This window comes from Rosa rugosa, chromosome 5 (assembly GCF_958449725.1).
Source record: "Rosa rugosa chromosome 5, drRosRugo1.1, whole genome shotgun sequence".
In the NCBI taxonomy this organism is placed as follows: Eukaryota; Viridiplantae; Streptophyta; class Magnoliopsida; order Rosales; family Rosaceae; genus Rosa; species Rosa rugosa.
This window is the reverse complement of record NC_084824.1, coordinates 20,332,536-20,394,161: the sequence shown is the minus strand read 5'-3', so window position 1 is coordinate 20,394,161 and position 61,626 is coordinate 20,332,536. Positions and strand designations below refer to the sequence as shown.

General features: G+C 38.7%; 2 protein-coding genes, 2 long non-coding RNA genes, 1 other non-coding gene and 1 pseudogene across 12 annotated transcripts; 4 read left to right on the top strand and 2 right to left on the bottom strand.

Moving 5' to 3' along the window:
- Positions 1-2,063: 2,063 nt before the first annotated feature.
- LOC133711329 (uncharacterized) lies at positions 2,064-6,163 on the bottom strand (annotated as a pseudogene).
- Positions 6,164-20,931: 14,768 nt separating this feature from the next.
- TRNAN-GUU (transfer RNA asparagine (anticodon GUU)) lies at positions 20,932-21,005 on the bottom strand. Its single transcript has one exon. It is a non-coding gene; the product is annotated as a tRNA-Asn (tRNA).
- A 69-nt stretch (positions 21,006-21,074) lies between these two features.
- Positions 21,075-27,623, top strand: LOC133710211 (pentatricopeptide repeat-containing protein At5g19020, mitochondrial). Of its 3 annotated transcripts, none has more exons than XM_062136224.1 (3): positions 21,075-23,246; positions 24,703-24,869; positions 26,702-27,623. In XM_062136224.1, exons 1-2 carry the CDS (start codon positions 21,160-21,162, stop codon positions 24,737-24,739), a joined length of 2,124 nt encoding a protein of 707 aa, XP_061992208.1. In that variant the 5' UTR covers positions 21,075-21,159; the 3' UTR covers positions 24,740-24,869; positions 26,702-27,623. The 3 variants fall into 3 exon arrangements, 2 of the variants coding, with proteins under 2 accessions (XP_061992208.1, XP_061992210.1); XM_062136226.1 differs by having other exon boundaries at positions 21,075-23,521; XR_009846561.1 differs by lacking the exons at positions 21,075-23,246; positions 24,703-24,869 and adding an exon at positions 26,281-26,382.
- Positions 27,624-29,032: 1,409 nt separating this feature from the next.
- Positions 29,033-35,697, top strand: LOC133710344 (putative disease resistance protein RGA4). Of its 6 annotated transcripts, none has more exons than XM_062136389.1 (8): positions 29,033-30,332; positions 30,441-32,718; positions 32,818-32,922; positions 33,005-33,090; positions 33,360-33,470; positions 34,165-34,317; positions 34,485-34,543; positions 35,051-35,697. In XM_062136389.1, the coding sequence occupies exons 1-3, from the start codon at positions 29,169-29,171 to the stop codon at positions 32,829-32,831; spliced, it is 3,456 nt and encodes a 1,151-aa protein (XP_061992373.1). In that variant the 5' UTR covers positions 29,033-29,168; the 3' UTR covers positions 32,832-32,922; positions 33,005-33,090; positions 33,360-33,470; positions 34,165-34,317; positions 34,485-34,543; positions 35,051-35,697. The 6 variants fall into 6 exon arrangements, with proteins under 6 accessions (XP_061992373.1, XP_061992375.1, XP_061992371.1 ...); XM_062136391.1 differs by having other exon boundaries at positions 34,138-34,317; XM_062136387.1 differs by having other exon boundaries at positions 33,005-33,125.
- A 9,551-nt stretch (positions 35,698-45,248) lies between these two features.
- LOC133708673 (uncharacterized) lies at positions 45,249-47,590 on the top strand. The gene is made up of 3 exons (XR_009845983.1): positions 45,249-45,607; positions 46,088-46,149; positions 47,274-47,590. It is a non-coding gene; the product is annotated as an uncharacterized LOC133708673 (long non-coding RNA).
- A 4,378-nt stretch (positions 47,591-51,968) lies between these two features.
- On the top strand, positions 51,969-54,289 carry LOC133708607 (uncharacterized). Its single transcript, XR_009845918.1, has 3 exons — positions 51,969-52,327; positions 52,787-52,848; positions 53,973-54,289. It is a non-coding gene; the product is annotated as an uncharacterized LOC133708607 (long non-coding RNA).
- The last annotated feature ends 7,337 nt before the right edge of the window (positions 54,290-61,626 follow it).

Here is a 61,626-nt window from a genome sequence, read left to right as displayed (position 1 = left end):
AAAGCCTCCAGCAGAAGTTGGAACAGAAAAGGTATTTTCTTGTACTTGATGACGTTTGGAATGAGGATGCTAATAAGTGGAATGATTTGAAGATTTGTTTGTTGCAACTAAATTCTACCAAAGGAAGCTCTGTGATTGTCACCACCCGTAGATCCAATGTTGCATCAATCATGGAAGCACTTCCTAGGTGGAATTTAGAAACTTTATCGGATGATGAATGTTGGTCCATATTGAAGGATAGAGCATTTGCAGATCCTAATGCTCCCATACCTTCAAAACTAGAGGAAATTGGAAGGGACATTGCCAAGAAGAATGCTGGTCTTCCATTGGCGGCAAAGGTACGGTATCTTCGATCACCTAACATATTGATTATTTAATGTGTAGAAGAACTATTTGGTATGTATAGATGCTAAAATTTGAAACTTAAATAACTATATATAGGTTTTGGGACGCTTGATGCGTTCTAAGAACAGTATGAAGGAATGGTCGTCAATTCTAGAAAATCCAATATGGCAGTTATCATCCGACAATGAGGATAGCAAGATCATGTCGGTTTTGAAGTTGAGTTTTGACAATTTGAAATCACCACTGAAACAATGTTTTGGATATTGCTCCATGTTCAAGAGAGGTTACTCAATTGAAAGAGATAAGTTGATCCAACTATGGATGGCTCAAGGTTTTCTCCATCCTTCTCATGGTCCCCAAACCAAGCAAGAGATTGAAATGGAGGATATAGGCAATAAGTAGTTTGAGACTCTACTGGAGAACTCCTTGTTTCAAGTATTTTGATTGCTTCGAAACCAGATGAATTCGGAAGGGACATTGCCAAAAAGTGTGCTGGTCTTCCATTGGTAGCGAAGGTATGATATTTTCACATTATTAATTATTTATTTTAATGTGTAGATGAACTATTTGATATGTATATAGTTAGTATAGATGCAGATTTGCTCACCTAAGTAACAGTTTTAAGGGACTGTGAGGGACAAATGCATCTTAACCACATGTATTAAATATAAAAATAGAAATTATATTAACTTAAAACTGTGCATTTATTTTCAGCCGTTAGATTCACTTGTCCCTCACAGTCCCTTAAAAACTGTCCCTTAGGTGAGCAGGCCTTAGTATAGATGATATATATAGTCAATATAGATGATATATATAGTCAATATAGATGATATGTATAGATAAAGTACAGCTAAAGTTTGAAACTCATATAACTATATGTTTTGCGAAGCTTGATGCGTTCTAGGAATGGGACTTTTAATAATTAATATACACCCAAGTTTTCTATAAAACCCAACAAATTTTTTATTTTTTTGCAATATACACCCAAAATATGTCAACTAGGATAAATATTATGTCTTATCTTTTATAAATTTACGCAAATTGCCACAACTCAAATATAACATCAACATAATAAATGAGTATAATTAACCTATGCTTTTAAATACCTTGATTATGGGTTTCTATTGTATGCAAAATATTTTACTGTATTAATTAATTTTAGTATTATTGCGAATTATTATTGTAAGAATCATAGAATTTTGATATATTTTTATGAAAAAATTAGGTGAAAGAGAATTTATTCAATTTTTTTTTTTTTTTTTGCATTACGGACCTTCTATTCAAGATGTGTGTGTGTGTGTTACTTTTTGTAGTTTTCTACTTACATACCTGTGAGAATCGTACGTGTGATATTTATAGGTAATTGATTCTCTTAAATTATATTTTCTAGTTACCTTATTTCATATACGTATATATGTTGTCTATTTTTTCTATCTATATATATAGGGTGGTGCTATTCACACATCCTTTTTCTCTATTCACACACCCCTTTTAATTTTCTATTACTTTAATTCAATCTTTTTTATAAATTATCCTAACTACCCTCCCTTGTAAATCTGTTTCTTTTTCTTTTTTCTTTTTTCTATTTAGCAATTCAATCATCAATCAAACATCATTATACAATAATTCAATTTTTTTAAACCTATAAATGAAGGAAAATAATACGTTTATTTTTTTTTTTTTGAGAAAGGACGTCAGTATATATTCATATAACAGAACTAGTGTGTACATAATGTGGTCATGAAGCCACTAATCTCGATGGGAACAAACCCATTCCAATACATGTCAAAATCAGAAGCTAGAGTGAATTTGGCCAGCTTAAAAGCTGCCCTATTAGCATCTTTACAAATATAGGAAAAAAGAGAACCTGGTAAAGTCTCCAAGCAGTCAGAGATATCATCATAAATCCTTCCCAAAACTGATGTATTCTCACTAGAAGAAGTAATAGCATTGACTGCCCCCTGACAATCTGATTCAAACATGACAGGAGAAAGGCCATATCTCGAAACCAACTGGCAAGCAGCCCTGCATGCTAAAGCTTTGACAGTCTCCGGTGTCAACACAGACCCGACCTTGGAGCACACACCTCCCACCACATTTCTAGAACTATCCCTTAGAATTACCCCAACACCGCCCGTGTGAGATAATTGATCAAAAGCACCGCCACAGTTGGCTTTGAGCCATCCAATAGCTGGACACCGCCACTGTTCCGCAGCCCTAGGTCTAGGGCATCTCGTTGCAGACCTCACTGACATATGCAGATGATGAAAAGAATTGACTTGGAATGCAAGTTGGTTGGGAGACATATACTTACCAGACCAAAGGCGTCCATTCCTTGCCTTCCAGACAAACCACACCAAGATCAACAATAAGGAAACACCTTCCTTGGTCAATAACTTCATGCACGTAGACAACCAATCCACCACCGTACTTTGCACAGGTAAATGGAGTTGCCGTACAACCCCTAAAGCTGGAACCAAACCCAGTAGCTCCTTCACATAAGGGCACTCCCAACATACATGCAGAATCGTTTCCTCCTCCGCATTGCAAAAGAAACACTCATCCGCTATCGGAACTCTTCGAAGCCAAAGTTGAGAGCTTGTGGGTAAAATAAAAGAACATACTTTCCAAAAGTGAACCTTAATTTTACCAGGAACATTGGCCAACCATATCTTCTTCTAGAAACTAGTCAGGTTACCTGTCTCCGAGGTGGAGGAAGACTCATGCAATTGATTGAAGGTAAGCAAATAGGTACTTCTAGTTGTAAACTTACCTTTAGAGTCATAATGCCAAACTAATCTGTCAAAAACACTATGGTGACTCAAAGGAATAGCTAAAATCACATCTGCATCCGCTTGATCAAAGCTAGCTCTTACCAACTCAGAATCCCAAGACTGTCTGGGCAAAATTAACTCCTTGACCCAAACTCGGCCTACACTACTACGAAAAAAAGGTCTAAAAGACACTGGCCTGGGAATCCATGGGTCGTCCCAAACTCTAATTTTTGCACCATCACCAACCTACCAGCGTATGCCTTTCTTGAGCAAGCTTAGAGCAGAAAAAATCCCTCGCCAACAAGAAGAAGGAGAAGAGGTCAAATAACTGCACCAGATATCTCCATGATGGAAATACCTAGCACTGTATAACCGTGCAAGGAGAGAGGAGGGATTGCAAATCAACCGCCATCCCTGTTTCGCAAGAAAAGCCAAATTATGAGCATGTAGATCCCTAAACCCCATTCCCCCAAGCTCCTTAGGTTGACAAAGTTTAGACCAGGATAGCCAATGGATTTTCTTATTCTCAGCTTGACTTCCCCACCAAAATCGTGCACACATCTGATGAAGGGATTCGCAAAAGTGTTGAGGCAATAAGAAACAGTTCATAGAGTAAGTTGGCAAAGATTGAGCCACTACTCTAATCAACAGGTCCTTTCCGGCACTACTCAGCAGCTTACCTTGCCAGCCTTCTAGCTTTTTACCAAGTCTTTCTTTAATAAAAGCAAACGGTTCAGTTTTATTCCGCCCCAAGAATGTTGGAAGGCCCAGATACTCCTCGTGCTTAGGGACAATCTTAACACCCAAGGAATCCGCTAGTTGCCCCTGTAGAGTGGGCTCAACCCTTTTGCTGAACACTATACGACTCTTAGAGTAGTTAACCTGTTGACCTGACGTTGATTCACACTCTGATAGAACTGACTGAATATGTATGAATTCTTCTAGATGAGCTCTACCAAATAATAAACTGTCATCGGCAAAAAGTAAATGATGAATGGTTGGTGTTGCAGGGAAAATTTGAATCCCCTGTAGTAATCCCATCTCCACTTTACGCTCTAAAAGCCTCGAAAACACCTCCGCACAAAGCAGAAACAGGTATGGAGATAGTGGGTCCCCTTGCCTAAGACCCCTGGAAGGAGATAGATAACCGAAAGGTTTCCCATTAATCAAAAAAGAATACCTGACTGTAGTAACACACTGCATGATGATATGGACCCAGCTCTCAGCAAACCCAAGACGTAACAGAACCGCCTCCAAAAAGCCCCATTCCATCCTGTCATATGCCTTACTCATGTCTAGTTTGAGAGACATAACTCCCTCTGTGCTGGATTTCCAATTGCGAATAAAGTGGGAAACTTCATTAGCAATCAAGGTATTATCAGTAATCAACCTCCCTGGGATGAAGGCACTCTGGGCAGGAGAGATCAAAAAGTCAAGAACCTCTTCAGACGGTTAGCCACAACCTTGGAGCAAATTTTGTAAAGTACGTTGCAAAGAGCTATAGGCCTCAACTCAGACATAGACGTCAGATTCGTCACCTTAGGAATTAAGCAGACATGAGTATAATTAATGGCTCCCAATAACCTACCAGAGTGAAGAAAATCTTGTACCGCAGTAACAACATCAGTCCCCACAACTTCCCAATATTGTTGGAAAAAGAGGGGAGGCATCCCATCCGGGCCCGGAGCCTTAGTCGGGTACATCTGAAAAAGAGCAGCTTTAACCTCTTCTGCAGAATAGGGAGCACACAACGCCTCATTCATCTGACTAGTGACCTTAGGCTGTAACAGACCCACAACCTCATGCGTCTGTACAGGATCAAAATCCTGCGAAGAGAATATAGTAGAAAAGTAGTCCAAAACTACTGCTTCCATGCCAGACTCAGATGTCTGCCATTCACCAGACGTATCAAACATTCCCTGAAGTCGGTTCTTAGCCCTTCTATTAGATGCCTTTCGATGGAAATATTTCGTGTTACGGTCTCCCTCTGTTAACCAAGTGACTTTAGCTCTTTGCTTCCAGTAATTATGTTCCTCAAGCAGTAGGCTATCCAACTTGGATGACAGTGTCAAACCTTCTTGATGGGATTGATTAGATTGTGGGAGGCTTAGAATCCCTTCTAGGCGCCCTCTTAGTGACTCAATCTCCCTTTTACGATCACCAAAAGTAGACCGCTGCCACTGATTGAGTGCAAACCTGGTATGCATTATCTTCTTAGAGACTTGGAACATAGGAGAACCAATTATCGGAGTAGCCCAACCCTCTTCTATAACCTGCTTGCAACTAACATGCTGAACCCAGAAACTCTCGAAGTGAAACCATCATAGAAGACGTCCTGTCACCCCTACCGTTTGGCAAACACTCAACAGCACCGGAACATGGTCGCCATGAATTGGAGCCAAGTTAGTAACCTTAGAAGCTGCAAAGACATCAACCCAAGCTGGCGACCCAACTGCTCTATCTAGCCTACACCGGACACCTCCTTCATGCCAAGTAAACGGCACACCAGTAAACCCTAGGTCAGCTAGATCACAGTGAGACAGAGCGTCTCTAAACATCTGCATCTGACCCTCCCTACGCGGTTCACCTCCTAGCTTCTCAGCTGCATGCAATATTTCATTAAAATCCCCAACTACCACCCATGGCAGCAACGATTCATCCCCCAAATCCCGGAGCAACGTCCATGTCCGATATCGTTCAGCAGTGGTAGGATGCCCATAGAATCCAGACAACCTCCAATGCAAACATGAGCCATCAGTAGCCCTAATTTCGACATCAATATGATGCGTCGACTTTGACCGAAACTGGACATCATGACCATCCTGCCAGAAAAGCACCAAACCGCCTGACTGCCCTTGACTGAACACCGCTTCACAGTTCAAATACCCAATCCGCAATCTGAGATTGGCCATGTAATCCGGATCCGAAACCTTGGTCTCGCTCAGAAATATGAAATCTGGCCTGTGTTTTTGCACCAGCATACACAGTGCCTGCACAGAAGAATCGTTTCCGATGCCCCTGCAGTTCCATGCCAAAATCTCCATGAGAGATGGACGGATGTGTTGAAGAACCTTAGTTTGCACGTCGGAGCAGCGACGGCGTTAGGGTTTTTCACGAGAGGAAAAACTTTGATAAATTTAAAACAAGAATCTTAAGATGGTACTAATGACTAAAAAATTAAAATTTGACATATAATACGTTTATGGACTAAAATTTGTTTAGTCCCTGTACTATAAGTCGGTCGTCGTTTCAGTCCCTGATATTTTCAATTAATCTAAAAAGTCCCTAATGTCACAATTTTACTCTAATCGGTACAGTCCGTCGAATTGGTCCGTTTGTAGGCTTATGTGGCAATAAAATGTTGGCCAACTCAGCGCCACGTAAGCCTTCGTAATAGCAAAATGTCCATAATGCCCATGGCCTCTATTACGGGTGTTAGACCCCAGACCCCAGACCCCTAATCCTCAAACAAACCCCAAAATTAAAATTCTCGTTCGTTGCTCCCAACCCCAACCCCGTAATCCACAAACCCAGAAATCTGATTGCGTTCCCGTCGAAATTCATAAACCCGAAGCTAGAAATTGAAATTTGGGTGCAATAGGGAAGAAGAATCGCAGCCCGATTTGCTGCAACCTCATCTTCCTCACGAGTTCTCTCTGTTCAGACAGAAAGAACAAAACTTCTTCTTCCTCACACCGAATCTCCCAAAACCCAAATCCTGGTCGTCCTTCCCCTCCACCATAGCCACCTAATTGCTCTCTTCCTCTGCCCAAATCGACGACCATCACTTGCATGTCCTCCGGCACGCCGACATCAGCCACAGATCGGTTAATCTCAACCGTAAGGTTGAGTGAGAGGTTGATCGGAACGGTGAAATGGTTCAATGACCAGAAGGGGTTCAGCTTCATCACCCCGAAGAACGGTGGCGAGGATCTCTGCGTCAACCTGTCCTCGATCCAAACTGAAGGATTCCAGACTGTCGGCGACGACATCCGACGGTGGCGGGCTCGCTCTTTTCTCAAAACCAGGTCCAGCTGTCGAGGGACCTCCAGAACGACAACGTATTGTCGTGAGAGGAGGAGCTAGCGGATGAGCCGGGTCGTTGCTGAAGATGAGATCCTCAAAACCGTTCGGTCGATCTCAACCTCAAAACCGACAACGCCGAAGCCGAGATCCTAGCCCCAGCTCCTCATCCTCAATCCAATCTCAATTCCCAAATCCTAGCTCTCTATTCGACCAGAGACGCCGATTCATACGGCGGTCCTATGGTTGGGTCTGTCCAGCCGCACTTTCTCCTCCGGCCAGGAAGACGGTGATGCTTATAATTATTAGCTTTGTTTTATCTTAATTGTAAGAGCTAGCTAGTTAAAGATTTCAATTTTCGAATCAATTTTACATTAGGAGGTCAATTTCTCTATCAATTTTACATTTGCTTCAGCTTGAGTTTTCTTTTGGTGTTCCGGCGAGATGAGGGTTTGATTTGGTACATTTGCGATTTGTGGTTTAAAAGTTGGGGTCTTTTGATTTTGTATTGATGGAGGAGCAATTCGTACTGAGAGTTCCACATTCTGTTGCAGAGTTTGGATTGTGGGATTGGTGGTGGTGGTGGAGAGTTTTAGAATTTTTTAGTCGGAATGGAATTTTGGAGCTGATCGATCGTGAGTAGAGGAGGAAAGGAGTAAAGAATTAAGGTTCATGGTGGTGGTTGGGCTCGGAGAGAGAGCTCGGTGGTGGTTATGGTGGTAGTGTTGGTGATTTTCGCTTTGGATTTTGGGTGTGAAGAAGAAGAATGGGGAGAAATGCAAGAGGGTAAATTGGACAATTTTCCAATGACGTGGCATGCAAATAGCTGAGGTGGCGTGGAATTGATGGCCTCGTCAGCATCTTAACGGCAGATTTGGATGGAACCCTAACGGAGCAGACCTATTGGAGTGAAATTAAGAGATCAGGGACTTTACAGATTAAATTGAAATGTCAGGGACTGAAACGATTTTGGAGGCATAGTACAGGGACTAAACAAACTTTAATCCTACGTTTATTAAGTAGAAGGACCTGTATTATTAGACAAATAATATGCTTCCCAGGTAATCACCTTCACCCAACTGAAACCAAATTGTAAAGTTTGTTCTCATACTTTGCACAGTACCAAACTCAATGCTTGTTTGTTTATGACTCTTAATCCAAGTGCATCCACCTCAAATCAAAAAAAAAAAATATATGGAATCAGCGTTTTATCCACTTCAGCCACAAGCTTCAACATTGCAGCTGATAACGTACACAAAATTTGGAGATGCTCTACATAATATTGAATGCAATGAGTTGCAATCTTCGTGTTGGGAAAAAATTATGTTCTACTAGCATAATATAGTAGAACAAATTATGTTTATAATCATAAGGCCATCATTATTAGGCTGTTGTAAAGTTATATAGTTTCTCAATGGATTCGAATATACCAAATAATTTCAGTTAGAATCTTACCAGGAATAATGGATTCAAAGGGGCTCGAATGATCACTAAACTCATATTTTTTTTTCCATGACTCCATTGCAAATGAAATGTAAAATTTTCTCAAAAGATAGGTCTAAAGTTTCTTGTTCTATCAAAATTAAACTTCAAAACATCATAATAGAGAGATAGAATGACTATGCTAGAGAAGTTTTTGATGAAAAAAAAAAAAGAGGGAATCGAAAAGAGTTTTAAAGTCCTCTGTGTTTGCGGGAAAATAAGGATTTAGAATTTGAGAATGATTGACTTGCCAAATAGAAAAAATAAAAAGAAACATAATTATAAGGAAGGGTAATTAGGGTAATTTTTAAAAGAAAATTGAATTAAAGTAATAGAAAAATAGAGAGGGTCTGTGAATAGTGAAAAAGGGTGTGTGCATAGCACCACCCTATATATATAGGGTTTTTGTCCATGTACTCCATTTTTAGAGATTTTTTTCTCACTTACCCCATTAAGTTTTTTTAATTCTCTCTTACCCAAAACACTCTAAGAACGTCTTCCCTAATACCCCATTAAGATTTTTTTTTTGTTTTTTAATTTTAATACCATTTTACCCTCACCCTTTTGTTAATGAGGAAGAGAGAGAAACCATGGGAGACTTCGCCGGAGTCCGGTCACCAGCCACCGGAATCCGGTCACCGGCTGCCGCCCACCAGAATTTGCTGAAAATCTCACCGGAAAGTTTTTTTGCCCCCAATAGACATCTATTACTCCCTAATAGATGGGCAATAGAGGTCTATTGACCCCTTAATAGACGTCTATTGCCCCCCAATAGACAACTATCAGCCATGTATTTCCCCCCAATAGACGACTATCAGCCATGTATTGCCCTCCAATAGACGTCTATTGCCCCCCAATAGGACTTTCAGTTGCCAGAATGAGAACTAATCTCCCTAAATTTAGACAAATAAAACTTTGATTACAAAAAAAGAACAAGGAGATTACATTAATTCAAGACGTCTATTGCCTCCCAATAGATTTTTTTTTTTTTTTTCTTTCCTTCTGGGCCTTATGCCCCATTTTACCCAAAAATCAAACAAACAAACAGAAATGAGGTTTGACACTTGTTGTTATACAAATGATACAGAGATGAGCTTAACAACAAAGCTTTACATAGAAAGCTGGAAACAGGATTGAACTTTTTGCATTACATTAATTCAATTAAAAGATCAATGTCACACAAAGATCAAAGCGCACTAAACCAAATCAACAATATAAAATTAAAGAATATAAATTCCAAGCACTTGCAGACTTGCTACTGCATGCAGACATTTGCCACAAATCATAGTATGATGCAGGAGCTCCGTTGTCTTCAACTTCGTATTAGAATAATGGATTCAAGAATCGAGAACCATCGGCTTTGGTTGCAATGGTGGTGCTCACATATCCTTTAGCCTCCAAGAACCAACTCAATTGTATATCTTTCAAATGTTCCTTTCCAGAATACAAGAACAAAAACCCAGAAAATAATCAATCCATCGCCGACAACGAAAGGAACGGCGGTGCGGTCCATAGCCGACTTCTGATCTTCGACGAGCGATGAGGACCAGATCTGCCGATTCTCACATGAAAGCTCTTATCTACCTCAAGACCGGCCATCCCATACCCAAACCGTCGGATTCTTCGACCTCGTCACCGGAACCGGAATCGGACCACACATCTCTCTCTAGAATCGGAACCGGAATCCTTCGGTGAGAGGTGCTTGTGTTGGACGTCGAAGTCCTCGTGCCAGTCGCTCCATATCTTTGGCTATCGGAGGCGAAACCAACCGGAATCGCTTTTTGGAGGAGGGAGGGGGGGGGGAGAGAGAGAGAGACGGGAATGAGTCTGAGAATGGGATAGGTAGGTAGTTTGTAATTTCTTAATTGTTTGGAGGTCAAATTTGTCTTTTTGTTTTAAATTGGGTGAGTGGAAAGTCTAAACTGTTAGTGGGGTAAGTGAGAATAACTTGACCTATTTTGGTGCTTTGGGTCAAGCACCCATATATATATATATATATGGGTGCTTGACCCAAAGCTAAAATCCTAAAAATAAGGTATGTAGGTTATTTCAGACTACAACCTAAAAGTTTTGTATAAATAACATACCTGATCATTATAATATTTTTCTAGTTAATTAATTGTGAGCGTCCCGGTCAGACCCGGTTAGAGATCTTTAATGGTTTCCCTTAGTTTAGATAGGTAGTTTGGATTTTATGGCCGGATTATGTAAGTTTTTGTAGACTCTAGCCTTTGATTGTTGATCTAATGAATTCAAATTCTAATTCAAAAAAAAAGTTAGTCTGTGAATTTATATCTCTTACTTTAAATCTCGACTTATTTATGCCTACAATAGAAGAAAACTAACTCCTAAATTTATATCTCTTTCTTAGGTGCATATCTCGATTATAGTAATAAAAGATCATTGATCTATAAAGGTATATCTCTTACTTAAGTACGTATCTCTTACTTTTTTTTTTGAAAGCAATGTGGATTTTATTAAAACACATGTCAGGATGGTCATTACATATCTTTCTACTGTCTTCAACTAGACAGATCAAGAAGTTGTAGTAGGAGAACTACTGTGATACATAGAAGATAGATCATCTATATTCGAACTAATCGCTTACTTTTTAAAAGTGAGCCTATAAACTATGGAGAATTGTAAGACATAGTATATAGGCCCCTAACACACTTGCCTATATTTTTCCTTACCCTCCAAGCTAGGGCTAGTGGGTTTACTTGAGTACAGGACAGTCTAGACTTCTTCAGCAAATACCTTCTCCGATTTAGGATTTTTGTTCTTGGATCCCAAAATGTCTACCTATAACCCATTGAAAAAAAAAAGAAAAAAAAAGAAAAATAAAGAAAAATAAAAAAAAGGTCTACCTATAATAGAACAAGGTTAATTCCTAAATGTATATCTCTTACTTTAGTTTATACATATCTTTTAGCTAGAATGTTTTGATGCACTTTTTTCTTACTTTCCAGTTAGGTTGATTTTGCATCTCTATTTACTAATTTTATAATACTAATTATATTTTAAATTATTACAGGTTCATCATGGGTTCAAAATTCAAATTGAAAAAGTAAATGCTTAAACGCAACTAATTTGTGTTTACACAAAGGGTAAAATGGGCATGAACATATAATGAAAAAAATTAATGGACCTAGATTGATGATAAAATTACCTATGGACTGCATACAATATGAGGGAATAAAATTGGACCTATATCCAAAAATCTCTTTAAAAAAAAAAAAGAGAGTCACATTAGGTGGTGAGGAGTTCCTTAAGCATTGGAAGGACAATTTCTCCACTCCAAGAAATATCCAAACCTGTGCTTAAGGCGTATTGGCTAAATTATGAACAACTTTTATTTGCTTTTCTACACACAGTGAAAAAGCAACCTTACAAGGAAGATAAAGAGTAAGATATGTCATCTATTAACCTTCCAAGCTTCAAAGTATCATCACCATCTACCTGAACTGCTTTAGCAAATTGTAGGCAATCCGATTTGAAAACTAATAGAGCTAAGTGAAACTGCTCAGCCGAATGACAAGCCAAACGACTTGCTAAGTTTTTGTGGGAGTGGTCAACTACCACTAGACCTGCAATTAAGGCAATTAATTACACAGTTAGTATGGCAATAAATGTCGGTCATCAAAGCGGCAATTATTACGGCTTTAACTACAATAATAACTACGCACAATGATTACAACTGTGAATGTGCGATGAATGACCGTCGTAAATGTGTCATGATTGACCGTCGTTAATACAGCAATGATTATCATCATAGGTGAGTAAATAAATGCGTCCATAAAAGCTGGAATAACGGCGGCTTGTCCCCCAAGTAAGTCATCGCCTTTATAAAGGTGGCCCGACGTCAAGGTGATCCACCCCATTCTGACTCTTTCTACTCCACTTGACTAAGAAATGTGCTGACTTAGACATCAGAGGATTTTATGTAGGTACCCCCATCCTCTTCGAGATAACGGTCAAACTTCTGAGTCAACGCTCTAATGAAGCTTCTCGATTGTTCTCGGTCAACTCTCGCTCTAGTTTGCATTCATTGGTGAGTCAAAATCCTCTTCAGAATTTTTCTTCACCAACAAGTGGCACTGTCTGAGGGAAACACTTTTTCTAAAAAAGTGATGGCGGAAGCTGCACCTCAAGACATCTCATTTTTGTCACTAAGGACTGGGAGTGATGGAATATAAACCCCGAACGGAGGTGGTTTGAATCTAGTGGGGGACCTAAAATTCATCTGGAGCAATAGAGAAGGTATGATGATATCATGACTTTGTCTTGACAAAAAGATCAATATGACTCGACAAAAATCAGGTGAGAATAAAAGTATTTTGTGATTGTTTAGTGATTTTTGATGCATGTTGATTTTCCCATTCAAGAGACCGTCGAAATTATTTTTGTTGCATTCCTCGCATGAATAATGTTGTCGAAACTGGTTTCTTGAGTAGGATAGCTGCGTTTGATTCGTATGAGTTGGTTCCCCAAGTAGGACAATTTCCTTGAAGCTTCGAGACTGGTTCTTCCTTGAGTAGGACAGTTGCGTTTGATTCGTAGGAGCTAGTTCCTCGAGTAGGATAGTTGCGTTTAATTCGTAGGGGTTGGTTCCTCGAGTAGGACAGTTGCGTTTGATTCATAGGAGCTGGTTCCTCGAGTAGGACATTTCCCTTTAAGCTTCGAGACTAGTTTCTCGAGTACGACAGTTGCGTTTGATTCGTATGAGTTGGTTCCTCAAGTAGTGCAGTCATAGGGCTTGGTTCATCTCATATGGTTCATTACTTGCTGTTAATATCGCTGAATGTCTTTGTTTTTGTCACGCCCCGAATTTTGAATAAAGAAAATTCAAATCCGAAACGCGAGAACAAACAAGCACAAGAAAAACACATAGAAAATTTTTCATTAAAACTAAGCAACAAACAAACTGAACTCACAATGTCAATATATTACATTACAATAGTTTACAAATTAAACTGAATATCAATTCAACGTGTAACCACTCTCACCAACTCACTACACAGTGGAAGACTACAAGTATAAGCGCCCTTCTACACCCACGTGACGGAAAGTCCACCTCAGCTTCGATAACGATCACCCGATATTCTAACCTGCACAATAACCCCTACACCATAGAATAGTGCACCAGGAATGTAAGCAACAAACCCAGTAAGCTTTTCAGCCCGTATGAGTAAACTCAAATAAAGTGACTCACGTCACGCATGCTTATAATTTCTCAACTCGTGAGAAGAATTAAAGCAACAACATTTAATTTCACAAAACACAACCAAACATACAAAACCATCCTTCAATATCATGCTCACGTAAGTTAACTCATATCAAAATCAACATGCTCTCACTCTCGACTCAAGCATCCAATTTCACAATACTTCAACGAATCAATTAAACTCAATTATGTTTTACACATTTTAAAACACAATGAACTACAAAATCAACCTTCATTTAACTCAACAAAAGTAGTTGTCACCTCAGTGACGTTTCAAATCATTTTCAGTCTTGACAACACAACCACGAAATCACACTTCTTTCCTCTCAACATAAAGCACTTATCACCACAATGACGTGATAAAACATTTCTTGACTCACCACGAGTCTCAACCACAACTGCACTCACATCATTAAAGTAAATAAAACCAGTAATCCCTGCTTAGAAAATTAGTTCAGGAGATCACTAAAAACACACAATTCAAAATCATAGTAATCCCTGCATATAGTTTAGTACAGGAGATTACGATAAGACCAATTAATTCAGAAATTAGTAATCCCTGCATATAACTTAGTTCAGGAGATTACATTAAAACAAATAATAAAAATCATAGTAATCCCTGCATATAATTTAGTTCAGGGAATTATATTAAAACAATCAATTCAGAACGGTAATCCCTGCATCAAGGACTGAAAAATCGAAACTTTCGGCGAAATTTCGTCGAAAATTTCGGTTTTTTAAGGGGTCGATATATCCGTAACATACCAAGCATATTTCGACCGAAATTTTGGAAATTTCCCAATATATTCGATATATCGCCGAAATTATGGATATTTCCGAAACATACCCAGTTTCTCAGAGAAACTTTCTCACGCCAACCCTCATTCTTGCAAGGTCAACTTTGACCTACCATTCTGCCATGCATGTCCACCACTCTGTCCACCACTCTTCCTTCAAAGTTCAATCAAGTGACAACTCATGGACACAATCTGAAGGACAATCTTCAAATGATTATGGTTATGGCCAAAGTCGAGCAATGCATGATCCCTACTGTAACTACCAGCACCAAAACCCACAGCCAATCCCCCCGGACCCATATGGTTGGCATGTAAGTCAATACATGCAAAACTACAGAGGGGAGGTATCATTTAATGACTATTCTTCACAATACACTCAAGACTCTACATATAGAGATGATGAAGATAGTGAAGATTTTGTACCTCATAGGTCTTCTACGTGGTTCTAAGTTACTCATGTAATTCAAGATGTAATGTATGATATGTATAAAGAATGTATATAAGGCGTGATGGCCTAGCCTCCCATTGGGTTTCCAGCCATCAAAAAAAAATTAGACGTTTATTTCAAAAAAATTCAGAGTTGTCGGCGATTCAGCATTTACCATTTTATGTTAAATTATAACAAATTACTATATAACAATGTTTATTCAAGGTTTTATTTTCATATATAGTAGACAACTGATAAAACAAACATATCCAAAAGTTTCACTTAAAATTTCCATATTTTTCTTCAAATTTCCATCATTTTTCTTGATTTTATATCGAAATCGATATATCCTCGATATTTTCGTCGAAATTTCCGTTTCCGGGACCATCGAAATTTCCTCGAAACTCGATATTTTGGTCCTTGCCCTGCATAGAATTTAGTTCAGGAGATTACCAAAAAAACAAACAATACAATAATAGAAATAAATAGAAACATTTACTAAAAACATCAATTAATAACGCCAACCACCACACAGGTCATCACATAGAACACTACACAGGTCACCACACAGGTCATCACACAGATCACCACACAGGTCAACAACTCACACTAGAGTCGATGATCACCCATCAACACCAAACTAAAGTCGATAGTCGATGTTCACCCATCGACTTTGACTAAAGTAGATGATCACCCATCAACTCCAAATAAACACCAGATCCGAAGATCAGAAAACGGTCACCCACAGTGACTCCAGATCCGAAGATCAGCAAACGGTCACCCACAGTGACTCCAGATCCGAAGATCAGCAAACGGTCACCCACAGTGACTCCAGATCCGAAGATCAGCAAACATTTACAAAGAACCCACATGGCTCAAAATGTTACCCCAACTCAATTACTCTTTCAACACGACAAATCAACAAGCCCCTGATATAACGAATTTTCCACAAAGAGTAAACGCACAAAATTATTCTGAATAATTCACAGTTCATACGCACATCACAATGTCACATGCACCATCCATCCATATATATATATATATATATATATATATATATATATATATATATATATATATTCCACGTAAATATATATATACGTAATCATTCACGCAGGAATGACCACTAATACCAACTATAGTTTTATAAATTATTACTCTCGAAAATCATTTTATATCAAAACATTGTTTTAACTTACCCATGAACCGTTGTCGATCAAGTTCATATATTTTAAAACAAATAATTTGTTTCGAAAATGATTTAACAATTAAACAAGTAATTCCGAGAAATAAACCACGTGAGATTTACTCACCTCTAAATCCCGCTGCGTCTTCTCTTACAGCCGAGATCACACAATCAACAATTGTTCTCTCAAAACAATTCCATCAAACACCTAATCACATACAATCTCAACTTAGCACATAATTCACCAAAAACACAATTATACGACGATCCAACAGTCGGATCCTCATCCGAGACCACCCGAGGCCTCCGGAACACTTCTACGATCACTATATCAAAACTACAAGTCGATCGGACAGCCGAATCCTCACGGATAGAAAACTGATCGAACCGAAAACCCTAAAACTTGGAAAATTCAAAACATGCTCATACGACTTCCAAAAATTACAAACTATATATCAAAACGCTCGTAGCGACGAGTAGATCGAAATCAGGAACAGAAACTGTCCCTGGGGTGGCCTGAAGTGGCAGGAAAACACCACCACAGTGGCGGCACCGCCGCCCACCCAAAGTCAAAATTTGACAAAACTCCCAACATCAAAGTTCTTCATCTCAACTCCAATTGAAACTTTCATAACTAACACAAAGTCAGAAACAAAGCCATTTGGCCGGAATTTACCTCGCAAGTTCAGAAATTCGAAGAACCCTAGATTCCCAATCTTCCAAATTCGAGCTTCACAGGTTGAATCGTTGCAAGCCGCTTGGAGGGAAGCATCTACGTCCTCTGGACTTCAAAAGCCCCCAAAGAACTCGAGCTATAGTGGCCGGAGCTGGGAGAACCAAGGCCGGCGATTTGAGGCGATTTGCAGCTCCACCGTGCAACATCTCGGCCTTGTAGCGTCGTGCACAGGTCTACCCACACCGTGAAACTTCATGGAGACGAAGAAATAGGGACAAAAATCACGGCCTATGGTGGCCGGACAGCGGAGAACGAAGCCGCCAATGTTGGCTGGGCGGAACTGAGGTCGGGGGAGAAACTTTCCCTTTTTGGAAATTTTCGGGTTTTCTGAAAATTTTTGGGATTTTTGCTATTTAACCAAAATGGAAACTTTTTCCAAAGGCCATAACTTCTTCATACGAACTCCGATTTCCGCGTTCCACATGTCCACGAACTCGTATCGACGAGCTCTACGACTTTCGTGAAGGAAGTTCTCACAGAATCTAAACGTATAAAAAGTCAACCTTTGTGAACCCCCCAAAACGTGCACTTCGAATAATTATTCGTCCGAAAATAAATCCACTCCACCCTCGAACCACGAAATCGTACAAACGAACACTTTATTAATCCCCGGAAATATTTAGGAATTAATAACAAATTTCCGAGGTCTTACAGTTTTATATATGGTTGAATGTATTTATTCCTAGTAGGGACATGTGAATATTACACATTTAATTGCCTATTTCTCCTAACAAATTCTTGATGAGTAACTCGAGTGTGACAGGTTGTTAAAACTAATAGCTTTCCCTTCCCATGCCCATATTTGAGTACGCAAGGCAAAGGAAAATGGGGGCATTGTGGGAGTAGTCAACCATTTTTGACATGCAATTATGACAAATAATTAGCTATATATGAATGCGAAAATAAATACGGAAATAATTGCAGTCATAGTGTAGAATTGATGACACCCATTAATGTAATATTGATTGCGGCTATTAGTACGGTAATGGTGAGCGCCGTAAATGAGGTAATGATTGCATTCATAATTACGGTGATAATTACAGCAGTAAATGCGGTAATCATGACAATCATAAGTGTGGCAATCATGACGACCATAAGTCCGGTAATCATGACGACTTACCGACTAAGAAATGTATTGATTTAGGCATCGGAGGGTTTTCTGCAGGTACCCCCATCTTATTCAAGTCAACGGTCAAACTTTCAAGTCAGCGCTCTAAGAAAGCTTTTCGATCGTTCCTGGTCAGCACCGGCTTTAGATCGCATTTATTGGTGAGTCAAATTCCTCTATGAAATTTTTTGTCACCAACAAGTGGCGCCGTCTGTGGGAACCCTTTTTCCTAAAAGTGACGGCGGGAGCTGTACCTCAAGGAGCCCCATTTCTGTCACTAAGGACTGGCAGTGACGAAATCCAACACCCGAACAGACCTGCCCCATTAAGGCCATGATGAGGCCAACAATGACGCTTTTCAAACCAATAGAGTAACAAATGTGGGCACCTGCGGCACCACCAACGAAGGCTTCAGCAAACTTCTTACCGAGAGGGCAAGTAACACACCAATGGGATGAATAACTAGAGAAACCAGTACAGGCCAATCCAAGAAAGCACGTGCTGAAGAAAATGATCAATGAATGTAACCGAGCCAATCCTCGAGGGCTCACATCTGAAATCTAAAGGGACGTCAGTAAATCTCCATTCAAATAAGCAAATGGGCACCAACCTAGGTAACATAGATCAATATTTAGCAGTTACTCCTGTGATTTTCGTTCACAATTGATCTCGAAATCTGGTGGCCAAAATGACTAAAATATGGTTCGTTAAACTTGTGCGACCTTCTGGACCTCACCTTCACCGGCGGCTAGGTGGGATGAAGGACCACACCCTCACGGGCAGCGGGATGGGATGATAGACCACACTCTCACCGACGACGGGGGTGGGCTGGTATACCACACCCTCGCTGGCAGCAAGGTTGTGCTGGTATACCTCACCCTCACCTACTGCGGGGTGGAATGAAGGACTACACCCTCGCCAGTGGCAGGGGTGGGCTGGTATACCTCACCCTCGCCGGCAGTGGGGTAGGATGAAGGACCACACCCTCGTCGGCGGTGAGGGTAGGCTGATATACCTCACTCTCACTGGCGGCAGGGGTGGGTTGGTATACCTCACCCTTGCTCCAGGCAAGGGTGGGATGATAGACCTCAACCTCGCTGCAGGTGAGGGTGGGAGGAAATTATGGATCTTATTATCCTTACAGGACATGGAGGTTACGAAATTGGTAATGAATTCGAGCCCCTCGTGGGATGGGGGCAATCTCGTCCTCAGAAGATGATAAACAACAATCCGTGGAGAGAGAATCATCCTATACAGTTTGGTTTCAACTTCTCCAATACATTGTTTTTGTTTAACGGCTTGTCACCCATGATATTGGCTCTCAATTTCGAATTTCCTATTGCATTATGCTTTTGTTTTGTTTTGTTTTGTTTTTCTTTCGGAGCGACTGCGGGGAAGTAAGTTATACGTCACATAAAAGAATTCTTATAGAGAAGAACTCTCAAGGAGGCGAGTTTTTCTCAAGGAGACGCCACGAGCAGACGAGTCCGGGATGTGAAGACCTGGCATGGGACTGGCTGCAAGACAGAGGCAGATATGAGTCTTGGTTTGGGCACGTCAGAGTCGGCATCGTCGACGAGATGAGATGCAGACTCTGAACAAGCAACGAGGATCTTGTTATAGGAGCACATCTACGCTTTCAACGTGAGGAAGACCTAAATGAAGTTCAAAGAAAGGAATTTTCTCTTATAATGGATTCCCAAGGAGATAATTTGGTGGCATTGTGGGAGTGGTCAACTACCATTAAACCTACAATTAAGGCAATTAATTCCATAGTTAGTATGACGATAAATGTTGGTCATAAAAGCGGCGATTATTACTGATTTAACTACGATAATAACTACGTGCAATGATTACGACTATGAATGCGCGATGAGTGACCGTCGTAAATGTGTCATGATTAACCGTCGTTAATGCAGCAATGATTATCATCATAAGCGAGTAAATAAAAGAGTTCATAAAAGCTGGAATAACGGCGACTTTTCCCCCAAGTAAGACATCACCTATATAAAGGCGGCCCGACGTCAAGGTAATCCACCCCATTCCGAATCTTTCTACCCCATTCCGAATCTTTCTACTTCACTCGTCTAAGAAATGTACTGACTTAGGCATAAGAGGATTTTCTGCAGGTACCCCATCTTCTTTGAGTCGACAGTCAAACTTCAGAGTCAACGCTCGAAAGAAGCTTCTCGATTGTTTCCAGTGAGCTCTCGCTCCAGTCCGCATTCATTGGTGAGTCAAAATCCTCTTCGGAATTTTTCGTCACCAACAGTTGTCCAGTTAATTTAATTTACTAAAAAAGAAAATAACAGAAAGTTAGATAAGAAGGTTTTTGTACTATACGTCATGTAAATTAGTTTGATGCAGAGATAAACTAACTCTATGCATTAGTAGACTAGCTAGCTTAGGCTAATCTCGAATTGTCTACTAATTCGTTAGCGTGCTTTCTTATATCCTAATCGAGAAGTTTTAAATACACACCCCTAATTACTTGATACACACTCCTTACTCAAACGCATATCATTTAATTTTTCATTCTATATTTTACTAAATATACAACCCAAATTACCTAAAATATCCTTAAACTAAAAAACCATGAAATACACTATTATTTAACTACATTTAAGGCTACTATTTAATTTGATTAACTATATAATTGACCATATTAATTATTTGTGTTAGTTATTGGGGATGTGTATTAAGGAAAAAAAGGATAAGGCAAGAACTTTCTCAGAAGGTTTTTGTACTATCATGTAAATTAGTTTGATGCAGAGATCAAAAAGACAAAAACAAGTTTGATGCAGAGATCAAAAAGACAAAAACAAAAAGCGCTAGAAGGAGGGCTTGAACCTCCGACCTTGTGGTTAACAGCCACACGCTCTAACCAACTGAGCTATTCCAGCATTTTTAGCACAAATTGGAGTCGATATATAATTTTACGTGTATGTGATGCAGATGTGAAGCCTGTCCACTTGTTGAAACCAAAACGATCAACAGCAAGCTTTCTTTCTCAACTCGAACTCGAACCATTTCAATCGTGACCTCTGGTTTCCTCTGATGCTCATATCTCTGAGACCCAAATCCCTCACCAGCCTTCCACACCTTTCTGCTACTTCATCTCTCAAATGGGTCTCCACAGCCGCCACCCAAAACCCAGAGGACCATCTGCGTCTCTTCTTCAAATCCAGAACGAACCAAACCCACATGGACTACGAGCGCCAATTGGTCTCTGTTCTAAAATCTTGCGCAACCCTTTCGGCCCTCTTCCAAGGCCAGCAACTCCATTCCCTTGTTCTCAAGTCCGGTCTCGACTCCAACACTTTCATCAACAACAGTTTGATCAGCATGTACGCCAAATGCGGCTCCATTTCCGGCGCCGAATCGTTGTTCCGCTCTTGTTCTGAGCCGGACCCGGTTTCCTGTAATATCATGGTTGCTGGGTATGTGAAATCTGGTGACTTGGACAATGCGCGCCAGGTGTTTGATAAAATGGCTATGAGAGGTTGTGTCTCGTATACTACTATGATAATGGGTCTTTCTAGAAATGGGTTTTGGAGGGAGGCTGTTGAGGTTTTTAGGGATATGAGGAATGCCGGTGTGATGCCGAATGAGCTGACAATGGGGACTGTGATCTCGACGTTTTCGCATTTGGGTGGGATTTGGAATTGTCGAATGCTTCATGGTTTGGTGGTTAAGTTGCAGCTTGATGGAATGGTGCTTGTTTCGACGAATTTGGTGAAGGTGTATTGTGCTTGTAAGAGTGTGTGGGAAGCGAGAAGTTTGTTTGATGAGATGCCCGAAAGGAATATAGTTTCCTGGAATGTCATGTTGAATGGGTACTCTAAGGCTGGACTTGTGCATTTGGCAAGAGAGTTGTTTGAGAGGATTGATATGAAAGATGTGGTTTCGTGGGGTACGATGATTGATGGGTATGTGCAAGTGGAGTGCTTGAGTGAAGCTTTGATGATGTATCGTGAAATGCTGCGTGCCGGGTTGGGACCGAATGATGTTATGCTTGTTGACTTAATTTCAGTGTGTGGGAGGTTGGAGGCGATTCATGAAGGTCGGCAGTTTCATGGGAGAATTGTCAAGGAGGGTTTTGACTGTTATGATTTCATACAGGCAACGATCATAAATTTTTATGCAGGTTGTGGGGAAATGATTGCTGCTCATCTTCAGTTTGAAAAGGGCATCAAGGAGCATGTAGCATCTTGGAATGCTCTCATTGCAGGGTACATAAGAAATCAAATGATTGACCAAGCAAGTCTATTGTTTGATGAGATGCCTGAAAGGGATGTTTTTTCATGGAGTTCCATGATTTCTGGTTACACACAGACTGAGCAATCTAAATTGGCTCTGGAACTTTTCCAAAGAATGGTATCTAGTGGGATACAACCAAATGAAATAACAATGGTAAGCGTTTTGTCTGCAATCGCTGATTTAGGCACATTGAAAGAAGGAATATGGGCTCATGAATACATATGTGAAAATTCTATTCCTCTGAATGACAATTTGAGTGCAGCTATCATTGATATGTATGCCAAATGTGGGAGTATCAATACTGCCTTAAAGGTGTTCTATCAAATCCAAGACAAAACCTCTTCTGTCTCACCATGGAATGCCATTATATGTGGGTTGGCGCTGCACGGACATGCAGCAATGTCTCTTGAAATATTTTCAGACTTGCAAAGGCGTGATATCAAACTCAATTCAATAACATTCATTGGAGTCCTAAGTGCTTGTTGCCATTCTGGTTTGGTGGAGGCCGGGGAGAGGTATTTTAAGAGCATGAAGAATGTATACCACATTCAACCAAACATTAAGCATTATGGTTGTATGGTGGATCTCCTGGGTAGAGCTGGCCGAGTAGAAGATGCTGAGAAAATGATAAGAAGCATGCCCATGAAGGCTGATGTTGTGATATGGGGCACATTATTGGCCGCATGTACAACACATGGGAATCTAGAAATAGGAGAAATGGCTGAAAAGAATCTGAAACTGTTGGATCCATCTCATGGGGCAAGTACAGTTCTCATGTCCAACCTACTTGCAGATGCAGGGAAGTGGGAGGAAGCCTCTTTGGAAAGGCGAGTAATGCAGAGCCTAAGACTAACGAGATCACCAGGGCACAGTGATGTTGTTTGGTAAGGGTAACTTAAATATCGAGTTTGGTTTCTAAGAATCCTCCTAGGAGATATACTTAAGCTGGCAAGAAAAACCAACTTCGGTGGATGGAAGGAACCAAATTTTTCATCCTGTCAGATTACCTCCGAAGCCTAAGACAAGATATATTCCAAGGTAGGTGATCGATTTAGCAACTCTTCTGCACATCAGGGAAGGTTGCTTAACTTTGGTCCAGAGATCACCAGTTGCAAAGGGCTTGAATTTCTCTGTTTTCCTCTTTCAAGCTCCGTTGAAGGTAGCTTCCAAGCTTAAAGCATCAACTTTCAATATTTGTAGAGTCACTTTTTTCTTTTTTCTTCTTTGTTCCATTATACTGTTGTATACATAATATCGCATTTGAACTTTTTATATGAAGTATGGGATCATGCTTAGTTCTTCTGTTTATGGCTAAGCAACTTAACTTTGGTCTTTTATGGTATTTGGTTAGATTGCATGAGAACCTTTGCACTGATTGTTTGATTAAATGGATCTGTAAGTCTATCTGTTTTGTTATGCTTGTTTTAATTGGGATTCAAGAACAAAATCAGATACTCCGTAGTTTATTTTCAGGTTCTTGGTGATTTAACCATAATCAAATTGTTTTATCATGGTTTGTACCCTTAAGGCTTGCTTTTGTGCTGTGGTGTCGTTTTTTTGTTTCAGTTGAAATGTTTCTTGGGTTTGTTACTGTGATTCAACGACTGTCAGGTAGTTTTTTCATTTCTGGTAGAGTGGCATTCGATAATCCTATTGTGAAACATTCACAAGGTAATATTATTTTTTTATTTTTTTATTTTTTTATTTTTTTATTTTTTTATTTTTTTATTTTTTTATTTTTTTATTTTTTTATTTTTTTATTTTTTTATTTTTTTATTTTTTTATTTTTTTATTTTTTTATTTTTTTATTTTTTTATTTTTTTATTTTTTTATTTTTTTATTTTTTTATTTTTTTATTTTTTATTTTATGACATAACTGAAATATATAAATGGGTGGCGCAAAAGTTTCTTTTCACTCATTTGCAAGTGAAAATAACAATTATCAGATTGGGAATGAAAATCTTGGAATAACTACAGAGCCCATGATGACATTGCATACTACATAGAAGTTCCATTCTCCAAAATAAAAAGGGGAAAATATTCAAGTATACAAATATGTCTTTTCTCATTTGTCATCCGTTGAGCTTAGAAGTGGGAATGGGTCCAACAGATGCAGATATGCATACTCAATGTGGTATCCAGGTTCTCCGCAAAAGTTATGTACTAATCACTTTAGGGTTCTAGTGTAGAAGCAAGCACATATGGTGGTGAACTCGTGATTTTAACTGAATTCTTCATGTAATGCATGACTAATTTTTTCTTCAATAGTGAATTATGGACACAGTAATCTCCAAACTTTTTGTATCTCATTTTCCTTTATTTTTTTGCTTTATTTTACAGGAAGCTGACCAGGGACAAGAGAGATGGAAAGAGTTAAATAAATTGATGTTGTCAGTAAGCCTCTAAACATTGACAGGCATATGAATATCCCTAAGTGGGTGAGGAGGAGTACTGCAAAGTTTTTCTGGCCGATAGCTATTTCAAGAACTAATCCATGAGTTTGTAGGGTAAGTTTGATAATCACACTGCTCATGGTTTTCCTATTCCATAAACTTAGTCTACTGTATGGTATATGCTTGTCCACATATTTCTTTTAGATTAGCAAGTAAACATATTTTGCATGATTTTTAAAGTTCTTGGGTTTCGATAACTAATTTCAGATGATATAAACATGATTAAATAGTATGTGATTGTTTATATGTCCCCTTATTGCTTGCTGTGATACAGTAGTCTAAGTATTTTGTTTTAGTGCTAATTCTTTCTAGGGTTTTGTTACTGCTATTCAATGTTCTGTAGCTGATTTTATATTGATGGAATTGAATTTACATTGAGATAACCCTTCTGAAAGAATGTACAGGCTGGTCGCTAGGTAAACTGTACAACATAAAAAGGTAGAATCAAAATAAGTGGCACCATATTTTGTTCACTCACATGAGTAAATTCCAAATCATGGTTATGTGATGAAACCCAAGAACAAATTTCATAATAAGTGGCAATATCTTCTTTTCAGTTCTCTAGGCTTGTTTCCGACTTACAGGTTTAGGATGAAAAATCAGTTTTACAAGTGGAAACACATGCACTGAATACTATTTAATGTTCCTGTGAATGTTCGGCAAGTGAATGCAGAAAAAATTCAATGTCGGAAACATTAACAAGTAAATTGGTCTTTAATTCAATGTTTGCACTGATCAGTGCGTGAAAGGTAGCTTGGAGAAACTCTGGGTATTGTAATTTCTTGTGAGTTGCGATGAACCACCACTTGAACATTAACAAGTAAACTGGTCTTTAATTCAATGTTTGCACTGATCAGTGCATGAAAGGTAGCTTGGAGAAATTCTGGGTATTATAATTTCCTGCGAGTTGCGTTACTGAAATTGTATTTATGCCAGTAGCCGTCTCATTCATTTGTAGTGGCTTTTGACACACTTGTGATCTTTGGAACAATGACAAAAGTTTACCGGCGAAAGAAAAAGGTCCTTGCCAGGAACACAGTGCTTGGCTGTAACTTACATGCCATGTAACTTACATGCTCCAAAATTTGAATGATTACAGTATTATAGTAGCATTTCATGGATTCTAGTTCAATTCATCTTCATTTATTTGCCTCATTTCATCTTTTGTTACTTAATATTAGTAGAGATACCAATTATTTCAATTCATTTCCAATAATTTGTCTTATTTCATCTTTTTCTTAATGCTCATACAAATACCTACTCCCTTGTGTGGTTGCTTCCCTAATTCCAATTGTTGGTGGGGGTGGGACTGGCATCGGTCACTGAGACCTTGTTTAACTGGTGAGATTCAAGTCATATATATCATTAATGCCCACAGAAAAAATAGACAAGAAACCACAGCATATAGAATTGATCGATGAATAAAGGTAGATTTGATATATTGTTGTATTGCTTTGTATGTGAATACATATTCTGGGGGGCTATGGCTTTTTTTCTTCTGCACTGGAGTGCTCCTATTTGAACTGCATCACATCCCCAAAAGAGGAGTTGGAATTTTTCTTCACATGTAATTCTCATAAGCATTAACTGTATTCAAATTCTCTCTTACCTCATTCCATAGTGAATTGCATTGGTAGTTTGATGTGACTTCACTTGCAAGGTCTTGCATGCCAATTCAACAATTTTGGTATCATAATACAAGGAGCTGATAGTATTGCAATTACTTGAACAATGATGCGGCTATTTTTTATTTATTTATTTAATTTTTTATTTATTATGAAGTGATGTTTCTGCACATTGTGAAAGTGCATGACGTGAATGACTTTAAAATTCAGTCAATGCGCCTATCGCAGCCTATTCTAATTTGTTCCAGTTCTTTGGCGCAGTTGATTCCGGGAAGAACAAGAGAGCCTGGGAGCAGTTATTAGAATTGAGATAGGTGCTTTTGCAACACCAGTTATAAGGTCTTTTTCTCCTTTGACAACAGAGTTTGATCGCTAAAGCAGGTATTCGTTAGCCCTTGAAGTTGGAATTTTACCCCTTGAAGTAGAGCCTGATAGTATGAAGGCTGGTAGCTTGGTAACCACTAATGACTTGTGTTGGGAGAAGAAAGGGGTAATTGTGGACGATATTAAATGCTGTTGAACTGTGGTGCACCCAAGGTCTGCTTCCAACCGAGGGAATGCAGCAAAGTATTTCAAGGAATGTATTGATTTCTTTTGTATTGAAATTGGGTGGAAAGTATTTCAACAAAGTAGTTGCTTTAAATTCTACCGTTAGATGTAGATCTAAGAGTGGTTGAGCATAATTTCTTTGCTCATTTACTGAGTAGGGCAACACCACTGCTGCTTTAGGATTTATGGTCTTCCTCAAGATCTGTTGAGTAAATGCATGTTAGATCACAGGAGCGAGCAGAGAAGAGAAGGATCGGTCACAGAGTATGGGGACTTTGGGGAGAATTTGGAGTGATGAAATACTCCTTGCTAAAATCCCCATTTACTCCTTGCTAAATTTCATGAAATACTGTACTTCAATGATAAAAAATTTAAATATTAGTTAAATTTGTTATAACCTTTAGCTTCAGATTGTCTATCAGTTGTAACAACTATCAAGTTCCCTTACCTTTTGCAATGGCATTGTCTGATGCTTCCGAAGATATCTGATCGCTTGTATTGTATGGTCAGGACCTTTAGCTTCTCAACTCTTGTGCTTGTATTTGTATGAGACGGGATTTCAAGATATGAAACTAGTGCTGAATCTTTTAAAAGTAAAGCCTCCGTTGGGGAGGCCAGTCCATGTTTTCTTTTCTACTATCTTTGTTACTTTGTTAGAACTTTCCTCTAGATATTTGTTTATTAGTCCTCTTGAATTATTGGTTTACTGTGGAATTAATGTCTTAGCAGCTCACATTAGTTGAATCATTGGTTCTACTTTTCTGTCCCAAGGTTGTAGTTGAACTTGGGAAGCAGGCCACAACTTTATCTGGATTGTATCACGGATAGGATTTCAAAAATTCTTTTATATGTTCAAGTAATAATTGCTAGGATGCTATTTACACTCTCAGAATATTTATCCACACCAACCAACAAAATTTTAAACTCAGTGACTCGACATAACATCCTTCACCAAAATAGTCTTAAATCATAGTAGTGCGGTGATCAATCATTTTAATCATTCAAATATATATTGCTCTTATGGAATCACAAATTGAAAGCTATGTGAAATTATTTCCCAGAGTCAAAATGAATGGACCACGAGCTACAATGATGAAAACAAAGCAGCTGTGAAATCCGCTGATTGAGGAGACTCATCAAGACTTTATGGAATGGTACCTGAACCATGTCAAGTGAGTGAATGGTTCCATCACTGAACAACTGTTTTATTGTCTATTTGTCATTTGGAAGATGAAGGTAGTTTGGAGCGTGGCTTCACTAACTGCTCTTTGCATGCTAAAGTACCACATTTATTCATCTACATTTTTGTTATTGATAGAGCTATAGCTTCAATAAAAATATGCATTAATTGAGTATAATCAGTAACTCAAAATCTGCACTGCTCTATCAATTCAGTAATCCAATGATATTTAGAAGGTTCCTGCCTTCCTTCACAAGCTACTAGGGGCGGCTCTTTAGACTACTTTTAATTCTTAATGGACATCAAAGAACTGATTTTCGTATATAATTAAAGACACCTGAAATTTTGATATATCTATATTTTAAATATGAACCTGCTCAGGAAATGGGGTTTTCAACATTGTATCACCTTCAAGCTACTATCAACATCTACCATCCAATTTCTTGATGCTACTCATGCTAGGTGCTTGACTAGTCTCCTAGCTTGTTAAGTAGTGATAAACGTAGTGTCTTTGACTTTGTGCACTCAAGAAAGAAGGAAAAATAATAATGTCAGGGCCGAGGTGAAAAATTTTGAGAATAATTTTCTTGTCTATAAGGATATTTCTTATCTAGAAGGACATCATCTTGTTAATGTTTGAATATCTAATCGAGGCGGGAATATTTGGTCGAGATAGAAATATCTAGTCGAGGCAGGAATATCTGACCGAGGTGGTACACAATTTTGAGATTTATATATTATTCTTTAATTTATTTTATTTTCAAGCACCATTTTTTTATTGCAAATAAACGGCAAAGATTAATGGAGGTAGATGCTGTTTGGTGCCATCGCATGTGTCACGCATTATTCAATTACAACAAGTCAAGTCAAGGACTCTTGTCATCAAAAAAGTCGAGGACTATCGGCCTCTGTGACTATTGTTTACCATTGAGATTCAATCTCAAATTGAGATCGAGATTCAGAGTGAGAGAGACTCTTGCTTCTAAAGACCACGGAAAGATGCATGTACTCTCTGTCCTTACTCCCGTTGCCGGAGGAGTAGTGAGTAAGGTGGCTTTACTTGCTACTGACCAATTGAGACTCGAAATCGTCTGCTGTTTCAGCAAAGAGCTAAATAAACTCAAAGAATCCTCAATTCTGATTGGAAATATAATCCATGATGCTGCTCACGAACCTGAAGATGGGGATCTGCGGGCAAGGGCCGAGTGGATGAAGAGGCTGATAAGCGTAGCTTATGATGCAGAAGATATCCTGGATAAATTTCAATATGAAGTTTATCGGATCGTTATAAAGGAGACAAGCCTCGACAAGAAGATACTCGGCTTCTTCTGCAACAATCCTCTTGTATTTCGTCTCAAGATGGCCCGCAAGATTTACAAAATCAACACATCCTTGGAGGATCTCAAAAAGGATGCGGCTGGTGTGGGACTAATTGTCAGATCAAATGGAGGGGCAGCAGCCAGTCAAGGTATGCAGGACAGGGAAACGACCTCATTCTTTGAGAAAAATGAATTCACCTTCAAAGATGCAATCACTGTTGGAAGGGATCAGGTTGTGTCAGATATAATTGCAACCTTGACCAACTCCAACAATCAAGAAAATATTCTTTCAGTGATGGCCATTGTGGGATTGGGAGGCCTAGGTAAAACAACTTTGGCTCGCTTAATTACCAACCAACTGAAAGAAGGTGAAATGGGAAAGCATTTTGATACAACGCTCTGGGTGTATGTATCTAATACTTTTCATGTCAATTCAATTTTACATCGAATGGTGCAATTATGTGGCGTGACAGGAACAGACCCTTCAAATCGAGAAGCATTGATTGGAAGCCTCCAGCAGAAGTTGAAAGAGAAAAGGTATTTTCTCGTACTTGATGACGTTTGGAATGAGGATGCTAATAATTGGAATGATTTGAAGAGTTGTTTGTTGCAACTAAATTCTGCCAAAGGAAGCTCTGTGATTGTCACCACCCGTAGATCCAATGTTGCATCAATCATGGAAACACTTCCTAGGTGGAATTTAGAAACTTTATCGGATGATGAATGTTGGTCCATATTGAAGGATAGAGCATTTGCAGATCCTAATGCTCCCATAGCTTCAGAACTAGAGGAAATCGGAAGGGACATTGCCAAAAAGTGTGCTGGTCTTCCATTGGCGGCAAAGGTACGGTTATCTTCGATCACCTAGCTTATTGAATATTTAACGTGTGGATGAACTATTTGATATGTATAGATGAAGTTATGCTAAAATTTGAATCTCAAATAATTGTAGGTTTTGGGAAGCTTGTTGCATTCTAAGAAAAGTAGGAACGAATGGTTGTCAATTCGGGAAAGTCAAATATGGCAATTATCATCCGACAATGAGGATAGCAGGATCATGTCGGTTTTGAAGTTGAGTTTTGACAATTTGAAATCACCACTGAAACAATGTTTTGCATATTGTTCCATGCTCCAGAGAGGTTCCTCAATTGAAAGAGATAACTTGATCCAACTATGGATGGCTCAAGGTTTTCTCCATCCTTCTCATGGTCACAAAACCAAGCAAGAGATTGAAATGGAGGATATAGGCAATAAGTATTATGAGACTCTACTGGAGAACTCCTTATTTCAAGATGCTACAAAGGATAAGGATGGTGTTATCATCACCCAATGCAAGATGCATGATCTTGTGCATGATCTTGCAAACGAAGTATCCAAGTGTGAGAGCTTGACACCAGACTTCACTCATGAGGAGAATGATCATGATATACTTATTCGACATGTTGCACGGATTCCTACTCCAACACTAGAAGAAATGTCAGAAAGAAGTATTTCAAGACTGCGATCACTCTTTTCAAATGACCCTGTCTCTAATACCATTTTCCAAAAGCTTACAAGTTTACGTGTCTTAAGTTTCTCTAGTTATGAGATTGAGAAGTTGCCAAATTTACTCGGCAAGCTGAAGCACTTGAGGTATCTAGATTTTTCCAGTACAAACATTGAAACACTCCCAAAGTCTATTGGCAAGCTCTATAACCTCCAAACATTGAGATTGCCGCTGGGTCTCAAAGAGTGTCCAAAGGAGATTCAAAATTTGATCAACTTGAGGCATTTTTATTTTGGTAAGGAAATGAAATTTGAGGCTGGGAGTTTGGGGCGATTAACTAATCTCAGAAGATTGCCTCCCTTTAATGTGGGTAAGGAGAGAGGTCTTGCAATCAAGGAGTTGGGTGGGTTGAACCAATTGAGAGGCCACTTAATTATTGATGGGCTAGAACATGTTAGGGATGGAGAAGAAGCAAAGAAGGCTTTCTTAGTGGAGAAGAGTCACTTGAGCAAGGTAACATTTAAATGGACATCCCAGCGACCTAATGTAAGTGAGAAGGATGTACTAGATGGCTTGGAACCTCATGGTAACTTGCAAAGCTTGAAAATTAAGAATTTCACTGGTGCCAGATTTCCGTCATGGATAATGAGTCTCCAAAATTTGAAGCAGATTCGATTAGTCTACTGCAACAATAGTGTGGGAGCTGACTTTTATGGTACTAGTACAACTTTATTTCCGGCACTGGAAACATTAGACATCCGTGCCTGCGAAGAGCTCATTGAATGGATGGAAGCACCGAGGATATCAGCTGAAGGAGAAGTCGTGGTATTTCCCTGCCTTCGATCAATGAAAATTACGGGGTGTAATAAGCTGAGGCATTTGCCGCATGGGCTAGACAGACTCACTCCTCTTGAGACATTGAGAATAAATCATTGTAACGGCCTAGAGTCGATTCAGATCACACACGGCATCGCATCTCTCCGTCAATTGAACATCTCTAATTGTTGGAGATTATCAAGCCTAGAGGTTGGGCTCGATTACTGCACCTTTCTTCAGGAGTTGCATATATATGGTTGCCCTAATCTAATGTCAATTCCAACCACACATGGCATGCCGTCTCTCCGGAAATTGACGATTAATGAGTGTGGGGGATTGTCAAGCCTAGGAAGTGGGCTCAACTACTGCACCTCTCTTCAGGAATTGGAGATTGAGAGATGTCAGAATCTAACATCAATTCCAATCACACAGGGCATCACATCTCTCCGGAGCTTGACGATTGTTTCTTGTCAGAGATTATTAAGCCTACCGAGTGGGCTCCAATTCTGCACCTCTCTTCAGCATCTGGAAATTGGTCTGTTCTGGAAGGAGCTGGACGCCTTCCCTGATTTTCAGCTTCCTCCACCACATGATTCACAACTTGAAGACTTAAAGCTGACAGGGTGGCCTAAGCTCAAGTCTCTGCCCCAACAAATTCAGCACTTGACATGTTTAAAAGAACTCTGGATAAGTTATTTTGAGGGACTAGAGGCTCTTCCTGAGTGGTTGGGAAATCTTACATCTCTTGAGTCTCTGAGAATCTCATACTGTGAGAATCTCAAGTATCTACCTACACAAAATTCTATGAAAAACCTCAACAAATTGAAGACGCTCTACATTGATGATGGATGTCCCCTGCTCAAAAAAGGATGCACCAAGGAGACTGGCCCAGAATGGCCCAAGATTTCTCACATTCCAAAAGTTTCCAGTAATTTTTTTGACCAAATCAATCTGTTTTCTTTTTATTTTCTTTTTTCCTACAAATTTGTTTCTTATTATGTCTCATTTTTCATCTTTCTTAACTCAGTCTCAAGATGGTAAAGCTACGGATTGCCTGCCTTACTGAACTAGAATGTCCGGTCACATTTCAAGAGGAAAATACATTATCAATTGATTTCATTCAGTTTACAAGGTTAATTAATTCCCAATTGCCAGAGATTTAGCCAGATTTCCAATGCATTAACTAATCGTTGGCATAAATTATATCTCAGCAGGCTCTATCATATTTAATGGGAAGATCAGATGATGCTGAGTGGGTGAAGATCCAGTCGCAGTAGTTCAATCACCTTTCCCATGCCATGTACGGGTTATTTGATATGTTCCATTGAAGATGAGGTGACCATGATACCGGAGAAATATACTTTAATCATTTCAAACTAATCATATTATAACTGCTCTCACATGGATGATATAGATACTATTGGAAATCAGTTTAGTATGTCATCATGAGTTCCTTTTTTCAAGGAAGACTTGCAAAAGTCTACTAGGATGATTTCTTAATTACTTTCCTTAAATTTATATTCATGAGTTCTATTGTCATTGTAACCTTTTATACTTTCGTTCTGTCAGGCATAGCATCAGCTCTATGAATGAGGAGTATCCACCTAAAGTGGAAGCTATGCAATCAAAATATGCACTGAGGACAGCCAACGTGAGTGGCTGACATCTTATATTCCAAAGGTAGTGTAATTTGGTGTTTGTTGTTTCTCCCTCTATCACTTGTATCTAGTTATTTAACTTATCAGTTATCCTCATGTTATGTGTCCTGTTATTTCTTTTCCTTTATAAGTACTAGTTTATTTGATGGGGAAGTTCATTCTCTAGTATAACCAAAAAGACATTGATAAGGATGAACATTATTGTTCTTATTTTGGGTTGTGGGAGTGATGTTCAATGGCAAGTATTGTTAGTAAAGTATCTGCCAGACAACTTCAGACCCTCATTGATTTGCGGTTGTCAGACAATCGTGATCTCTCCAACAAGGATGTGAAAAATTACTTAATGCTGAATCTAGCAGGGACCTCACCAATTACTTCATCTGGAAATTCTTGGTTTTCACCATCTATGTGAAGTTATGCTAAGGGGTCCCAATTGTAAGATTATTTGTATTCCGATAATCTGGATAGATGCCAAAGTTAACATTCATATCCTAAATGCTCAGATCTTTGTTTAAAATTCACTGTAAACTTTGAAGATTTCACCTCCAAAACTGTAAAGTACCCACAGATTCTTTGCCTCATGACTATTCAGTGTAGAAAGTGTGTGATTGCTTTGTTGTGGAAAACTTGTTTGAAGCATTATTAAAAAGAAGTGAACTTATATATCCTTCTCTCTTTCTTTTCCTCAGCACTGATGAATCATCCTTTGAAATCAGGTCTGCGTTGAAGCTATGAGAGACCTCCATAAACTAGCGCAGATTCATGGGGTTCAAGTTCTAAAGGAAACAAGTGCCTTGAGTGTCTGAAATTTCAGTTGTGCTCGATGATTTCCATTCACGTTCTAAGTTAAACCAGTTCCTAAAATCATTGTAAGCTTTTCAAACCCCTACCTCTTCTTCCCTCCTGGTGTTCCTTTTAATTTGATTCACCAGTTTTCAAATGCATTGTACTCTGCTCTATAGGTTATTTACTTACTACAGTTTTTCCTGGGGCTGGCTTTATAGTTGTTTTGGCATAATTTGTAATTTCTCACCAGGCCGCAATATCTTGTTCAAATGGAACAACTTAACTGGATCTGGTGAGAACTAAATTCAGGTACTTCAGTTCTCCATCTTATGTATGTATTCGTTTCATTGAATGCTATGCTTTTTCATGTTCTGTTTTATTCCTTTATCTTCCTTCTTTTGATGGGTTTTTCTTTTTCTTATCTTTCTTTATAGTCAAGTGTTTCATACTTTCAAGTATCAAGCACCTTGTATACTAAAACTTGGCAAAATAGAATGTAACACCAGTTATCTTTTATTAATTTCAACTATTCTCTGTATTGCCAATCTCTGCAATCATCTGCTTTCAAGCAGCGCTTTGTGGTACAATACTGATTCACCTTGACATGATGATACCATTCATTTATTTAAGGTGAAATCCTGGATAAGTTTTTCCTTTGCAAACTGTTTCTTTTGTGTTGATTATGCTTTCTTCCATGTTCATTTGGCTAAACTTTTTGATAATTTTGTTCTAGTAGGTTTGGAAAATTACATTGGTGTTTTTTTTTTTTTTTTTTTTTTAAAATGTGCACTCTGACTCCTCTCCTCTCTTATTCAGATTGTCCCAAGGATCAAGGAATTGGAGCACCCAAATTCGTGATCTCAGGTTGCTGCTGTTTGTTTGGCTCTTGCAAAGGCTGGTAACTTTGCCCTATATTGAAAACAAACTCCATCTGCATCTTGGATAAGCCATTTAGTCAAGCATGCAAACAAGCCTTCTATTATCTGCGAGCTGTATGAAGAACCTCCTGTTACAGATTTCGCATTTTTGTGCTCTCATGGTGTTTCTATGAAAGCTTAACTAATGGAGCAACAAACGAGTTCTGGATGAACCAGACAATTGGGTACCGTGGGCTTGTTTATGAGTTACTCGTATATGTTGTGGAGCTTATTGTGAGCTTCTCGGCAGTTCTTTTACTTTCGAGTATCAAGGCATATTTTTGGAGATTTTCAATTATCTGTGGCTTGGTAAAAATGGCATCAGTTGTGGTGGTCTAAAATATTCTTATGTTCCTCCAGTGTTCGTCTCTTGGTTGTAAATGTTCATGGAGAACTGGGAGATCAAATGTTTGTGAGCTTTTGGTGTAATTTGGGTTCTCTGTTGAGAAGGGTTTTGAGAAAATATGAGATTATTTGACAAAGAACGTGTTAGTGTATTATTGCTGTGGAAGTAGCCCAAATTGGGGTGAGCCACATTTACCTCTTTGTTGATTGTTGTGTTGTTCTTTATGATCTAGATTTCTCTCAATAAAATGGGGGCGATCTTGCGCTTGGAATACGAATTGGCGAAATTCCAAGTATGTAATAAAGGGATAGAAGTATACAACTAATCAAAAGACCTCTCCTTTACATCCTCCTCCTCTGGAACGCGCCCCACGCACTTGAATACAGACGATCACTTCTCTTTCGTATGGCGGTGCGTCCTTATGATGCGGTCGTTGGACAGGATTACCTCACTTACGACGGCGAGAGATATGGCTTTAGGGAGTAGTTTGGTGGAGGAGATAGCAGTGGCTAGAATTGGTCTATTCTCGGTGACCTGGCTGCTGGTCCGCCTTGCTGCTCCGAGTTTTTGGGTGAGTGTTGGTCATGTGGCGCGCACATACACAGACACACAATTGAAGTTTGATATATTTTAAGTTTCAATTTTTTTTTCTAAAATTTCCGGGTGCCCCACTTGACATTAATTTCTGGCTCCATCACTGATAACTGATCAAGTGAAATCATTCTGAATGTGGTTCTATTTTTTTTTTTTTTTTGTTACAAAAGGAGCCCAAAGAGGCCCAAAAACGAAAAGCAAGGAAAGCTAGCTAAGGAACAGCAGCATTCCCAGTCCTTCTAGGCCTAGAAACACCATCAAAATCATCCAAAAAAACCTGAGCGGCATGAGCAGGAGGATTCTCGAAGCATATGAGACCAGGAGCATGATCAATACTTGTTTTGGCCAAGGCATCAGCTGTCATATTGCACTCTCTGAAAATATGGCTGACTCTAAAGCTATCCAAAGTTGAGATGAAATGATGGCAACCATTAACAAGAGATCCAAGGGGGTGCAGGGATAAGTCAGACCTTTGCAAGAGGTTAATAAGGATGACAGAGTCAGATTCAATTTCCAGATTGGAAATTAGCATACTCCTAGCTATCTTAAGGCCATAGTATAGCCCCCAGGCTTCAGCTTCTAGAATAGCACCAACACCCAAATTGATTTGAAAACCAGCTATCCAGTTGCCTAAGTGGTCTCTGATAACACCACCAGCACCAATCCTCCTAGAAGAAGAGATTCTTGTGCCATCAACATTAAGCTTATAGAAATTTTCAGGAGGCCTTGTCCAAGAAAACATATTGAAATCGCAAGAAGTGGGCACTTTAGCTTTGAAAGCAGCAATTCTCCATTCATCAGCGGAGTCAAGAATGACTTTCCCAGGGTTTATAGGAAGATTGAAGTTTGGATCGAAATCTGCCTGTTCCTCCATTTCCATATAAACCAACAGACACCAACAAAGAGATTACACCATTTGATACCTTTATGAGTAAGAGACTTGTAGTGCAGTTGAGCAGTGATCCAGCCGTTCCAATCGAGGACAAAAGTGTTCGAGATGGAGCTGGGTTTAGAAATAGAAGACCAGATAAGTTTCGATCTGGGGCAGTCTCTGAAAAGGTGAAGAAGAGTCTCATCAACATAATTACAGATGGAACAAGTGCTAATATTGGTGAAGCCACGCCTAGCTCTTTGGATATTTGTCAACAACTTCTTGTGAAGAATCACCCATAAGAATGTCTTTTGTTTAGGAGGAATATCAAAGCTCCAAATAGTTTTCCAAAGAGGGTCAGTAGGCCTGGAGAGATCAAAAATTGAGTTGTAGGCAGACTTAACAGTGAAGCAACCATTACCAGTAGCAGCCCAGATTTTAACATCATCCCCACACCCCTCAAAACCAGTCGGAGTGTTTATAGCCAAATCAACCAGATGAGTGGGAATAACAGAAGAGAGCAAATCAATGTTCCATCCAAACTCATCCCAGAAGTCACAAACAGTGGCATTGATATTTATAACAGCATTAGGGAGAGCATGAGAAATAAGGGCAGTAGAGATTAGCCAGGGATCATACCAGAACTTTATGGTTTTTCCATCACCCACACGCCATTTAAGACCTTGTCTGAGCAACTCAGCACCATGAGAGATACTTCTCCAAGTACTAGAGCAATCCATTGGAGGCTTGTAATTATTATCAGCTAAGCAATTGTTCTGCAAGTATTTTTCTTTATAGATGGCAGCCCAAAGACCAGGATCAGCTTGCCAAATTCTCCAACTGGCCTTTGCAAGCATAGCTTTGTTCATGTCATAAGTTTTCTTGATACCTGAATGTGGTTCTATTTATCATCAATTTTGCTTGCCTCAACCATTTTGAGTTTTGTACATTGTATCTAATAATCCTGCATGGTTTTTTTTTCTTTTATCCTTTTTTTTTTTATCCGAATTGTTCTAGAGCCATGCACTAAGATGCAATCTTGGTAATTTGGAATTGGAATTTTTTAAGGGAATAACCTGGTCTCGATGTAAGTGGTGTTGATGTTAATTGAGTTCAGCATAGATCTTATGTGATCTTTTATGCTAATTACCTTAGTTATGTGTGGGTAAGCACTCTCTTTTACTCAGTTATGGATCAGTTATGCCAATTACCTAAGCACTCTCTTTTATAGCAAAAGAAGAGGCTGAGCGTTGCGTGACAAGCTTTGTTTTTTTTTTAGCAAATTCACTGAACAAATCGTCACGTAAATGTTACAAATAAGTACGGACCCAATAGGCATAGAAATTATTACTACAACATAAACACAATGGGTCCAAACTGAAGCCCAACAAACAAGATCCAAATTTAATACGTACTAATTATCGAAATGAGCACGTCCTTAACCATGTCTCATGTCCCTATGCCAATCTACAATTTATGAACATGCATGGTTAGTGACTACGTCAATCTACTCGTACATAAAATTTATGAACATGTGATCAAAATTTTGAAGGTACTTTTATATCTCATTCTCTTCTATCAAAGAATTTGTCCAACTTACTTCTCAAAAAATAAAAACAATTCCATCAGTAGTCTATATTTGCCCTGAAGGGCAAAATGGGAACCAAGTCAAGGATTAGATGGAGTAATTTAATATAAACTTTAAAAATTTATGGACTAATTTTAGGATATCATGTAATTTAATCCGCAGGGATATATTACTCCGTCCAGAAAGTTACGACAAGGAGACCCTTTGTCACCCTATTTATTAATTCTTGGAGCTGAGGGCTTTTCAACATTGTTGCAACAAAAACAAGCTCTTGGTTTACGACCTAGTATTGAGGTGTGTGCTAATGCTTCTTTGGTGAATCATTTATTGTTTGCGGATGATAGTATGCTCTATGCACAGGCTTCTTTGGAGGCTTGTTATGAATTACAGGAGGTTCTGGAAACATATGGAAGGGCATTTGGACAAATATTGGTTAATTCTGCCAAAAGTTCAGTGGTGTTTAGTAAGAATGTGCCTGAAGGCATGCAAGAGTAAATCTCAAGTCTTCTTCGAGTGGAAATTATGGAGTCACATGAGAAGTAATTAGGTTTACCCACTTATGTGGGACGTAAGAAAACCTCTACTTTTCACTATATCAAGGAGACGTTCGCGAAGAAGCTTTCTGCTTGGCAAGGGAAACTTTTAAGTGGTGCCAGAAAGGATATCTTGATACGGGTGGTGGCCCAAGCACTACCTACATATGCTATGAGTGTCTTTCAATTGACTAAGAGTTTTTGTGAGGATCTGGAACAGATGTGCGCATGGTTTTGGTGGGGTAACACTCTAGATAAACGGAAGATTCATTGGAAGAATTGGAATGTCTTGTGTAATCCGAGAGAAGAATGTGGACTAGGTTTTCTAAGCCTTCCCAACTTTAACTCTGCTATGTTAGCCAAACAAGCTTGGTGTATCCTAAATAATCCATTGTCTCTTATTGCTCGCTTGTACAAAGCAAAATTTTTTCCAGAAGGTTCATTTTGGGATGCCCTATCTCATGCTTCTCCTTCCTATTCGTGGAGGAGTATTTCTCCATTAGAAGCTTATTACACGGCAGCTATTATTGGCAGGTGGGTAATGGCTCTAGTATTGACATCTTTTCTGATTGTTGGGTAGCGGTATTACCTAGTGGGAAGCCTGTAGCTTCAGAGATGGCTACATCGAAAGTTAGAAAAGTGAGTGATTTGATGATGGACACAGGGGTGTGGAATGTTCCTTTGATTAACAGGTTGTTCTCAGTGGAGGAGGCGGCTGTGATCACTGCTATTCCCTTGAGCTATCACATGATGGTAAGTTTTTGATAAAAACAGCCTACCGCTATGCTTTTGTTCATTATTCAAGTTATTGTCCCCTGCTATTACCAGTTGGAAGTTTGTTTTGGAAAATTTTTTGGAAGGTGTCTATACCAAACAAGGTGAAGATTCACATGTGGAGGGTGTGTCTTGATATTCTATCATCCTTAGGTAGCTTAGCGTCGAAACGACTGCTCTTGGATTCTCATGCGTGTATGTTGTGCGAAATCCATAGTGAAACTACTCTTTACCTTTGCAGAGAGTGCCCTTTTACTAAGTTGGTGGTTCAATCAACTGTTATCCTTCGACAGTTATGCTATAGCCCTCAGAATATGCAAGGTGATGTTCTTCTTTGGTTGAGTCGTTGTGCCCATGATCTATCTTTACTTCAGTTTAGGGAGCTCTTGTTTCTTCTTTGGGGAATATGGAAGTAAAGGAACGAACAGGTTGTGATGACCTGAATTTTCGTTATTTAATTTTAGTAATTAATAATAGACCAGTTGTACTAATTATGAGTATTGTGCTTTATTCGTAAGTCCTATGTGAAATGGAATTATTTTTGGACGAATAATTATTCGAAAAGTGTGGATTTAGGGGGGGTATGAAGTTTGATTTTTTATACGTTGAGATTCTCTGAAAACTTCCTTTACAAAAGTCATAAAGCGCGTCAATACGAGTTTGTGGACATGTGGCACGCGTTAATCGGAGTTCGTATGGGAAAGTTATTGGCGTTTGAAAATTGGGGAAATTTCTATAAATATAGAAATTTCCGGATTTTTTTTCATAAAACCCAGAAATTTCCATTTTCCTCCCCCGGTTTCTCTTTGTTCTCTCTCCTCAGACCCAACCCAGACCCATCGCTGTTTTCCAACAACGCACGACGGCGGACCTAGCCCAGATCGATTCGCCCAGCCCTTCCCCGTCGACGCTTGGCGTTAGTTTTACCGGTGGAGCAACCCAGGAGGAGATCAGAGACGTGAACAGTGGCGGCGGACTGACCCGGTCGGATTTTCCATTCTCCGGCGACTCCTCAGCCGATCCTTCCTGGTTTTGGAATCTCCTCCTCCTCTTGATCATCCCCATACCCGCCTTGAAGGACGATTTTGCTTGTGGAGTGAAAGATCAAGATTTGAAAATCAACGGTGCACACGAATCTGAAGTTTAATTAGATGACAGAGATTGATCGATCTTGCAAGCTTGATCTAGGACGATCTAGACCGATCCAGACTTAGCTCCAGGTATGAAAGTTGCTCAACTCTTCATGATGAACATGTTTGATGGCCTTGATTTTCCGGTAGTTGAGTTTGACCCGGCGGCTGCTTCACCGCGTGTGGCGGCGTTCCGGCCATGTGAGGGACAGCTTCTAGTTTTGTATATCATCTACTCATCGATAAGAGTGTTTTGATATATAATACATAATTTTTGGAGATTGTATGAATATGTTATGATTTTTACAGGTTCGAACCGTTTGATTATTCGATCCATGAGGATTAGAGCGTTCGATCGACTTGTGGTTTTGACATATCGATTGTAGAAGTATTTCAGAGACATTGGGAGGTCTCGATTGTGGTTTCGCCTTGATTGGCGTCACTTTTGGGGATTTTAGTTCAAAACGGGGGTTTCGGACTTAAATCGCTTGTGATTCATATACTAAGTTGTGATTAGGTACTTGACGAAGTACTCTTGGACATATATTTTGTGGTTGTGCTGCTTTGTTCTGTATTGAAGACGCAGCAGGATTCTGAAGTGAGTAATCTCACAATGTTCATTTATGAACGGAGTTACCATTATTGTTTTGGGCGTTAATTATTTAACTGCAAACTATAGTTGGTATTAATAGGCATTCCTAAGCGAATGACTACGTGTATATATATATATATATATATACATATAGAAATATATATATGGAGTAAATACTGTTTAATCCTTGAGCTTTTGACTAAAAAACACTTCAATCCCTGACCTTCTAATTTCACACGTTTAGTCCTTGTACTTTCAGAATTTGGACCAATAGGTCCATTCCATTACACTCCGTCCAAAAACTCAGTTATGTTGCTGACGTGGCAATCCGTCTTCATTGAAAAGTCTATTATACCCTCACATTCCTTTTTTTCCTTTTTTTTTTTTTAGGGTTTAATTTTTAATTTTTATCTCTTTTTTATTTTCTGCTTACCCTTACCCTCTCTCCAAAACCTCCAATCTCCTCTCTACCAACCACCAACTCCCAACCCTCGAAACCTAGAAATTTTTCATCCGCACCGCTACTACTCCGCCGCCCAAAACCATATCCAAAATGAAAATCCCCCATTTCTCCAATGGCGACCTGCAAAACCCCAATCCAAACTAAACTTCCAAAATCAACGAACAAAAATTCTAATTCCAGAATTGATCAAACAACCAAACTTCTAATCAAGATCAAAACTTGACCACTCAAATCACAATCAAACAACTAAACCAAATCACACATTGCACAAGGACATATACCTCTACGAATCTGTCCATTCTAACGAGCGAGTAGCCGTATCGGACGAACAGCAGCGGCGAATTCGCTTGCGAAACTATCCTGTCCACAAATTGTAGCTTGGATTTCACGCTCAAAGTCTTGAATATAAACTCGTCCCCATCCCAAATTCTGAAACCTCAGAATCATCCAATGGACTGTTGGCGGTGAGGTTCAGCAGCTTGGTGTAGTTCACGGCGTCGAAGTTCTTGGGGTGGAGAATCGAGGCGCCGGCCTCTAAGAACTCGCCGGAGACGTTACTGCAAATCGGGAAGCAAAACGTCACCATATTTCCAGACCCAATCTGAGCACAAGCCATCAAGTCCCAACCGGCTGGGTTTCAATCTGGGCTTTTGATCAAGAAGATCGATATGGGTCTCAATCTTCTAGTGCTTCTGTAAAAACAACAAAGTCTACAAATTCCTAAAATCTAGCAATCTCCTGGTAATTTTTCGACTTCTCTGACCTTTCCTTGCATCCATGTTCTTCGTCTCACCAATTCGAAGCTGTCGGCATCGAGGATCGGGAGGTTGAGCTTGAAGGAGGTGGGATCCATGAAGATAAGGTCGAAGCTAGGTAGGTTCCTTGGGCTTCAAGGGAAAGTGAGATCGATGGAGATGAGGTCCAGCTCCATTTCACCTCCCTACTGCCCACGGTGGCTCAAAGTTTGGCGCCGTGAGGTTTGTGGGAGGAGAGATTTGAGGGGTTGAGAGAGAAGTCTCGATAAGTAAAAGAAAAAAATTAAAAAAATAAATAAAAAAATAAAAAAACAGGGAAAACAGAAATTAAGGGAATAAAAAAAAAAGAATGTGAGGGTATAATAGACTTTTTAATGCGGACGGATTGCCACGTCAGCAACATAACGGAGTTTTTGGACGGAGAGTAACGGAATGGACATATTGGTCCAAATTCTGAAAGTACAAGAACTAAACGTGTGAAATTAGAAGGCTAGGGACTGAAGTGCTTTTTGGTCAAAAGTTCAAGGACTAAACAGTATTTAATCATATATATATATATATATATTCTTGTGAGTGATGTGTGATGAAATAATATGCATGATTTTGTTCATATTATTGTTGAATGCGACTTTTCGGGAAACAATATTGTGGAAAAAGATGTTTTCTATTGTTTGAAAAGTGTTGAATTTGATGTTACATTTTTGAGTCAAGCGTGACTTATTTTAAATGTATTGGTCTTTATACCAAGGGTCACAGATGGTGAGCAGGGATGGGGAAATCTTTTAGTAGATTATTGTAACGTTTTTAGGTCGGGTGCGACTTACTTAACTTTTGATTTGAAGATCAGGTGGGGTCTGAAAATCATATGTCACAGATGGTGACAGGTCACAGATGATGACCAAGGTAAGAAATCGGGAATCACGCCTTTGTCCAGGCGAGTGGTTACAATCAGTTAGAGCTTTAGTCTGTCTGCCATTATAGCTTATGGGGGTAACGGTCGAGGTTGCTGGAGACTCATAAGTTTGTAGTTTAAAAGAGAGTCTCGAGAGTATTAATTCTTTTATTATCTAGATGAGACTTGATTTGCTTATTGATTGTTGAGTTAGCAAATAGTACTTTGTCACAGCGGTGACTTATGTTATCCCTTTGATGGAAAGGACATGGATTGTTGGAAGGAATCATGGTTGGGTTGTTTCCTTAAGTGATTGGTGTGAGTTGTTGATTGATGTTCTTAAGTTACTTATACAAGCTTTCATAAGTTTACCGGGTTTGTGTGTGGCAACCCGGTACACTATTCAATGGTGTATGGGTTAATCCTGCAGGTCAGGGTAATCGTGGCTGAAACTGAGGTAGCTTGTTGGCAGCAGAACGAGTATGAAGCAAATTTTGTTGGCTTTGCCATTGTTATGACTTCCGCTATGTAGTAAGCTCTGAGGAGCATTTACGTTTAATTTGTTGTAGCAATTTAATTCGTAAACTCGTGTAATATATGACTCTGCGGAGCGAGTATATATTGACGTTGTGGGTTCAGGGCATCAGTATGTACTTGGATTAAAATGAAAAAAATTTCTAGGTATTTTGTATTGATAGCTGAACCATCACGCATGTATAATTATGGGATTATATATTTATTTTTATTTGTGTTAAAAAATCGGGGCGTGACACAGGTCTCGAACCAAAAGTGATGTGAGGCATGTGATGTGAGTTTGGGTGTCACGCCCAGATTTTCAAGCACAATTAATAAACCAAATAACAAATACAAATACACCGAGCGTGATGATTCCTACATCGACCCTAAATACCAGGGAAAATTTTCTTTTTAAAACAAGTGTACGACTAAGTTCCGAACTCACAATGTCAATACAAACCCGTACTTTAGAGTCATATATATATATATATGGGCTAAATACAAATTACTACCCTGTGGTTTAGGTCCAAAATCAATTCAGTCCATGAACTTCTAATTTCATCAAAAACACCCCTGCACTTTCAATTTTGATCTAATAGGTCCAATTTGTTAGTTTTCCGACAATTGAATTATTTAACTTGTTAATGTGGATCATATATGGCCTATGTTTTATGATGTGGTGTCAAGGTGGTCTGCATTGTAAATTTAGGTGTAACATCCCGTATCTTAATTCACCGGTTTACTAGTCATTTGGACAGTAAACGACAATTCGATTTACTTTTACTCTTTTTCGGTAACTTTAGTGGCCCTAAAAGTTGACTTTTTGATCGGATCAAAATTTGAGAAAACTTCCTTCGTGAAAGTTGTAGAGGACGTTAAATCGAGCGCGTGCATATGTGGTTCGTAAAAATCGGAGTTCGTATGCAAAAGTTATGGTCAAAATACTAAAATTACTGTTCATAGTAACTTTCTATATATAGAGAAAATACTGTGGTAAGTTTCAATATTTTCCAGAAACTTACCGAGCTTTCTGGGGTCTTCTTTGTCCGGCCATATCTTCCTCCACAGGCCTCCAATCGACTTGATTCCAAAAGCAATTTTTCTCACCTTGACGTCGCCTATAGTTTCTCTGAAGACATCGGGGTGAAAAACGAACTGTGGAAGGAGATGCAAGGCCGAGAAGCCGCACAGCTCGAGCTGGAAATCGCCTCCCTTCACCGGCTGATATCTTCCGATTCCGGCCACCCCAGACGACCAAGTTAGGTTCTTGGGAGCGCCTTGGGACGTAGATGATGCTCCCGGAAGCTTTTGCCGAGATTTGAAGCGTGGAGGAAGAATCGACGGTTTGAAGTTTGAAGTTACTATTCACAGTTCGGGTTCAACCTTCCCCTTAATTGTTGAGGTACTTCCGCTCATTTTCTAACTTGGTCACAGTTGAAAGAATTAATGGGTGTGTTGAGTAGGTGTTACTGCCAAATTTTGGTGGCCATTGGAGTTGGTGGCAGTGGCGGCTGCGCCGCCACTTTGGGCGGCGGTAACGGCGGCTAGGGTAGCTTTTTAATTTCAATTTCTGGTTAGTTAAATTCTATAATTATCATAGAGCTTATATATGAAGTTTGGTGAGGATTGGTGGAGTTTTGAATCGGTTATAAATTTCTAAAGATTTGGATTTCGGTTAATGTTAATCGTGGATCCGATTGTCGGATTTCCTCCATAATTGTTATATAGTCTGGAATCGACGAGTGGGCAGTGTTGGTGAAGTTTGGTTGGATGCGGAAGAGGATTGGAGAAGTTGAGGTTATGGGTTATGAGATTTAATTATTGATTATCGTAAAATTATTTTCCGTCCGGTAATTATTTATGTACGAATAATTGTGTACAGGACGAGATACCGACTCATCGCTCGATGAAGGAACTCGTACGCGTGAACGCTTAAATAGTACTGTGAGTGGACTTTTATTTTTAAATATTGATGCATGCATTTATTTTCTTAAAATAATGCTCTAGTTATTAATCATATTACATTTTGAACAAATGAATTGATTTTCGGAATTTGATTTCGGTTTATCTCGTGGAATTGCTTTCAATAATGAGTTTCAAAGGTTGATTATGATTTATAATATTATTTGACAAATTGCTTATTTCCGAGGTAATTTTCCGGAATTAAGTATATTTCTAATTGCCGATTTAAGTTCCTGGAAGATTCTCGAGATGAGTTTCGATGGAGTTGGATTTTCTCATTTATTTATTAACTTTCGGTTTTGGCATCGGGAATGCCTAATTAAGGATTTTGGATTTGGTTGGTTTCTTGGAGATTTTGAGAGATTTTTTGGAAATGGGATTTTGCTTATACTAATTTCCGGTTTCGGTTACGGATTTGAGAATATTTTGGGCGTGTGGGACACGCCGTCGATTTATTCCTATTTCTCACTTATCCATTTTGAGATTGAGAGTAATCTTGGCGTGCGGGATCACGTCGTTGAATACATGGTTTCTATCTCGTGAGAAATGTGGGGAAGCTACATGGATTTACTGGTTTTCGATGTTTTTTTTTTCCTCACCATACGCGGGTTATGTGATTAGGTCTCCTCCTCACTGACTTTGTGTTGGTGAGTGGCAGTTGAGGTAGCTTGTTCTCCTCCTCACCTACTTTGTGTTGGTGAGTGGCAGTAGAGGTGATTTATTCTCCTCCTCACGTGAGTGGTAGTCGAGGTTATTAGTTCTCCTCCTCACACAATTTATGTGTGGGTGGCAGTCGAGGGTAGGAAGAGCCTAAGGGGCTCCTTTACCCGTATGGTGATATCTCTTCCCCATATCCTATTATTACTTGACTAGCGGGGCCTAGTCCGATATCTCTTAACCAGTGGGGCTGGTATGTTTTCACGAGATTTTGAGTTTAAAGAAATGTGTTTTATAAACGTGGCATGCATCGAAGTTTTATAAATTTAAATAAGTGGGAAAGTATTTAAGTTTGCTTCATTTAAATCATCTTAATTATTTATTTTTGTCCACTCACACTAACGTGTTTTCAATACTTTCCCCTGGGCCCTTCGGTTTCAAATGCCCAGTTTGCAGGCAAAATTAGTTGAGGTCGGGCGTACATGGAGTCAAGGCATAGCCAACAGCATTGCTTCCGCGTACTCATTCTATTTCTGTTTTCTTTGTTACCTAGGGGATTAGTATTGCTCTGATAATCTATGAGATTAATATTGTTTTTGGGTTGAGACTGATATTTGTGAAATGGGAGTTGTGATTTGGGGAGCAGATGGCTCCAGGAGAATAAGGATGGATGATTTAGAAGTGTAAATGTTTTCCTACAGGTTTTGGGTAGCCTACTTTTAGGGGAAGTTCCGCCAAATTTTTGGTAGAATTTCTTCTAAAGTGGGCCCCGCAGGGCCTTTTCGGATTTCGGGGTGAAATCCGGGGCGGGTCCTGTCAGTTGGTATCAGAGCATTAGGTTGTCTGATTCTGTAGACCATTTTCTATCTTGTCACCTTATATGCTTGATGTTACATAGTACCTCCCGAGTGATGGCCCGACTGCAGCGGTTCCCCATTGTTTACTCTTCGGTGCTGATGTATTCATTAAGTGTGTAAGGTGCATGTCTAGATGGTGTTCCTTTAGGTGTTATGCCTCTTGTACGCCGACCTCCTAGGATTTTCGTTGCGTAGCGGAGTGTTCGCATGTTTTGCACATTTCCCTGCTAATGGTAGAGTAAGACTACTCTACAGATTTGAGTTGTGCTATGAAATACGATTCGAGGAAATGTTGTGAGTATCTCTTCCTCGATGCCAACAAGTTTGTTGGGGCATGGTTTGAGGTGCGAGACCGGAATTTGATTTTGTACCTGAATGTTAGAGATGAGCGTCCATTGTTTTGGGCTGTCTCTGAGTATTATAATTGATTCAGAATCAGGATTGTTGTTGGAATTGAATTAGTAATAATGATGGTTACGACTTTGAATCGAGTTTGGGGATTGTGTTACTTGACACAATCGGTCTTGTAAATGGCATGTGGAACATTATTAGAATTCGATGGAGATTCTTTGTGAATCTTAGTGTCGGAAACTATTTGTAGAGGAATCCAGATTGCAATGATCTCTACTGGGCACCTTATGTCGGCGTCAAGTACGCATCACTCTCCGTTAGACAATAGAGAAATTTAAATAAATATTATGGGTTGTTATGGCTAGAGGCTTCGTTTTCAAGTGATTTTGGTCACTGATGTTGGCAAGTGAGAAGTGACGACAGTAATTGAGAGATATAAGTAGGATGAGATTTTTAGAAATTGTCATTTTGAGTCATACCCTAACCAAGGTGTATGGGTATAGCTTTGCTCGGAATAAAAGAATTGATTTCAGATACCACAACTTATAGTTTTGTCTTCCTGAGTCTTGGATGATAACGAGTAGGGAGATTAACAAGAGTGGGCTTTTGCAGTTGATATGTAATTGAAGTTCGAGAATCGGAAGAATGCTTAAGGTTTTATAATAGAGTTGCGACTTTGGTCGGTAAATAATTTGGAGAGTTGGAATCAACTCTTCGTATGTGATATTATGCAAATTGGTGTCCTTGGTTATCCGCTTTTGAGTGAAACAGTTACACATAAGATTGGGGAATAGCGGTAATGACTTTGTTGGGTGTCCATAGAAGTTCGAACGGAATTACTATGTGATACGGAATCTGATTCGAGTTTTGAATCACGGAGCCTTGAAGGTTGAATTGTGATAGGCTCTTGGTGGAAGTTTTGCTTGACAGATGGGTTGTGATATGATATTAGTGGTTGGTGGAATAATTTTAAGGAAATAAGTTTTCAGTTGGCTCCGGAATATTTTAAGTCAAGGCTTGACCAGGACTCTTGTTATTTTGGGTGGAAGGTATTGTAGCCTGTTTTTAAGTGACGTACTTCGGTAATGATTACTTTGAGGAAATTGGATCATTATTGTGGTGGGACCACGTTCGGATCCGGATATTGCTTGGTGTGATACAAAATGTTGGACGGGTGTCCTTTGATTTATTTTAAGGATTGTCCAGGAAAGACCTTGTGAATTGTGTTAGCTACCTCGGGGAATTAGTTATTGCTTGAATTGAATACATGTAATGGACTTTTTTTAGAGAAATTGAGCGAGTTTTACCACCATGGTGACCCTTAATTGGAAATGTATAGGAAGTTGTTGGTACGAGTGAATCCGGTCACCACTTGTCTGACGGTAAGATGACTTGAACAGGAAGTAGGAGTTGAGTTGGTATAAATTGATTGAACTTATGTTCTAGCAAGGTTTCAACAGATATTTAAGTACTAATTGTTGAGCTACTATGGTTAAGTTATGTTATTGGATTAAATCTTAGTGAGAAGATTTGGAAGAGTTTTGGGTACAAGTTTGGTTAGCACAGGAAAGTCATAGAGATTCTTGTTGTAGCTGAAATCTTATAAGTCAAGTGTCGATCGAGGAGCGGATTTGTGGCTATTTTATCCTCTTTTCGATATGGATAATAGACGTTTATTAGTATTGGCCTTAAGTTAAATAAGAAGAGTTGGCTATATTCTAGTATTTACAAGTTCAACGTTGTTTGACATGACTGATTCCTAGTGATTCTTGTAACATCAGATAGTGAACTTTTTCGATATCTTATTTTTCTTGTCTTAGGAGGTAGACTGTTTCCGTGGTACGCAAAGTGTTATTTGTTTAATTAATTGACTTTGAGCTTTTCTATTTGGGCTCTTATTCGACTTTCTTTCCAGGTTGTTTTGAGTAAAAGAGTAGTTGCAAATTTTTGCTTAGCAGTGGCTAAGAGTTTTCGGTAATGCTTGAGGGCATATCTATATTTTTTTTAGGACTGTTGAGCCAACGGGGGATGCTGTGAATTTTGTTGGGATTGCTGTCACTGGCCAGATTCCAGCTGGAGGATTTGACACATACAGAATTTAGAACTTTTCTATAATGTCATATCTGTAGTAGAATTGTTATGAGGTGATGTCGGACAGATGGTTGGAAATGTCCTACTTGGAACTGGTGGAGCAGTTATGAGAGAGAGTTTTTCTAGTTATCTAAGGAAGCTATTTTATTTGAGTTTGATTAGAATTCCAATCAGGTATCTAATAATACGAATAGTGGTGTTTTCGGTTGTGAGAATTACATTGGCATATGAAGTAGAATTATCAATTGTGGCATTAGAGGCCAGCGAGAACGACATGGATTCAGCCAGATTTTAGACCTATGATTATTAAAGAAGTGTAGCCTTAGCTAAGAACAGTTTTAGTGTGATGCATCTCCTCCTGGATTTGAGTCTTTGGGCTGGAGTAGAGTGAGTAGTTACGGTTCTTGCTTTGCACTGGGTTTCGAACGACATGGTACTCGTTGCGTACAGTTAAGTAAACACTTTCATGTGAGGAATTTTAGCAGTTTTGATTGGGGACGTTGGTAATTAGTAGATTCCTTGAAACACATTTGATTTAGAAGAGTTTTCCCCCGCATTATAATTATAGGAAGTTTTTTTAGGGACAATGCTAGTTAGCCAATTTGAGATACTTTAAGTGTGGCCAGCAGGGCAACTATCAAATGAGTTTTCGTAGTCAACTCGGAACGTCATTTCGAGGCTGGACCAATGATTTTTAGTCAGGTATCAGAGTAGCGCAGCGGAAGTGTAGTAGCCCCATAACTTACATGATTAAGAACTTATAGGTTGTTCGGAGCTACCCTTTGTTATACTTGACAATTGTGGAACCTTTATGTGAATGATATTTGATTAACCATCTGTGCACAAACAGGCAAAAAGAAAGTGTTGTTTTGTGGTAACTAAGGAAATTACTTGTTTTGGACTTGTTGGGTAACAGTAACCATCTTGTGGTGTGTTAGTAGCGGTTGGGTTACCCCATGAATGCACGCACGGAGACAAAATGTTTTAAGTATGGATTAATGTATATATATTATCGCAATGTTGTTGGTGAACAGGGTGGATCTTCATCGTGCGACTTATATGAAAAGGTTATGGATACTTCTATTCCAACCGAATGACTTGTGATGTCAATACCTTGTGCTATCTGAGCTATAAACATGTTGTGATGTGCTTGGGTAGTTGGGATTGTCAGAGACTATATAGATTGTCAAAATGGTGACGTCTGAGCTAACCATTGAAATGAATTTTTTCTTTTACACCGGAATTCATGTGCTTGCAAGTTTATGGTGCAACATGGTTCAACAAGTCAAGTGATTTGACTTTGGACGTTGATGAATTTGGATTATGAGCATGTTTTCATTGCTTTTGTAGTGGGGATCATCAGAGTTTTGTTGGTTGTTGTGAGAAGGAAAGTTTAATCTGAGGAAAAGTTGATAAGTTTTGAGATTATGGTATTTTGAATCAAATGGTGTGTCATTTCTCTTCTAACCGGCATGAAATTTCGAGGGCGAAATTTTTATAAGGAGGGGAGAATGTAACATCCCGTATCTTAATTCACCGGTTTACTAGTCATTTGGACAGTAAACGACAATTCGATTTACTTTTACTCTTTTTCGGTAACTTTAGTGGCCCTAAAAGTTGACTTTTTGATCGGGTCAAAATTTGAGAAAACTTCCTTCGTGAAAGTTGTAGAGGACGTTAAATCGAGCGCGTGCATATGTGGTTCGTAAAAATCGGAGTTCGTATGCAAAAGTTATGGTCAAAATACTAAAATTACTGTTCATAGTAACTTTCTATATATAGAGAAAATACTGTGGTAAGTTTCAATATTTTCCAGAAACTTACCGAGCTTTCTGGGGTCTTCTTTGTCCGGCCATATCTTCCTCCACAGGCCTCCAATCGACTTGATTCCAAAAGCAATTTTTCTCACCTTGACGTCGCCTATAGTTTCTCTGAAGACATCGGGGTGAAAAACGAACTGTGGAAGGAGATGCAAGGCCGAGAAGCCGCACAGCTCGAGCTGGAAATCGCCTCCCTTCACCGGCTGATATCTTCCGATTCCGGCCACCCCAGACGACCAAGTTAGGTTCTTGGGAGCGCCTTGGGACGTAGATGATGCTCCCGGAAGCTTTTGCCGAGATTTGAAGCGTGGAGGAAGAATCGACGGTTTGAAGTTTGAAGTTACTATTCACAGTTCGGGTTCAACCTTCCCCTTAATTGTTGAGGTACTTCCGCTCATTTTCTAACTTGGTCACAGTTGAAAGAATTAATGGGTGTGTTGAGTAGGTGTTACTGCCAAATTTTGGTGGCCATTGGAGTTGGTGATAGTGGCGGCGGTAACGGCGGCTAGGGTAGCTTTTTAATTTCAATTTCTGGCTAGTTAAATTCTATAATTATCATAGAGCTTATATATGAAGTTTGGTGAGGATTGGTGGAGTTTTGAATCGGTTATAAATTTCTAAAGATTTGGATTTCGGTTAATGTTAATCGTGGATCCGATTGTCGGATTTCCTCCATAATTGTTATATAGTCTAGTATCGACGAGTGGGCAGTGTTGGTGAAGTTTGGTTGGATGCGGAAGAGGATTGGAGAAGTTGAGGTTATGGGTTTTGAGATTTAATTATTGATTATCGTAAAATTATTTTCCGTCCGGTAATTATTTATGTACGAATAATTGTGTACAGGACGAGATACCGACTCATCGCTCGATGAAGGAACTCGTACGCGTGAACGCTTAAATAGTACTGTGAGTGGACTTTTATTTTTAAATATTGATGCATGCATTTATTTTCTTAAAATAATGCTCTAGTTATTAATCATATTACATTTTGAACAAATGAATTGATTTTCGGAATTTGATTTCGGTTTATCTCGTGGAATTGCTTTCAATAATGAGTTTCAAAGGTTGATTATGATTTATAATATTATTTGACAAATTGCTTATTTCCGAGGTAATTTTCCGGAATTAAGTATATTTCTAATTGCCGATTTAAGTTCCTGGAAGATTCTCGAGATGAGTTTCGATGGAGTTGAATTTTCTCATTTATTTATTAACTTTCGGTTTTGGCATCGGGAATGCCTAATTAAGGATTTTGGATTTGGTTGGTTTCTTGGAGATTTTGAGAGATTTTTTGGAAATGGGATTTTGCTTATACTAATTTCCGGTTTCGGTTACGGATTTGAGAATATTTTGGGCGTGTGGGACACGCCGTCGATTTATTCCTATTTCTCACTTATCCATTTTGAGATTGAGAGTAATCTTGGCGTGCGGGGTCACGTCGTTGAATACATGGTTTCTATCTCGTGAGAAATGTGGGGAAGCTACATGGATTTACTGGTTTTCGATGTTTTTTTTTTCCTCACCATACGCGGGTTATGTGATTTGGTCTCCTCCTCACTGACTTTGTGTTGGTGAGTGGCAGTTGAGGTAGCTTGTTCTCCTCCTCACCTACTTTGTGTTGGTGAGTGGCAGTAGAGGTGATTTATTCTCCTCCTCACGTGAGTGGTAGTCGAGGTTATTAGTTCTCCTCCTCACACAATTTATGTGTGGGTGGCAGTCGAGGGTAGGAAGAGCCTAAAGGGCTCCTTTACCCGTATGGTGATATCTCTTCCCCATATCCTATTATTACTTGACTAGCGGGGCCTAGTCCGATATCTCTTAACCAGTGGGGCTGGTATGTTTTCACGAGATTTTGAGTTTAAAGAAATGTGTTTTATAAACGTGGCATGCATCGAAGTTTTATAAATTTAAATAAGTGGGAAAGTATTTAAGTTTGCTTCATTTAAATCATCTTAATTATTTATTTTTGTCCACTCACACTAACGTGTTTTCAATACTTTCCCCTGGGCCCTTCGGTTTCAAATGCCCAGTTTGCAGGCAAAATTAGTTGAGGTCGGGCGTACATGGAGTCAAGGCATAGCCAACAGCATTGCTTCCGCGTACTCATTCTATTTCTGTTTTCTTTGTTACCTAGGGGATTAGTATTGCTCTGATAATCTATGAGATTAATATTGTTTTTGGGTTGAGACTGATATTTGTGAAATGGGAGTTGTGATTTGGGGAGCAGATGGCTCCAGGAGAATAAGGATGGATGATTTAGAAGTGTAAATGTTTTCCTACAGGTTTTGGGTAGCCTACTTTTAGGGGAAGTTCCGCCAAATTTTTGGTAGAATTTCTTCTAAAGTGGGCCCCGCAGGGCCTTTTCGGATTTCGGGGTGAAATCCGGGGCGGGTCCTATCATTAGGAGTGAGTCCAACTATTAAAAATAAATAGTTTTTCAACAAATAATCCAACTATTTGAAAGAATATTAACGAATTGGACCTATTAGATCAAAATTGAAAGTGCAGGGGTGTTTTTGATGAAATTAGAAGTCCAGGGACTGAATTGATTTTTGACCTAAACCACAGGGTACTAACTAGTATTTAGCCCTATATATATATATATTACATTGCACAAGTTTACGAATTAAGTTGTGTTAAAAAAATAATAAGTAGATGTTGCCTCAGAGCTTACTACAAACGGAAGTCTGAAAAAGGTCAAAGCAACAAATTAGCTTCTGAACACCTATAGTTGCGACAACAAGACTCCTACGTCAGCCACGATTACCCTGACCTGCAGGATCAAGCCCTACACCATTGAATAGTGCACCAAGTTGCAACAACGAACCCGGTAAGCTTTTGACAACTCGTATGAGTAAACTTTGATCACAATAGAAGATCAGAATAATAAATCAAACAATATAGTAACTCCTGCATATAGTTTAGTTTAGGACATTACAAGAAGATAAATCAATATAGAAAAATAGTAATCCCTGCATATAACTTAGTTCAAGAGATTACTTGAAGATAAATAATACGAAGAAATAGTAATCCCTGCATAATACTTAGTTCAGGTGATTACATTAAAACCAATCAATTCAGAAAATAGTAATCCCTGCATATAGTTTAGTTCAAGAGATTACAAATAAAATCAAGCAATTCAATACTAGAAATCAATACATATTCATCCATTGATAACACCAATCCCCACAACATCAATCACTCAACAACAACTCACATCCTTTACACCAAAATAATCCACATCTTTTATACAAAATCATCACATAGATCACCACACTGGTTTTTACATAATATTGTTTCATCATCTCCAATAACCTCAAAACAATAGCAAAATCATTTTCAAAATAATATGTTCACATCTCAAAATCATCATCAAAATTGTATACACTTCAATCAAAGCTTAAAGCAGACAAAACCATCTTTTCTTTCTAAATTCATTTATTTTTCTCAAAATCACAATTGCACAACAAAAGTGAACAAAATGCCTAATTCTACCATATTTCACGTAAATACACACACACACACACACGTGGTCATCCACTCAGGGATGCCACTAATACCAACTATAGTTTTACAAATTTCACTACTTGAGAATCATTTTAGGACTAATTTCAGTTTACCCCCCTGAGGTTAGGGGTCGTCATCATATTAGTCCCTCTAGTTTCAATTTAATCATGTTAGTCCCTGTACTCTAAAATTTCATCATCCATGTCCAATTTCTACTATTCCGTCCAATTTGGACAATTAAGTCTGACTTTTGAGGGCTAAAATGGTCATTTCAAGACAAAAAAAAAACTAAAAAAAAAAAAAGATTTTTTTTTTCTTTTTTACGTTTTTTTTTTTTTTGCATTTTTTTTTATTTTCTTGTTTTTTTTTTCTTTTTCTTCGCTTATTATTATTATTATTTTTTTTTTTATAATTTTGTCTTCAACTTATACACCACAAGTTATAATAGGTTTATAAAAAAAAAAAAAAAAACTCTAGGTAGTTAAAAAGCCGCTCGCTGGTCTACGATATTTGTGATATATATCCGATAAAGCGAAGAATTTTAGGATATATCTGTAAAATATAATAGGTTTATAAAGTGAAGAATTTTAAGATATCCTCAATAAAGTGAAGAAATATCTATAAAATATGATTAAAAAAATAAATACAGATATTTCTTCACTTTATTGGGGATATATCCTAAAATTCTTCGCTTTATCGGAGATGTTCCACAAATATCGTAGACCAGCAAGCGAAGAATTTTAGGATATATCCCCAATAAAGTGAAGAAATATCTGTATTTATTTTTTTAATCATATTTTATAAATATTTCTTCACTTTATTGGGGATATATCCTATTATTCTTCACTTTATAAACCTATTATATTTTATAGATATATTTTACAAATATATCCTAAAATTTTTCACTTTATCGGAGATATATCACAAATATCGTAGACCAGCGAGCGACTTTTTAACCACCTAGAGTATTTTTTTATTTTTTTTTATAAACCCATTATAACTTGTGGTGTATAGGTTGAAGAAAAAATTTATAAAAATAAAAAATAAAAAAATAAAAAAGAAACACCTAGAGTATTTTTTGTTTTTGTTTTTATAAACCTATTATAACTTGTGGTATATCTCCGATAAAGCGAAGAATTTTAGGATATATCCCCAATAAAGTGAAGAAATATCTGTATTTATTTTTTTAATCATATTTTACAGATATTTCTTCACTTTGTTGGGGATATATCCTATTATTCTTCACTTTATAAACCTATTATATTTTATAAATATATTTTACAGATATATCCTAAAATTTTTCTCTTTATCGGAGATATATCACAAATATCGTAGACCAGCGAGCGGCTTTTTAACCACCTAGAGTATTTTTTATTTTGTTTTTATAAACCTATTATAACTTGTGGTGTATAGGTTGAAGACAAAATTATAAAAAATAATAATAATAAGCGAAGAAAAAGAAAATAAAAACAAGAAAATAAAAAAAATGCAAAAAAAAAAAAACAGAAAAAAAATGCAAAAAAAAAAAAAATGAAAAAAAGAAAAAAAAAATCTTTTTTTTTTAGTTTTTTTTTTTTGCCTTGAAATGACCATTTTAGCCCTCAAAAGTCAGACTTAACGGTCCAAATTGGACGGAATAGTAGAAATTGGACACGGATGATGAAATTTGAGAGTACAGGGACTAACATGATTAAATTGAAACTAGAGGGACTAACATGATGACGACCCCTAACCTCAGGGGGGTAAACTGAAATTAGTCCATCATTTTATAACAAAACATTGTTTTAACTTACCCATGAATCGTTGATGATCAAGTCATATATTTCAAAACAAATATTTATTTTGATAAATACTATTTTACATGTTAACAATTAAATATACTAAATTAAAACATAACTAATTTAACAACCGAAACAATTTATTTAGCTCAAAATCCCGCTCTCACAGCTGAGATAACGTACAGAACACTCACCGTTAAACACCTAAGTAAATTCAAGCCTCAACTTAGTACACAACCAACAACGAAAACGGTTATAGTTCGAACCTAGCACTTGAACCAAAAATCGAAGATTTCGTCAATCGAGACAAAACTTCCTCCGATACCTCGCAAGGTCTCCGAAATACTTTTGGGATCAATTTCTCAAAATTATATGACAATCCAACAGTCGGATCCTCACGAATCGCAAACCGAGTAAACCGAAACGACGTTAAACCTAACATGCTTCAAATGATCACAACATGACCCCATAATATGCCAACATGCTCATATCAACGAGTAGAAGACAAAAACGAAAACAGAAACCCAAATAATGGCCGGAGGTGCCGCCACGCGCCGTCACCAATGGCTGTGCGTAGGCTCCACACGCCGCCGGTTAACTACCACACTAGCTTAATTCAACCGTCCAGAATGTAGATATTGATGAGAGGAACAATTTTCATACATGGAGCTAAGGCCAATTCGGCCGGGATCGGCCTAGATCGCCGCCAAAAGCTCAAATCTTCAAATCGGGATTTCGAGCTCCACACTTTAAATCGAGTTGCACGGCTGGTATGGATGTGATTAGGAGGAGGATAGCGTCAAAATTTGACCAATTTCGAGTTCAGCCGCCGCCGGAATTGGATGATTCGACCTGATCCGCCGTCGCTAAAACGTTGGGCTTCGATCTCCAGTTTCTGGCTTCAATCGGTGAAAATTAGTCCTGTGGGGACTACGAGACACGTTGGTATGCGGTGGTGGCTTCGCCGAAGGACGTCAGACGATGTTGGAAATGTCGAGTCTGGTCGGCGGCGGTCTGAGTCTAGCTAGGGTTTCTGAAGAGAGAGAGCGGAGAAAAGGGGGTTTCTGAAAATGGAAATCCGAAATTTATGAAAATATTTTTGGAAAATTTCTATTTATAGGAAAAATTCTGAAAATAGAAAATTTTCCGCTGACCATAACTTTTTCATACGATCTCCAATTTTCTCGTGCCACATGTCCACGAACTCGTATCGACACGCTCTATATTTCTCCTGAAGAAAGTTTTCACAAAATCGTAACGTATAAAAATTCAACCCTTGGAACAAAAAATTCCAAGCAATTTATTCGTTCAAAATAATTCCTATTTCACAACAACATACGAACATGGCACAAGAACAAGAATTTGTATCAACTGGGACTTTATTAATTTTCTGAAAATTACAAGAAATTATTAACGAAAATCGAGGTCATCACATTGGGTCTGGCTTCAAGATTACAGGAGTTTCGTTTCCATAACGTGAAACAACCCCGTGTTAAGACCAGCAGGGCTAGGGAAATATGTTGGGGAGCACCTCCGGTTGGTGTACTGAAAATCAATGTGGATGCTACGTTCCATCATCTTACTCGGACCGGAGGTCTGGGGTTTGTGATCCGGGATGAGTGCGGGGTTACGTTGGCAGGGGGAGCTTGTCCTTTGAGTGGTTCATTATCTCCCAAACATGCAGAGGTGTTGGCGTGCAAAAATGCTTTGGAGTTTGCTCTGGATCATGGTTTCTTGCCAGCCATCTTGGAAACAGATGCAATGGAGGTGCAACGTCAACTCAATGCACACAGTTCTAATAATACTTCTGCGTTGGGCAGGATTTATGAGGATGCTGGGGTACTTTTGGAGTCTCAGAACAACCTAAAGGTGAACTATATAGGTAGGAAAGGAAACATGCATGGTAGCTCATCAATTGGCTGCCCGTGCTTGTACTCCTAGGCAAGTTCAGTTTTATAACTTTATTTTACTGCTCCCGCTTTTCTTCTAGCTGTTGTTATAGCAGAACTTTGTAATGTTTAATTTCGTTTCTATTCAATAAAGGACTGACTTCTTGCGATTCAAAAAAAAAAAAAAATAGTAATATATGATTTATTTATCGTTTCTTCAAAAAAGAAATTTTTTTTTTTTTTTTTTTTAAGAGAAAAGAAGTTACAATGAGGTTCCACTACCTAATGACGAAGTGGTGTTAACTCAGTGGTTAGAGCACCCACTACCTAATGACGAAGTCATGGGTTCGAGTCACCATGGGAGTAGGAGTGAAATCCTTTGATCTTCTTTTAAAAAAAGAAAAAAAAAGAAAAAAAAAAGTTACAATCCTCTTTTACAACCTACACCTAAGCAGTCAAATAAATGAGCATTACAAGCAAACAAAGGAAGAGAATTATTGATGCACTAGCAGTGGGATGGTGCTATATATCAGCAATCGCATCGGCTAGGAAATTAGCCTCCCTCCTGATATCAGTGATATGTCTAAGGCTAAAGCTTTGAAGCTGTGAAGATAACTAGGTGATGTCTTTAAGAATGGCTATGATTCGCCAAGGTGAATGAATGGTTCCATGGAAGCTATCAATCAATAGTTTTTGAATCTCCACTCAACCTCCAAGATGAGTATAGCCATGAATTATTGCAGCATGAAGACCAGCCTGAAGGGCAAGAGCTTATGACATTAAAACATTATTGAATTCTTGTTCGTTCGAGGCAGCTCAAATAGGATTTCCTTGATAATCTCTAAGAACAAAACAAAAACAAAAATCTAATTTGTAATTCTTTTCCTTAAAAGAAAAATTTAAGAAAAAGATAAAGAAAAAAGAAATTGTAAGAATAAAATAAAGAAAATATGAGTGGAGGTGATTTGTTTTTTAAGTGGTGCCAGGAAATGGACAGTTGGACGCAAAAGCTTTTGGTCATCATGTTGGAGTTGCCACGCTTCCGCGAAGCACGTGGGAAACACGCTTGGTCACACCACACGACGCAACGCGGCCCTAATCTCCCGCCCCGCCCCCGACGTGGTCCCCACTCCGACACCGTCACTGGAAAAATTAAAGCGCGTAGAAGTAATCAAAGCAATCATCACCTCCGTAATCTGCCACTTCCTTCTTCCTCTTCCAGCAGAGCAAAATCAGATTGAAACTTCCCCTGCTTCGTTTTGACTTGCATGTCAAAAATTACAGTCCTCTGTTCTTATTACCTGCATTCTTCTTGGTTTAATGGTTTTGTTCATGTGGCTCTTTGAGTTGAGCGTGAGATTATTCCTGTTTGGTGATCCCATGCATGTGATCCCAATGTGGATAAGCTTCACTGAGTCTGAGCGTTCACCACTTCACCCAACAATGCATACCAGCTGTTACTACTCTACTCTACTGCATTATGTTACGGTCACTTCATTGAGTTTTAGCTCACTGCAGAAAACACAATAAGGCCACATAAATTGTAGACTCTACTACTTATCCGAGCTGTAGAGTGTACAATTTATGCATCACTAAGTTATAGAATTTCTCTGCATCACTAATTATGGTCTACAACAAGCAAGGTCTATATATAATAGATTAAAGTCATTAAACCCTGTGTTGGATATAGACTAGTTTGGAGAAATTAGGTATTTTTCTTGGCAAAGTTGGAGAAATTAGGTCTGAAAGAAAGAATTTAGACCAAACTGGATGGCCTATGGTCACTTGGCCTAGGCTTACAGCCACACATGTTATTTACGTACACTAGTTAATACATGCAATACCCTTAATTTAATTTCACAGGGAGTAGATGTAGAAATAAACTAGCTAAGTTGGGCTTAATTAAGTTAGCTTGGCTCATTTGTAGCCATTTGATATATATATTTGTAGTCATAAGTTAGCTTAGCTTATGTAAATTAACGAGTTGAATAGCTTAATGAGAGAACATAAGTCGTATCGAGGGTACTGGCTTAGCACTTGCTTAGATTTCTTGATATTTATGCAAATCACTAGTGAGACTATCTTTTTATGTGAAGTAATGATTCAAAATGTAAATTTCTAACCCAATTCATAAAGGGTGGTGCTAAATGTTTATGCAAATCACTTGTGACTTGTGAGACTATTTTTTTGCGTGAAGTAATGATTCATATGTTTCTTTTACTTATTAAAATAAGGGGTAAAACTACAAATAAGAAGCAAAATTCATGCAAATCATCATGCTAATAATCAAATTCATGCCACTGATGTCCCGCAAGATCTTTGTTGAGAGCAACTCTAACAGCTTCCTCATATTTTGATTTTTCTATATTTTAGAGAAAAATGAGCTTCTTTTGCTCCAACAGATTTTCTATAACTATCCTCATTTTAGGGATAGTGAGGAAAAAAAATAAAATTTCTTAAATTTACAGCAATCTTTAAAATTTTAAAGAATAATGATGAGATATTAGAGA

Excerpts from the sequence above, each read along its gene's own strand:
- LOC133710211 (XM_062136224.1), top strand. The coding sequence starts at position 21,160 with ATGCTCATATCTCTGAGACCCAAATCCCTCACCAGCCTTCCACACCTT. Across the intron at positions 23,247-24,702 it reads GGGCACAGTGATGTTGTTTG|GAAGCTGACCAGGGACAAGA; the intron begins GTAAGGGTAACT and ends TTTATTTTACAG.
- LOC133710344 (XM_062136389.1), top strand. The coding sequence starts at position 29,169 with ATGCATGTACTCTCTGTCCTTACTCCCGTTGCCGGAGGAGTAGTGAGT. Across the intron at positions 30,333-30,440 it reads GTCTTCCATTGGCGGCAAAG|GTTTTGGGAAGCTTGTTGCA; the intron begins GTACGGTTATCT and ends AAATAATTGTAG.